Below are 72,089 nucleotides of genomic sequence, written 5' to 3'. Positions count from 1 at the left end.
GTAGCTGGTTGCTACATTCCTCATCATGATTCCCCCTTTTATGCTTGCATGGATAGAGATCATGCATTTTTTGATTTAGAAGAGGACATTGCTTAATTCAAAGGTGAAGGTGATGTTATTGTATTTGGGGATATGAATGCTCACGCAAAAACATTGCAACATGATACTCAATAATTTGATATGCTATACATTTCAAGGGAGTTGGAGGAAGTTCACTTGTATAATCGTACTTCACTGGATGCGAAAGAGCTGGATCACTATGAAAAGTTACTGTTACGCATGTGTAATAGCATTAGTATACTCATTGCCAATGGTGTATCTTTCTGGAGTGGAACCAATGGATCTACATGTAGGAGACATAATAAGGACACTGTGATTGACTATACGCTACTCTCCAAAGCCATCATGTATAGCATAAAGATTTTATGTTTAGACAATGGACCCCGGAATCCGACCATCTCACCTCATGTATTGACCTTTCATGTGGAGAAGCAAATAAGCATGACAATGTGAGCCAAAGGAAAAAGAAATTATCACTATGTATGGATTTCAAACAGACACCAATCTACATTGAAATGGTTGAGCAAAAATTATGGATGACAAAGATTCAATATGATGCACTATTGGAAACTAAATGGGAAGCTTTCAAGAAAGTTATTTGTTCTTGTGCAGAAGAATGCTTTGCCATAAAGCATCTCCATGGTATCAACAAAGATAGATCATGCAAAAGGTGGTTTGATAAAGAATGTCAAGATGCTTGAAAGTCCTTGATAAATCTTGATTCAACTATGGACAAAGACAACTATCAAAGTCATTTTCATACATACAAGGCATTGATTCAAAAGAAGAGAAGAAGATGGGAAGTAAAGCAACAACTTTTTCAAGTCCAAGAAAAGGCACATTCATGTGGAAGATTTTGGAGAAACTTGAGGGGCAAGCGGGTTGAGAATTTTGGTAACTTGAGTCTTGTGGATATATACACACATTGTAGAAAATTATACGAGCAAGCACATCCTGAAAAAATGCCATTTTATGGTTCACTCCCATGTATGCCCTCCGTTTTTACTATTGAGGATATATGTGGTGGGCTTGAAAAGTTGGCCACTCACAAAGCGGGAGATCTTCAACGTATCAAGCTAGAGATGATCAAATGGACAGGAGATTTTACTTATGAGTGGATGTGTGATATGATCATCCTTGCACTTCAACATGGTATGCCTTATGATTGGAGTACTAATTGGGTTAAGCCTTTGCATAAAGGAGGGGATATAAAGAATGTAAACAACTACTCGACTATAATGATTGGGTCTCTTATGAAAAAAAAAATTGGGTGCATAATGGAAATGAAATTGAGTGATTGGGCTGAAGAGAATGACAAGTGTGTAAAGGGACAAGCGGGTTTTTGTCGATGCCATAGCAGCATTGATCATCTTGTCACTCTTTGTGTTCTCATGGAGGAAAGTCAGTTGAAAGGTAAGCGATTGTATTGTTGTTTTGTGGACTTTAAGAAAGCCTCTAATATGATTCCACGTAACAATTTGTGGAAAAGGATGGAAGAATTTCAAGTGCCAAGTGAGTTTATGCTTGCAGTTTCTCAAATCTATGACAAGGTGATTTGTCAATTGTGCATGGGAAGAGAAATTTCAGATTTTTTTGTAAGCACTATTGGGGTTAAACAAGGATGTCCGTTGTCACCAACTCTCTTTGCATCGATAAATTAGAACAAATGGTACTTGACTTTATGCAAGAAGAATGCATTGAAGAGGTCACTATTTGCAATGGGTAATCATGCTTTTTTTTGTATACAGATGATGTAGTGCTTCTAAAACACACTTTAGAAGATGCACAAAAGCTTATGGTTGTCCTTGAGAACTTTTGCTTGCATAGTGGGCTAATTGTGAATGAATCCAAAACAAACATGATGCTTGTGAAAACCAACCATAAGGAGAAGCCATGCATTGTGTACAACAATGAGACACTTGAATTTGTTGAGAGCTTTTAGTACCCTGGCCTTGAGGTTCCGTCCAATCACAAGTGGCATGAATGTGCTATGCGCATTTGGAAGCGAAAAAGAGAGCATGTTATGCATTTGAGAACATGTGTAATACGGGAAACATCAAGTGTTGGGTTCTCAAGAAGTATCTTTTTGATGCATTGGTGACACCGGTTCTTCATTATGGAGTTGAAGTGTGGGGCGGGAGCATCTCAAAATCTACTTGGAAAGAGTTTGAGAATGTCCAAAAGCATTTTCTTACAAACTTTCTCCAAGTTAAGACACAAACACCATATATGCTCCTACTTCTTGAGTCGGGATCTCTTCCAATTGAGGTTATGGGCATGGAAAGGGTTGTGGAGTACATGATAACAATGTGTCAAAACTTCTCACATCGACTTCCTACAATTGCATGGGAAGCAAGCATAAAAGTTCAAAAGAGGTATAAAAGCAAGATCTTAGGCACGGGATGGATGCAAGACATAGAGAAGTTGTTTGGGAGATGGGATGCACTACATGATGCTTCAATTGACTCCCAAGTGAATGAAGCTTTACTACAACGCCAATGTATTACGGCCTGGGAGAAATCCGGTGGGTCCCTCTTCATACATTACACCACCCATATTGCCCCCAACTACAAAACCATGTTCTTCGCTGAAAGAGGAAACCGTACTCACACTTACATGCTTGAGCCTATCCCCTTGTCGGCGATACGCACTATCGCAGCCATTCGGCTTAGCTTCCATTTCCTTCGATGCAAGATAGGGCGTTGGGGCAATGGAGAAGAGTCAAATAATCTATGCACATTATTCTCACTGCAAGTTCGAGAGTCTGAGTACCACACACTACTAGAGTGCTCAGCTTTTGGTCACATTCGAACTTGCTTCTCTCACATTTCAGCCATAACTTAAACCTACATACTTTCCTCTCCCAGCCACAATGTGGGCTCTCCATTGCGACTCTCATCATCACAATTTTGCAGCATTGAGAGTCACTCATCAGCCAAAAACATACTACATGACATGTAACTTTGGTCCCATAGTTCATATTTGACCTCCGAGGATGATAATAAAATCTCTCTCTCTCTCTCTCTCTCTCTCTCTCTCTCTCTCTCTCTCTCTCTCTCTCAGTCTCCCTTTGTCTACCTGTCACTCCCCTCTCCCACTCTCCCCAATTCTCTCTCTCTCTCTCTCTCTCTCTCTCTCTCTCTCTGGCCCCTCCCCTCCCGCTTCTCTCTCTCCATCCCTCATTTTATCTCCCCATACCCCAATTCCTCTCTCTCTCTCTCTCTCTCTCTCTCTCTCTCTCTCTCTCTCTCTCTCTCTCTCTCTCCCTCTCTCCTCCCTCTCTCTCTCTCTCTCTCTCTCTCTCTCTCTCTCTCTCTCTCTCTCTCTCCTCTCTCTCTCTCCTCTCTCTCTCTCTCTCTCTCTCTCTCTCTCTCTCTCTCTCTCTCTCTCTCTCTCTCTCTCTCTCTCTCTCTCTCTCTCTCTCTCTCTCTCTCGTTGGCCCCTCCCCTCCCGCTTCTCTCTCCCCATCCCTCATTTTATTGTTGGAAAATTTTACTCTCACAATCCAAGGTATTTTGGAAATTTTGGAAAAATTTGAAGGGCATTTTCAGAATTTATGGCAAAATATTGGGGGTATTTTGGAAATTTTAAAATTTGAGGGATATTTTGAGAATTTCCATAAATTAAAAGGGTATTTTGGTAATTTTCACAAAAAAGAAAAGAACCAAGCACTAGAGATATTTCTAGCTTGGTTCTTCTTTTCTTTTAATCACAAGAAGGCAAGCTGAAATCGGCTCTTTTAATTGGCTGCTCTTTTTTTTGACGCAAGCTGAAAACACTTTTTTTCACGTAAGGCATGTTAGTGCTTTGCCCTATTCCTCGCTCACTACAAGGCCCTCTTCATGACCGGAGTCTATTGCTCTCTCAAGACCCCTACGACTCTTTGCATTTCTCCCTTGGTGGCTCTATATGCATTGCAACCAATCAGCTGGAGTAAGCCACTCAAGTATGCAAGGTCTATTGCCGTTGTAACAAAGTATTGTAGTAGCAAAAAACTAAAGCTACTATGGCCTCCTTCTCCCACCTCTCTGTGCTTGTAACCTCGGTTTTCACAAAGTCCGTCCTTCACCCCGATGTGGATCAGCCCGCCGCTAGTCGCCTCCATGACAACTATCATCTGCTAGTTGGTGCTCTCCTTGTGGTGTCGTACATGGGCATGTCACTTGCCCTGCCATAATCCTCCATCCTCGCTTGACGTGCATAGTGCCACATATTGATTCTTCCTTGTATTTCTCTCTCTCTCTCTCTCTCTCTCTCTCTCTCTCTCTCTCTCTCTCCATAGATAGATAGATAGAGAGAGAGAGAGAGAGAGAGAGAGAGAGAGAGAGAGAGAGAGAGAGAGAGAGATACATAGATAGATTTTATTATTATCCTCGGAGGTCAAATATGACCTATGGGACCAAAGCTACATGTGATGTAGTATGTGTATGGCTGATGAGTGACTCTCGATGCTCCAAAATTGTGGTGATGATAGTCGCAATGGAGAGCCCACACTGTGGCTCGGAGAGGAAAGTGTGTTGGTCTAAGTCATGGCTGAAAATGTGAGAGAAGCAAGTTCAGATGTGACCAAAAACTGAGCACTCTAGTAGTGTGTGGTACTTAGACTCTCAAACTTGCAGTGACCATAATGTGCACAATTGATTTGACTCTTCTCCATTGCCCCACCGCCCTCTCGCATTGAAGGAAATGGGAACTAAGACGAATGGCTGCGATAGTGTGTATCGACAACAAGGGGATAGGCTCAAGCTTGTAAGTGTGAGTATGATTTCCTCTTTCAGCGAAGAACCTAGTTTTGTAGCTGGGGGCAATATGGGTGGTGTAATGTAAGAAGTGTGACCCACCGGATTTCTCCCAAGCCGTAATACATTGGCATTGTAGTAAAGCTTCATTCACTTGGGAGTCAATTGAAGCATCATGTAGAAAGTGTAATGCATCCCATCTCCCAAACCACTTCTTTATGTCTTGCATCCATCACGTGCTCAAGATCTTGCTTTTATGAGCCTTTTGAACTTTTTTTCTTGCTTCCCATGCAATTGTAGGAAGTCAATGTGAGGGGTTTTGACGCATCTTTATCATGTACTCCACAACCCTTTCCATGCCCATAACCTCAATTGGAAAAGATTCTGACTCAAGAAGTAGGAGCATGTATGGTGTTTGTGTCTTAACTTGGCAAAAGTTTGTAAGAAAATCCTTTTGGACATTCTCAAACTCTTTCCAAGTAGACTTTGAGATGCTCACTCCCCACACTTCAACTCCATAAAGAAGGACCGGTGTCAACAATGCATCAAAAAGGCACTTCTTGAGAACCCAACAAAGGTGAAAGCATGTATAGGTGGTCCAGAAAGGGCTATCTTGGACACTCCTTTTTCAAGTAGTTTTGGGGAACTTTTGAGTCTACATTTGATTTTTTGGGGAGGAAACTCAATGATGAGTAATGAAGATTGGGGGGAATCTTTTAAAAAAGAGGGGTACGCATTTTTTACCACCCCCCGTAGTTCTTGGACGTGTTGGACGTACGAGAACCCCCTTTGTCTCCTTCTCTGCGTGGGCACAGAGCATACAAGCTTAGGGAATTCTCTACACTTGGTTTTTGCATAGAGCAAAGGACCTTTCTCTCCTTCTTTGTGCGATGTTTGTGTAGTACATTCCCTTTCTTCCTCCGTGCGTGGTTCTTTGCTATGTGTGCTTAGTTCTCCATCTCTCTCTCTCTCTCTCTCTCTCTCTCTCTCTCTCTCTCTCTCTCTCTCTCTCTCTCTAAGGATGGACCCTTCTCGCTGGTTAGGTGTGTGAGTGTCTGTGACATGTTTGGTCTTGGTGATGCCTGGGCTCTTCATGATGTATGTTCATGCGTTGAGCTCTGTTTCTTCAGGTTTTCTTGATCTGGCTCTGTGCCCACCAATACATAGTTGAGAAAGGTTTCTCGAGCAGTTCATAGGCTACTTACATGATTATTTGGGTGGCAAAGAAAAGGGAACAAAGAGAGAGGTAAAGGTAGCATACTTTCTGTGCTTACAAGTGGAAGGATGTCCAGCTCAATGAGAAGGAGAAAAGGAAGATTCTTTGTGCCACATCAAGGCACTGGCAAGAGCAGACGCAAGGATTGACAGCCAAACTCCAAGGAGATATTTTTGAACAGTTACTCCAGCAACCAGTATTTTGCAACCTGCAGAACTCGGCACATTCTATACAGAGAACAGTTAATTCCAACATTCGCAACACCTTGTCAGAAGTCAAGGCCCCACACTCAGCCATGGAAATGCTTTTCAAGAGGGCAACGGTGATGATATGCATTAATTTGAGGGACAAAATAGATGCACGCCCTTTACGGATAGAGCACTTGCAAAGTCGTTGCGCATACACAAAAGAAACATCGGTTTTGTGAATACACGACTCCATTTAGAGGATGAGAATAGAACATTTCCAGTCTTAGCATGTCAACGGCAAGCTCATTGTTCTACAAATATCACAAAGGACATTAAGGAGGTTGTGTTTGGTTTATAGACAGTAGAGACCCAAGTCTCTCCGAACAAGGACATATGCCAAAAGGTTGTTCTTATTCATCCATTGCATTTGCTGGATCAACCTCAGGTATTATCAACCACTTCCAAGTAGTATATTGACCAACGTTCACCATTGTCAAGCTGTCACAACCACAATCAAACTGTAAAAAACCAATGTCAGGTAGTATAGTGACCATTGTTCACCACTTTCAAGCTGTCAAAACCACTGTCAAACTGTCAGAACCACTATCAAACTATTAAAAACCTCTGCGAACTAATAAAAAAATCAAAAAGTGGTTGAATCCCTCTTCAAGTACTTTGCAAAGCAATTAAAGTACTGAAAGTGATTTAAAATACCTAAAATACTGCTTTCAATCCCCTTAGTGTGGAAGCTTGTTCTTTGCAAAGTGCTAAAAATAGTTTGTCACCACTTTAAAGTATTTAAAAAACCACTTGCAATCTACCAAGTGCTTAGATGAGCACCTATGTAAGCACTTGGAAGTTTTCAAACCACCTGAAGGTGATTGAAAGTGAAAAACAAACCACTTAATGACCACTTTTTAAGTGCTTCAGGTGGTTTGAAATCTACCAAGTGCATGGGTGAGAACCTTAAAGATTTAAACCACTTGAAGATGACTGAAAGTGGTTTGATGACCCTTTTCAATCACATTTAGGTGGTTTCAAGTGCTCCAAATGGTTTGAAATCTACCAAGTGCTCAGATGAGAACCTATGTAAGCACTTGGAAGATTTCAAACCACTTGAAGGTGATTGAAAGTGCTTCAAGTGGTTTCAAGTAGTTCAAAGACACTTTCAAACATGCAAAACCACTTCTAAGTGGTAAATGTTCCTCTTGAGTGCTTTTAAAAACCCAAGATTTGGGTGTTATCCAACTGAAGGTGATTGAAAGTGGTAAACAAACAACGTGAAAGTGGTTAAATGACCACTTTCAATCACCTATAGGTGGTTTAAAGTGCTTAAGTGAGAGCCCATGTAAGAACTTGGAAGATTTCAAACCACTTGAAGGTGATTAAAAGTGGTATACAAACCACTTGAAAATGGTTTGATGACATTTTTCAATCACCTTCAGGTGGTTTAGAGTGCTTCATGTGGTTTCAAGAAGTTTAAAGCCCCTTTCAAACATAAACAACTTCTTAGTGGTAAATGTTCCTCTTATGTGCTTTCACAAACACGAGAGTGGGTGTTATAACTTGTAGGTGATGGTACCAACCATTTTGGTTATTTGTTCTCACATTATCTCTTTATTGCCTTTTGTTTTTGTGCAGGTGGAATTTTATAGGCGATTTCAAGAAATGCATCCGACGGTGCACATTTCGCTGAGATGCTTTGAGAATTTGAAGCCCTTTTTTGTTCGAAATTGCAAGACCGTAATACCTGCTGCTGGAATATCATGTGCAAGCTGTCTACTTGAAGGATGCTTTCAACCAAATGCATCAAGGTAGGTTTGAAGTACATGGAGAATCTTGTCAATGTGCTTGTGATGTTTGTGACCTTGCAGTATGTGGTAGTATAGGTGTGGCTGCAAAGTCAACATTTGAGACCCTCACAACACTATGGGAGTCCTTTTTGTGTCCTAAACCAAAAAATTTCATGTTTCATTCACACATCTGCTTGATGGGAAAATGCAATCAGTGTGGTGCCAAAAAACTCAGACGTTGTCTTCTTGAAGTACAGAACGCCAACTTTCATGTTGCTGCAAAGGTTTTTGTTGGTGTGGAGACACAATCTATACATGATGAGGGCCAACACCACAAAAGGAAAGATCTTGTTATTCGGCAGACTGGGTGCTCCACTTTCATTTCATTCATGAAAGACAAGCTGACCAAGTTTATCAAACATAACTACATCTACAAATGGCAGGCCAACCAATTAAAAGAGTGTCTACAAAGTTTTCAAAGTGATGTCGTTGTCTCTGTCGTGGACTTTGTAGAAAATTATAGTTTTAAAATTCATAATGAGATCCAGTCCGTGCATTGATATTCTAGTTAGGTGAGCATTTTGGTCTACATTGCTATACGCTCTCGACAATGGGCGACATCATAAAAATTCTCCATTTTTATATATCCAATGACAATGTGCATAACACATTGTTCATTCAACATTGATTTCTTTTGCATGACCAGTACCAGGGTTTTTGTTTAAAGCGACACTGGGTATGGTCTGATGGTGCAGCATCACAATTCAAAGCACGACAACCTTTCTTCTTTATTGTGCAAGGTTTTCTCAGCATACTGGGCTTGAGATGATGCACAACTATTTTGGGTCAGGTCATGGAAAAGGTGAACATGAGGGTGGTGGCACAGTCATAAAGAGGGCATTAACCCATGAGAAATTGAAGGTGGATGGACACCCCCTGTATAATGCAACAACAGTGGTCAATTACCTCACCCTAATGAACAATAGGAAAGAATGTTGGTCATCCACGAATAAGTTTGATAGGGTCTTCTGGGAAATCAAGGTGGGTGATGTGCTGAGAGATATAGAATGGGATTGCAAGAAAATCAGTGGATCATGCTTGATGCATTGTGTGAATGGTTTCTCTTCAACAGATATGACTGCACTGAGGTGTAGAAATTTGTCCAGCTCTTCTGTCATGCTTGTGTGCATGGTCAATGGAGAAGATGTGCAAACAAAGCTCACATAGAAGCATGGTAGTACTTGAGGATCATACCAATAGAGTGTGACATAGATGAAGATATTTCAAGCGATGAGGAGATTGATGCACCTATGTATGCTTGCCATCACAATGATTTGAGAGATGCCTTATGAGTTGAAGATAACTTTGCAGTCAATGCTGAGGAGGAAGACTCTAATTTTTATATACTGAGGTGTTGCACGGAGAAAAGGCTATCCACCGCGACTCAGAAAGATGCGTGGCACAATTAGAAGAGCTCCTTTTACGTTGAGGGACACTTTCACGATAAAGTCAAGGGACGCTCCAATTGATATGTTTAGTATTAGATGATAGGACTCCTGCTTCCATGTAATCACACCTAGTTTGATGCCTTAAGTTCCCCTTGTATTGTTGTGACATCCCCAACCAGCCAATACCAAGATCGGGATGGGATCCTTGACAGGTCTCTAGGTTTGATAAAAATCAGAGTCTCTAAAAAAGAAAAATCCAAGGAATATATCTTTACCATTAACAATGGCTGGGGTCTATATCCTTAGAAGAAGACCTAGCTTGTCCCGCAGCGGAAACGGGACAACGTATTAAAAGTCCAAAATAACTATTTCGGTCCTATAACTTCCACAAATTTGGCTAAGGTATTCTCAACCAACGCTTTTTTCCCCCTAACAGATGTGAGGGCACAGCTGCTGGTGGACTCCTCTTCCAAGTGAAGAAGTTTTCTAAACGTTTTAGTGCGTAGGGATGGATAGTTACCTGACTAATCAGGCCCACCCGTCCATGATTGACAACCTTAGTCAATCCCCACTTACCACCCCACACTCACACATGATTCTTTTGTTATTTAATTGCTACCACGTTCTTATCATAATTAAAATAATGATTCCTTTTATCCTTCATAGCAAGATTTTATTAAAACGGCCCTTGAAAACAGTATTGAAAACATTCTTTTAGCAAACAGACATCTTTAAACTTAAGACAGGGTACTGTCAATCAAAACATTGTCCATAGTAACCATGACCAGTACTCTTCTTGTCTCAAGATCACCTAAGGGTAAAAAAAATGGCACCCATTCCTTATTCATAATTCGGAGTGGATAAACCCCCACCCAAGGTTCCGGGTGCCCATACACCAAACCAATTTCCCATACAACCGGGCGGCTCCCCTAGGATAAAAAACGGTATCCTAACTTATGTAGAAACCTCAAGACATGACACGGAGTAGAAACTCAACTTTCATGGAGGTAACCGACTTATCCATGGCTGGAAAGCCATCATTATCATCAAAATATACCAAGGAGTCGGAGGTGTCTTGCGACAAGCTGTTTTAAGGATGATCAATCATATCTTTCCTAATTCAACCAATTTTAACCCAAACAATTTTTTCCTACATTATAAACAATGCACGTTGAAAGTTACCCTTCGTTTTTTGTCAATTATTCCTTTTCTTATTCTTACTCACTCCTTACGTATGCAATGCTAACTTATAAAAGAACTTAAACTATTTAAAGACTTAATTGAATAATGGAAAACCCACCTGGGATTGATTGGCCATCTGTTGTTGCGCTGGCGCCTGAAGACTCTCCTCTGTAGGCCTACTACTAGGCCCGGCCTCGTCATCATGAGACGCTCTAGTTCGTTTTGGAGCTACGTCCTCATCAGATGTAGGATTTGCTCGGGTCCTTTTGGGTGCCATAACTTCTTATCCATTGATTAACCAACTAGAGCTTTGCTCTCTAGTGATGTTTGCGTAGAGGTCTCTCTAGATGAGGGAGAATGTACCAAGGCTCCCCGTCTGTCTGAAATTGTGAAGAAAGGGTCATATTTATCGGTTTCTGGGCCCTACAGCTCCAAACACGTCCCCTGCTGCTAAATCTAGTTTGGGAAAGTTCATCATTACCCCACACAACCCCCCAGATACACAGAATCGATTTTTTGCTAGTTTGTTGACTTTTAATGATTAATTTTGAAAATATCTGCAATTTTTAGAACCTTAAGATAAAAAGTATTTTGTAGTAATAATTACTGAAACCATTCAATTTTACTTAACTAATTAAATTCCAATATTTACCATAGTTGGATCATTCTATAGTGTTTTCTTAACAACCAAGTTAATTTGATCAGGCTTTGTACAATTTCTAAGGTTTCAGAAACTGGAAACCTTACAATCGTGAGAGAAATAAGCCTAATGTCTACACTTTGAGTGATACCATTGGAAAGGGGGAAATGGGAAAACACCCAACACATAATTTCACTGCCTCTATATAGCCCAGTGATTTCACAACACCCCTATCCTCTATTTAACATACTCACAAAGACCCGATCTGCTAACAACTGTTGTTCGTGCCCAAACCCGACCAACCCTAGCTATATACACCTGGTGGCAAAGCATGCAATCAATTATCTCGACCTTGGACTCTTGATAGCACCATACACTCACATATAAGTAGTCCGGACACCCACACAGACATCCCAAGATCATTGGCAGACTCAAGCTTGACCCCAACTTTTGTCCTCAAGACATGTACACAGCCATATAGGTGGCACTCACTCACTCATCATTACACCATAAAAGGGTGCATATACCCAACATACCATTAGACTATACAAGAACCATTTAGATACACAGCAGACACGTAGACATGAGAGCGAGAGAGATATAGAAAATATTCATTTAAATATCAAGAATTTAGAAGTTATGCCGATGTAGACGTAATTTTCCACATATGCGTGACTTGTCACGTCGCTTGTGTCGATTCCAAAGCAGATACAAAGGGGAGCTTGTAACCTCTAGACACTCAACCTCCCCTCTTCACCTTGGCCTCCCTCTCATGCAAGGTCGCTGGCAGCTTCTCTTTGGCTTCTCAATCAGCCCACCTTGTTCTTACCAGCCTTGCACCTGGAGTCCTCATGTTTCTCAAGCCATGACGGCTTCCTTCCATGAAAAATAGCCCTTGGCGGCTTTCTTGATCCCTTGCCAAGCTCCCTCGGAGCCTCCTCTTCAAAAGCACGGCTATTCCTTCATAGACATGGCCACCCCTTACTTCGCATGACAACCAACATCAGCCCCTACTTCTTGTCATTCTTGGGTCCCCAACACCACCAACCCCTTGCGCTTCATATTACTCAGAGAAGGCGGCAACTCAGCTCCAACTTTGTTTTGCGTGCATGCCTCAGAACTCTCCCGTTGATCCTCAAGCCTGCACTCATTTGCACCTCCTTCCTCTGAAGTCGTCCTCTGTAAGCAGCGCCACCTTGTGGCCCTCAATCCCCTGTCAGCCCCCTGCCTTCCTTGCTTTGGCCACTAGCGATATCGCTAGTGGTCACCTCCTCTGCAATTGGCCAGGCTTCCCATGCAGCTCGTAACCCTGCACACTATCAACCTGCCGATCCCCTTGTAGTCCCTGGCCTCTGGAGGTTGCAGCCCCTCAAAACAGTCTATTGGCCCCCCCGCATGCAAAAATGGTCCCCCCTTGTATCCAGATGGCGCCACCACCCTTCTCATCACACCCCATAGATGGCGCTTCACCTCCATGCAATCAGCGTTGCACTACAGTCCAACTTGTTTTTTTTAATAGAAAAATTAACTCCAGCTTTGCCTTATAATTGAATTTCTTGTTTAGCTTCGTTTCACGCATCCGAGACTGCTTTTGATTGTCGACACTCCCATCCCACTCAAGCCTCCGCCATAACTCCGTGTTCCCGTGTAATAACTCCTCTCTACCTTTTAGATTGAGCAAGAGCCCGGAGAGATATAGCATTTGCTTGACCCTCGTCTATATCCAACTCCGCCACACATGAAGCATCATAATAAGGATCATTTCTCAAGACGTCGATGAGCCCATGGCCGCAACCGACTATAGTTGAACATAACCTGCACTTTAAACAATGATGCTCGAGATCTCCAGTGATGGTAGCACTTATAAGTTCCGTTTATTAGAGAATCTTGAAAATCCATAAACGTTTTGATTGCCGTGTTTGACAACACTTCCTAATTGGACCAAATATACCTTGCATCTAGCATGGCCTCGAACATCGTGCCAACCACCTCCTAAGCTTTATGTACCTGCTTCTTGCATATCCCTGGGTCGACAGTGTTTGGCTGCACCATCATTGCCCACCCCCTCGTTGAGCATTCATGCTCAACCATATCATTATTTAGGTAAAATATGACTGTATAGAGAGAATGATATAACATAGGTATATAGACTGCATAAGGAAAAATTGATATAGTGGCTATATAAATAGGATAAAGATAGAGAGAAGAGCGTCTGCTGCATCACCCTCCAGGATCAAATGGAAAGCTCGAAGCTTCCCCAAACATGGTGTACACTCTACCTATATCAAAATTAAAGCATTGGCCATGGCCATCCACCTGTAAAGCATGCATATTGAAGCATCTCTTTGCACTCGTAGGCCAATAGACCATAAGCATACTTTTGATCACTTGAAGCACCGGTACCATAAGCAGCTATCATGTCATCTGCTACAGAACCCTCCATAGTATAGTCCACTTCAAAAAAGCCTCGCCACTGCTGCATAGCCAAGAAAACATGTTTTCCTTGCATACGTGCAAGGTTGGTGGCACCTTCCTTTCTACATGGAGCCTCACTCTTATAGGCTGAACCAGTATCTATTTCCATAGAGTCATCTACCGGAGCTATCTCTCCACGGCTACAAACAAACTCTGGAACCACATTGTGCACCTCTACATGCCCATCAAGGCAAGGTTGCCCCACCCCATGCATAGACAAATCAACTTGGTGACATACCTTTGCTATTGTCTCTAGCTCCTGCAAGTCATCCTCAAAAACCTACTCTTCAATTAGATTTGATGCACAATCAAACCATATTTCTTCTGCTAGCAAGGACTCACCACCACAAGATATAAGATAGGGCTGCTCGACTGGCCGGTTCACACAAGGTATCTCCACACTTGCCCTATGCTTCTCCTCAACCTTCAGCTGGCTAACAGACAACTCGTATACATATTTTATCACTTCATCCACATGAAAAACATCATAAGTCTCATACCTAGAAGAGATGGATTCTGTTTCCCACATGCTATCTGTGTCCAAAGCACTATTGGAGCTTTGAGAGCTTTCATATTCCTTCTCTAAATTTTCCGGTTTTGATATCTCTGCTATCCTTCTTGTTGTTGGTTCTCGAACCAACACTTCTTCTTCAAGGCCTTTTATCCCATCCTCTTGAGCAAGCAAATTGGGTGGCACTCTGAATATGCCTCTCTGTATCTTTTGAGACCTAGTTGGCACTTGTTCTACCTCCTCTAGCCTGACATCAGCTTCACGTGCTTTCATCAAATGCATATCAATAAAAGAAAGGGCTTTTACCTCTCGATGCTCATCAATCTGTTTGGGCCTAGGTCCACTGGCTACCGCAAGTATAGACTGCAACAATCCTGCCTCCATCTTCTTCTTCATCTTTTGACTCTTTGCTTTAACTTTGCCATAAGAGACCTAATCATTATAGTCCGGTATCTGTTTACATTCTTTGCATCCCCAACTTTATGCAAAGGCTTAACCCAATTAGTACTCCAATCATAAGGCATACCATGTTGAAGTGCAAGGTTGAACATATCACACATCCACTCATGGGTAAAATCTCCCGTCCATTTGATCATCTCCACCTTGATACCTTGAAGATCTCCCGCTTTGCGAGTGGCCAACTTTTCAAGCCCATCGCATACATCCTCAATAGTAAAAAAAGGAGGGCATACATGGGAGTGAACCATAAAACGGTATTTTTCCAACATTTGCTTGCTCATAGAATTTCCTACAATGTGTACATATCCACAAGACTCAAGCTACCAAAATTCTCAACCTGCTTGCCCCTCAAGTTCCTCCAAAATCTTCCACATGCATGATTTTTCTTGGACTTGAAAAATTTATTGCTTTACTTCCCATCTTCTTCTCTTCTTTTGAATCAATGCCTTGTATGTATGCAAATGACTTTGATAGTTGTCTTTGTCCATAGTTGCATCAAGATTTATCAAAGACTTACAAGCATCTTGACACTCTTTATCAAACCACCTTTTGCGTGATCTATCTTTGTTGATACCATGGAGATGCTTTATGGAAAAGCATTATTTGGCATAAGAACAAATAACTTTCTTGACCATTTATTTTCCAATGCTGCATCATATTGAAGCTTTGTCATCCATAAATTTTTCTCAACCATTTCAATGTACATTGGTGCCCGTTTGAAATCCATACATAGTGAACACACTAGGACTGGCGGGGTATTTTTTCCCTCTTTAGGAGGTTTTTTCCCCCGAGCATTGTATATACGCCCATCACTCTAGGGCTATCTATCTTTCCATTTCATATTAAGAAACACATTCTCTATTGTGTGCCTTGAGCTTCCTTCATCTTCTCCAAGCTATGTGCGTTTTTCTGCAACCCTAATTCCAACAATTGGTATCAAAGCAGGTTGCGTCCTCCCGGGCTTAGTCACCAGCTGCTCCAGCACACGCCTGCTCACTCTCTCCGATAATAATGAGGTTTGGTACGCGTTCGCAGGTCGACAAATATTTCGGGATAGCTCGTAGAGCTTGGTCTGCTCAGATTTTTGATTCGGGTTCATTACGGCCTCCGTTTCCATTACAGGCAGGTCTGCACAGGCAATTTTGTCATTTTGTGCAGAATTTTTGTCAGTGCCGTTTTTTGCATAACAGGTTCCTTATAGTCTACTACGGTTTGTGCTATATAGCACATGTTGTTCCTGCTCCGTTTCTCCTATTTTTGGGCAGTTTTCACATCAGGTGCTGCATTTACCATGGCTGACAACAACAACACAGATGTGTTCAAGATGTTTGCTTCTGAGGACAGGTTGGATGGGGACAATTACCCTATGTGGGCTTATATGATGCAACATGTTCTTGTGTCAAAGGGCGTCTGGAATATTGTGCAGGGCATTGATGTATGTCCTGGTTCTGAGGATGTAGGCGATGTTGAGGATGTTGCAAGTCTTGCTGCGAGGGTTGCTACTGTTAGAGTTGTTTTTCCTATGGCAGAACAAGCTCGTTGGAATGTTAAGGATGCGTAGTCTCATGCATTGATTGCGTTGCCTATGAAGCACACCATTGTTCCTCACATCCGTTCAGCAAAATCTGCAAAACAGGCTTGGGATATTCTAGCAGGTCTTTATGCAAGTCGCAATGAGGCTAAAATTGCTTTGCTGCGTAAAGAGCTGGAGTCGAAGATTATGCATGAGTAAGATGATATGGAAACTTTCCTTGCTAGTGTCAAGGATATCAATGAGCAGCTTATTTCTGCAGGTGAAGTCATTTCAGACAGTTCACTTGTGCAGACTGTTCTTGATGCCTTACCAGATTCTTACCAGACTTTGCTAGTACTTGGAGACTTATGACCCAAGGAAATCCTGAAGTTGTCAAGTTTGATGCATTATGCACATAGCTGTTGCAAGAGTCACTTTCCAAAAAAAACAGGACTAGACAGGGTGCAGTTGAACAGGCTTTTATTACTTCTCAAAGAAAGGGTGGTAATAGCAATGCAACCACTTCTTATGGTTCTGCTGCGAGTGGCAAAACTTCTGTTCCCAATGCTTCTGCTGGCAGCACTTCGTCTGGAAATTCTGGTGATAAGGGCAAAAAGAAGATGCATTACCATTATTGTAAAGCTAATGATCACATGATCAAGTTGTGTCCTAAGTTGAAGGCCAAAGAGGCTAAGAAGAAAGAGGGTGGTTCCACTGCAAATGCTGGTTCCACTACAAATGCAGCCATTGTTGAGTCTTCTGTGAAAGGAGACTGTTGTCATAATAATCAATATCTAATTCTCCTAAATGATTTTCTCATATTAAATTGATCATTTAATGTGGGGAAGGCCAGGGGAGAAAAAGCTAGAATATTGGTTAAGCTAGCAGACCGGCCACAGTAGGGATCCAAAGGAGGGAAAATAGGGATCCAAAGGGGGGGCCATCTGCAAAAGAGCCATGTGCAACAATGGGCTAAAAAGACCCTAAGGTTCAGCCCATTAAGACTTCCAAAATGCTAAGGTTCCAAAATTCAAAGGTTGTGTCCAAAGGTCAACCCTAGGGAAAATTGGATGCTTTGTGTGTGCCCTAAAAGTCTTTGCACATCCCTACATGGGAGGGGGCAAGCCCTAAAGGTAGGGGATGAGAGAGAAAGCCACACACACACACACAGGCTCCATTTACACAAAGGGAATGAGGGACACATGTCAGCTCCCTAGGCCAGATGCCCACAAGGTGTGCCCAATTTCTATTGGATGACCCTTGAAGTGGACCAATGAGAATTAAGCTAGAGTAAATCTAGTTTAATTAATTTAAAAACATTTAATAAAAGAAACCAATGAGAATTAAGTCTCCTAGAAGACTATTGGGCAGTCTCCCAAGGGGTCCAATGAGCATTCAGGAGCCCCATGGCTTGCCTGATTCCTATTGGCCAGGAGGAAAAGGGATCCAATGAGAGTTTAGTTTAATTATTTAATTACCTAAAGCTCTCACAAAAGGGGAAAGGGGGACACATGTCAGAAGGCTATCACTTATGCTGCTTAATTGTAATTGGCTTGACTTGGGGAGGGCCAATGAGGCTTCAGCAAGAGCAATTAGCAAGAGGGATAGCCCAAGAGAGAGAGAGGGGGCTGATTTTTTCAAGGCATTATCATACACACACTCACACAAGCTCATGTGTGAAGAAAGAGAAGACTATCTCTTCCCAAGCTTTAATGGAGAACTCATCACCTACTCCAAGCTTGTGAGATAGAAGCCTACATCAACACTCTCGTGGCATGTGGATGCAAATCCAACCAAGATCCAAGCTTCAATGCATGCTCATCTCCTCTACCAAGCTAATTACTAAGCTAAGCTATGCTACATATAAGTGATTATGTGAGGAGATGTACATCTTTCTCGTAAGATACTCCTTCTTCCTCTCAATCTACTCTCATACCCTGCTAGCTCTCACCATCTTCGAAGGTGTGTGAGGTCTTGGGTCTGAGAACGGGGATAATTCAAGTTGTGTTTGTTAAGTGTTTTGCTTAGTGCATGAAGTTTCCATCTTCATTGCACTAGCTAGTCTTGAAGGAACACAAAGAATTGTATTGTACAATGTCTCTCTTGATGGGAGAAACCATAATACAAAGCCTTTTGGAGGGGGGACCGGCTCCATGAAAATCCGGTCCTCAACTGTTGTCAATAGCTTAATTTCTCTCTCTTTTGAAAGTATTTTCGATGCTATCTAACTAGGTGTTATGCTTTTTGTTGCTCTCTCCACCCAAGCACTCTTGTAATTCTCATTAGGAATCTATTCTAATGAAATGCCCACTATATTCATGCTAATTTCAGCTACACATAAGTTATTAGGCCATTAAATGTTACATTGGTATCAGAGCTCAAGGTTTCTCTTTTCTTGCTCAAGAAGGGAGGTCCTCAAGCTAGCTACAAATGGTTGGTATTATTAATTTCCTGTGAGTAAGTAGAATAGGGATTTTTCAGCCTTGCAGTGCGCCTGCCTTCGTGCAGTTAACAGGGCATCACCGTCGAGAGCTATGGTCTTAATAGTGGAGTCCTACGGGGCTTGCCTACGGCTTAACCACTATTGAGCTATTAGAAGCTTGACAGGAGCCGGTGCTGTTTTGGTGTCGAAAGACCCTCTCTTCTATTCCTTGCAATTAATGGTATTCGAGCAGCGGGTACAGTAGCTTGAGTGCTTTTTCTAAAGGGGTAAAGACGAGTAGCAACTAGGGCTTGAAGTGCCAAAGTACACCTAAAAAGTTTACACCTAAAAGTTGTTAGAATGGCTGACAATAGTAAAGAGAGTGAAATTAATGTTGATAACTTTGATTTTGCTCATGAGCAAGCTACTAATGATGCTTCAATGCTTGTTAACTATCTTGTTTCTAGGCTTCAACAAGCCATGGGCAATCCATCTCTCCAAAGTGAAGTGCAACGGCAGCTCCGTGCTCACGGGATTCTCCAAGCTCATCACCATGACGAGAGAACACCTAGGAAGCCTCCTTGTGAGACTACCAAAAGAGGTCTCTCTCCGATTCGGGAAGAAGAAGAGAATCTATATGAAGGGCTCAAGAATTTACTTCTTGATGATGCATCTCCTTCCCAAAGGAGACCTCAAGAGCCTCCACCGAAGGAACGAGAAAGAAGCGAGTCTCCCGCCACCTCGGCGGAGATGGCTCCACGAAGACGGCGGGCTAAACGCTCTCCATCACCACCAAAGCGGAGAACACCATTACACTCTTCTCCACGTCATAATTCAAAGAGGGATGATAAAAAGCAAGAGAAGAAAAAGGCGAGAAAGAGGACACCCTCTTCTCCATCTTCTTCATCCTCTTCCTCTTATGAAAGCTATGGTGAAGACGACAAAGATCAAGACAAGAAAAAGGTAAAGCGAAGTCTGAAGTCTTTATGTGCTTCAAACAATTTCTGGCTATGGCTAAAAATGTCTCGAAATGTACTATGGGCACCCTCCGTTCCGATAATCAGCAATATGGTGTTGTTGAGAGGAAAACCAGGTCACTGACGGAAATGGCACAATGTATGGTCAAAAGTCAAGCTTTGCCGCATTCTTTTTGGCTTGAGGCCATCATGTGTGCCACTTATGTACTTAGCAGGTGTCCTATGAAAGCTTTGCAGTCTATTACTCCATATGAAGCATGGCATGATAGAAAGCCTTCTATTGAGCACATGCGTGTTTTTGGCTGTTTGGCATATGCTTTGGTGCCACAAACACAACACAGAAAATTGGATGATAAGGCTGTCAAATGTATTTTTGTTGGTTATAGTGCTGAAAGCAAAGGTTACAGGTTGTATCATCCGCAAACGACCGCAAACAAAATGTATTCTGGTTTCACGGGATGTAGTGTTTGTGGAAGATTCTGTTCAGCCCTTGCTGTCATGTACTAGAGACAGTAATGTAAGCTCACATGACATTTATGACACTTTGTTGCCTCTTTTTAGTGGTGGAAATACGAATGTAAGTTCCAATGAGGCAAATGTACAACCTATGGGGGTTTCTGAAAATGTTATAGATCAGCCTATTATTGATGCAGATGTACATGATGTACTTGATGAGAAAAGGGCTGAAAATGAGCAGGCTAGAGGTATGCCAAAATGGCTGGTGCACACTTTGCGTGCCAGTAAATTGGATGCACCTTTGTCTAGTCGTACTCGTTCAGGCTCTTGCCATGCATCTTATGCATTAGATTGTTATGCTTTGGCTGTGTCTAGCTTACATGATGTTGAGGAGCCTCTGTCTTTTAATGAAGCACAAAATTCAGAAAATTGGATGGCTGCCATGCAATCAGAATATGATGCACTTATAGAAAATGACACATGGACTTTATCTGATTTGCCTCCTGGCAAAAAGGCCATTGGTACAAAGTGGGTTTACAAGTTGAAACGCAAGCCGGATGGTGAGATCGATCGCCATAAGGCTCGACTTGTTGCAAAGGGTTATGCACAACAAAAAGGCATTGATTATGAAGAGACTTTTTCTCCTACTTGTCGTATGACTACTGTGCATTTTCTATGTGCATTGGCAGCTCATTTTAGTTGGGATGTACATCAATCAGACATTGTTACTGCTTTCTTGAATGGCGGTGACATATTTGAGGAAGTTTATGTAACGCAGCCTTGCGGTTTTGTCATAAAAGGACAAGAGGACAAAGTGTGCAGATGTAAGAAGTCTTTGTATGGGTTGAAGCAATCTCCTCGTGCTTGGTATGAGAAAGTTGACACTCATTTGGTTAAACGAGGCTTTCGTAACAGTCCAATAGAAAGCACATTGTATGTAAAGCGTGAGGGTGATGTACTTCTCATTGTGGTTCTTTATGTCGATGATTTGCTGATCACTGGACCAAATGAGAGACATATTGTTGAATTAAGGCTGATTTGAATGCTACTTTGAAGGTGAAAGATTTGGGGCTGTTGCATCATTACTTGAGGTACAGTTTAAGCAGTGTGATGGTGGTATTGCCTTGTGTCAGAAAAGTTACATAGAGACATTGCTATGTAAGTTTGGACTGGAGGAGTGAAAACCTATTGCCACTCCCATGGAAACATGTTTGAAATTGAGTCTACATGATGCTGGTGATCCTGCTGATGTAAATCCTTTACCAAAGTGTTGTTGGTTGCCTCATTTATGTATGCAACACGAGGCCGGATATTCAGTTTGCAGTCTCACACGTTAGTAGATTTATGCATAGCCCAGGGTCTAAGCATTGGCAGCCTGTCAAGAGGATTTTCCGCTACCTTAGTGGCACTTTACATCTTGGCTTGTTTTATCCCAAGAGGGGATCGTTTCCGCCAGACTTACATGCTTTTTCAGACTCAGATTGGGCTGGTTGTTTTGACACACGAGTGTCCACAAGTGGTTTTTGTTTCATGCTTGGTAGTTCATGTATATCATGGTTGAGCAAGAAGCAACCTACTGTGGCCACTTTGAGTTGTGAGCCTGAGTACAAGGCAGTCTTCACAACTACGGTTGAGTGTGTATGGCTCAGACGCCTTATGGCTCATTTGGGTGTTGGACAGGACACTTCCAACACTATCTACACTAACAGTCAGAGCGCATTGGTAGTTGCGAGGAACCCAGTTTCATGCTCGCACAAAGCACATTGAGGTGCATTACCACTATGTCAGGGAGAGGCTCTCAGCAGGAGAGATTAGCTTGGCTTATGTGCCAACATAGGACAACCTTGCAGATCTTTTCACAAAGGCATTGTCTCGAGAGAAGCTTGAATCTTTCCGCAAAGCTTTGGGCTTACTCCCCTTTGTGGATTGATCATGTCCTCAGGGCATGGCACTTCCCTTTACTCATGTGCCAGCTCTCGTTCACCGCATCACTCCAGGGGGGATTTGTTACCATATACATGTATGTGGTAGTGATATGTGTGAACACACTAGGACCGCCGGGGCATTTTTTCCCCTCTTTAGGAGGTTTTTTCCCCTGAGCATTGTATATACGCCCATCACTCTAGGGCTATCTATCTTTCCATTGCATACTAAGAAACACATTCTCTATTGTGTGCCTTGAGCTTCCTTCATCTTCTCCAAGCTGTGTGCATTTCTCTGCAATCCTAGTTCCAAAGAGAGAGAGAGAGAGAGAGAGAGAGAGAGAGAGAGAGAGAGAGAGAGAGAGAGAGAGACATATGTCTTTTGATTGGTAATACAAATTTTAATCAACAAGATAGAGTGAGAAGGGTGGGGGAGAGAGAGAGAGAGAGGGGGGGGGGGGGGGGGGGGGGGGGGGGCTAATCTATTGGAGGGAGGGGAGGAAATGGATTCTGGTGGTAGGAGTAGGGGTTGCACATGGTGACAGCAAGCTAGAATCACCAACAACCAGTGTTTGGCTAGGATGGTGGTGGTGATGGTTGCTAAGGGGTGGCAATGGGCGGTAGCGGTAGTGGGATGAAAAAAAAATAAAAAACTCTCTCCAAAGATCTCTCCATAACCACCCCCACAAAATGGACCTGACCATCCCTTTTTCCACAAGCTCTTTCACTTGCCTCATAATCTCTTGTAATGGAAATGGCCTATGAAGTTTGAGAATAGCGGAATTAAGAGAATTCGAGTGAGCATTTTTGTGAGATTACTTTGAGAACATAGAGGGTGAACTTAATTGATGGTAGCAACATAAAAATAGTACTTAATTAATTTGGAACGAACAATACTTTTGCAAGAGAGAGAGAGTATTAGTTGAGAACCGGATTTACTTGGAGCCGGTCCCCTCTCCAAAAGGCATTTGCATTATAGATTCTCCCATCAAGAGAGACTTGATACAATACAATCTTTGTGTTCCTTGTGACTTAGCTGATGCAATGAAGATGGAAAGATTCATTCATCACAAGCATGCCATAAACTTTGTAAAAAACATTAATCCCACACCTCAGTCCCAAGGCCTCAAACACCTTCGAAGGTGGAGAGAGCTAGTGGGGAATGAGGGTAGGGAAGAGGAAGAAGAATTATCCATATGAGAAAGGAATAGTTCCTCACTTATCATCACTCTTCTTGCTTAGCATAGCATAATAGCATAGTAATGAAGTTGAAGAAGATGGCAACCTTAAGCATTGAAGCATGGCTCTTGGTTGGATTTGCATTCCATAGCCAAGAGTGTTAGTGTAGGCTCTCCACTTCTCAACAAGTTTGGAGAAGGAGATAGAGCTCTTGCACTTTGCACTCCACACAATGAGAGAATGTGTATGTGTATGTGTGTGTGTGGGAGAGTATACCCACCTCTCATGCTTGGTCCACCTCTCTCTTTCTCTCTCTCTCTCTCTCTCTCTCTCTCATATTATTTAATTATTTCATTTGGACATGTGTCCTCTTTTTCCTCTTTGAGCGAAAGAACTTAATTATTTATTTGTATCATCTAAATTCTGATCGGACCTCTTTAAAACCTATCCAATAGGATTCAAGCACATCATGAGGGCCACATGTGGAGGATCATTTAAACGTGCGTCTTTTATGCTTCTTAAGTCATTTGGTTTGAATTGAATACTTCAAACAAGCACTTAGTCAATCAAGCATGGAAATGGCTCATACCTCTTGAGAGTTTATCTTTGAATTGAACACTTTAAGAACCTTAGTCATTTTAAGCATAAAAATCACCTCAAGTTTTGGGGAAGGTTCCCACAAACATTTTAAGCACTTTAGTTAGCAAGCAGACAAGCACCTCATGCTTGGGTAGGGTTCCCACCTCAAGGTCATCCCTAGCTTTCCTAAGGTCAATAAGGTCAAAAGACTTTTTAACACTAACTTTTGGAGGTCTTTAATGAAGCTAACTCTAAGGTCTTTAAGCTCCATTAGGTAGCATTGCTCTTTAACAGACCATCTCTCATTTGGACCCCTTTAACCTTGGCCCCGTGTTGAGACAAATCCATAAGCACAAGTCTATATTCTAACCCTTTTTCGCAATTATTCTTCCACATTAAATGATCAGTTTAATATGAAAAAATCATTTGGGTTGGTTAGATATTAGATTTTATGACATAATCTCTCTCTTGAAGTCATAGCCGTCCTCGAATATGAGGTAGAAGAGATAAAGTCTTAGTCATTAATCTACGTTTCTTAGTGGGTAGAGGATCCCTTTTCACCCTGCGACATCATTGCAAAACGGGTGACTAGTCCATTTGGTGCTTGGGAGACGTAGCTATCGCACACATGTCTGCTCTTGGTGTTTGAGTGATGTCGTCATCACAAACATGATTCTAAGCATGCATACTACTTAAATTTGTTCACAAAAAAGGATTAGTCTTATAAGACAAAAAAAATTCATTTATAAAGCATTTACATTTGTTTACTCTAGTGCAGCATTGTAAGCATTCACAAGGTTCATACTATCCTTAAGCTGTATTCCTTGCATCCATCTAGCATCTTAAAAAGGATCGTTTTTTAACTTAATAAGATATCATCGGATAATCTTACCATGCCGTAGTACCTTGTCTTCATGCCAAAAGATAGCTTCGGGTTGTAGTACCTCTTCTTGGTCTTTGATTTTTGGAGGGTCTTCAATAATTGGTTATCTTGGTGGATCTCCTTTGTAGGGCTTAAGTAGGCTCACATGAAAAGCATTGTGAATGAGCCAATGGTTGGGCAACTAAAGTTGATAAGCCATCTCATTGATTGGATTCAAGATTTGAAAAGGACCATAGTATCTTTTTGCTAATTTAGCATAATACTTTTGATGGCCCATAGGATTTTTGCCCGTCGTTTGCCTCAATCAAGCCTTGGGTTACTTAAGTAAGACCAATTATTTTCTTTGAATGTTAAGGCCCTTCTGTGCTTGTCAGAAGTAGCTTTTTTCCTTTGTTGAGAGATGGATATAGCCTCCTTAACTTTTTGAAAAGATACTTGTAGGTCACGGCTATACTCATCAGTAGCAAAGATCTTCCCATGTAATTTAAGTATCAAGGGCCCTTTAGGTCTTCCCTCTATGATCTCAAAAGGTGCTTTTCCCGTAGTAGTATAGACAATTTTATTGTATCATACTCTACAAGGGGTAAGCACTTCTCCAATTATGAGCATTGATCTACTTCTATAACATAAGTCTTTAGTAGATCGAGTATTGTAAGATTGGCTATTTCACTTTGGCCATCCGTTTGTGGGTGATAGGCTGAAGAGAAATTCAATCTTGTACCTAGATTTTCAAGGAGACCTTTCCAAAAATTACTGATTATTCTAGGATCTCTATCGGACACGAAGGATGTTGGTAATCCATGGTGTTTGAAAATATAAGATATGAAGATGGTTGCTATTTTGCGTGCCTTAATAGTCTTTTTGATAGGAATAAAGTGTACGTGCTTGCTAAACCTGTCGACTATTGTCCATATTCCCATATTCCCATGGGTAGACTTGAGTAATCCAAAGATAAAATCCATAGATATACTCTCCCATGGTGAATTAGGGATTGGCAATGGCTGGAGTAATCCAAGTTTCTTCCCTCTATCATACTTAGTCTTTTGGCATACCACACATTTTGAAACATATTCTTGTATGTCCAATTTCATGGTAGGCCAATAGAAGTATGTCTCTACTCCTCAAAGAGTAGGTTGAATGCCTCTATGCCCCGCATAGAGAGGAGCATGGGATTCATACATAAATTTTTCACGAAGGGAGTGGGCAACGCATAGCCTACTGCCATGGAGAAGATAACCATCCTGCAAGGTGAATAGTTCCTCTTTCTTACCCAAAGCAAGGGATGACATTACATCTTTAAAGCCAGGGTCAATAGCATACTCATTTATCATAGAATATAGATCATTGCGAGTTTCAATAGACACCGCATTGACTTTTGGTTGTCGTGAAAGTGCATCGGCCACTTGATTGTGCTTACTAGCAATGTGAGCAATATGAAAATAAAATTGCGAAAGAAAATTTGCCCACCTCATTTTTTTGTCAAAAAGCTTGGTTTGCGTCATGAAGTACTTGAGACTTTGGTGGTCTGTTCATAAAATGAGTGGAGTCCCCAATAAATAGTGCTTCCATTTTTCTAGGGTATGTCTTTCTCATAAATGCGCAAGACCCGTTCATCCGTATTGAGCGTTTGGCTCTCATATGCTATGGCATGCCCTTCTTGAAGCAAGAGTGCTCCAAGGCAATCGCCACAAGCCTCACATTGGACCTTAAATGGCTTTGAGAGATCTAAAATCATGAGGATTGGTTGAGAGGTAAGCTTCTCTTCGAGCTTGTCAAAAGATTTTTGCTCCTTAGGAGTCCATGAATACTTAACATTCTTCTTTGTTAAGTCATATAATGGTCCTGCTATTTGAATTTTTTTTGCTATGAAGCGTCTATAGTATGGACACCTACCAATAAAGCTTCTTAGCTCATGTAGATTCCTTGGATTAGGCCATGCTTTTATTACCTCTAAATTCAATGGATCCGTACGGATGCCATCTTGAGAGATAATATGAGCTAAGTATTGAATCTCTTGAAGGAAAAATTTGCTTTTCTTTTGGTTGAGAAAAAGCTTTCTTCTCCCTCAATGCTTGAAAAATCAATTGGAGATGTTTCTTGTGTTCCTCTAAGGACTTGGAGTAGATGATGATATCATCAAAGAACACTCCACTGAACTTGCAGTAGGGTCTAAATATTTTCTCCATCAAATGATTGAATGTGGCTGGTGTGTTGGTCAAGCCAAAAGGCATGAGTAGATATTCATAAAGACCAAACGTTGTACGAAACGAGTTCTTTAGGGTATCTTCATCCACTATCCTTATTTGATGATAGACACTTTTAAGGTCAATCCTACTTAAGTAGGTAGATCCTTGTATCTTATCAAACAGATTTTCTACCCGAGGCACAGGAAATTTGTTTTTGATAGTGATATGGTTTAGTGTTCGATAGTCCACAAATATACGGTATGTACCATCTTTATTTTTCACTAAAAGGACTGGAGAACAAAAGGTAAAGGAGCTAGGCCTCACCATCCCTTTGTCTATCAATTCTTGTACATGCCTCATGATCTCCCCCTTGTTGAGCTTGGGAAAGTCATAAGGAGGCTTGTTAGGAGGTGAGCTTCCTGGTAGGAGCTCAATTCGATGGTCATCATCCCCTTGTTCTGGAGGTAAGTCCATAGGGATATCATTGATGAAAACATCTTGGAATCCATGTAAAAAAGTAGACAAGTCTGACTCTTCTTGATTCCTACCATTTTCATTTGATAAATCATTAGCATCATTAGTGGATTCTTTGACAAAAATCATGTACAGAAAAATCGATCTTTTCATTGACTTATCAAAAGCTGGATAATTCACAAGTGGTATAGTACGACCAGACTCATTAGCATCTATATACATACTCTTTCCCATGTAGGTGAAGCTCCTTTCAGAGAACTTCATGTTGGCAGCCATGCGATCAAACCATGGTGCCCCTAGGACAGCATCCTCATGTTCGAGAGGAGAGATGAAAAAGTCTTCTTTGTCCACATAGCCTCAACTTCCCAATCAAGGGAGTAACTGAGGCTTGCTGTCCCTTGAAAGCTATGTCAGCCATTACAATATCTCCCATCTTGAAATCTTGAATGCCCAATTTGGTGGCCAACTCCATTGATATGAAGTTGTGAGTAGAGCCAGGGTCAAACAAGATGAAGAAATCGTGCTCCCTTACCTTTACCCAAGCATAGGAGAGAGATGATCCTTTGCAATGAGCATCCTCTTTTGGAGCTTTGATGGTGGAAGCCCTAGAAGTCTCATTGTGAGCATTTTTCTTGGGGAAAGATCGATAGCCATGTCCTTGATTCCCACACTTAAAACAATTATGGTCCTTGCAAAAAGCTTCAAGCTCGTCATGAGAGAGTTTGTTTTTACCTTTGTAAACTCCCTTCTCCTTGGACCTATTGTTGTTGTTGTTGTTGTTGTAGGAGGAAGTGCCTTGGGAAGAATTTTGGGCATTGGTTTACCCCTTTGCATCCTTTTTGTCTTTGTTTTCCATGGGTTTGACATTTTGTCAAGCCCCTTGTTGGAAATACTTGCGTGAAGCGACCATGGTGTGGTGGATTACTTTGGTGATAGAACCAGGCCATCGGGAGTTGACGTACTCAACCATTTCTTCAGGTAATCCCACACAAAATTGTTGCTTTTTCTCGGCAAAGTCTATCTTTTTGAAGATAGTAGCCTTGAGATGTAAATCCCAAAACTTGTCCACATATTTGTGAATAGAATCATGTGAAGAAGCTTCAAACTGCGGCATTCGGTAAGTACTTTGTCCTTTGCATTGCTTGCAAGGAATTACTTCATGATGGAAACTCGTAGAGTTTTCCATGTCTTTGGGGCTTCACCATTGCCACGAAGGCTAGCCCACCATTGACGAGCCAATTTTTGGAAGTGCATAGCTACATGGCGTAGCTTGGAGGACTCCAAGCCCTCATCTCCGAAGGGCGCATCAAATTGTTGGATGAAGGCCAATACTTTGTCGGTGGCACCAAAGGTGCCATAGGAGGAGAAAAGACATACTCTTTCCTTCCTCTTTGAACTTCCTGAGATTTTGTGATCTTTGCCAGGCATGGTATGATTTACGATGTCCTTCTGTCTTGTATTCTCTAGGTGAATAGCCATAGCTTTCGTCGGGAGAGGAGGAAGGTGAAGAAGAAGGAGAAGAGGGTGACCTCTTTCTTGACCTTTTATTCCTTTTTTTTCTGTCTTCCTTTTTGGATTGTTGAGGAGAAGGACTGTGTGTTGGCGATCGTCTAGACTGCCGTCTTTGTGGAGCCACATCTTCAAAGGAACTTAGGGATTCATTACTTTCTTGTTCATTGGATTCCTCCTCTTGTATGGGAGAGAGTCTTCTTTTGGGGGTCTCATCAAGAGGCCTCCTAAGCTCTCTCTCCTCTTGGAGAGGAAAGGAAATCCCATAAGCACGAAGTTTTTGAGTAACTTTGGATTGCAAAGTAGGGTTGCCCATAGCTTTATACAACCTAGTGACAAGATAATTGATAAACATATGGGCATCATCATTAGCACCTTCATGTGAAAAATCAAAGTTATAAATGTTCATTCTACTCTCTTGGTTATTATCAGCCATGCTAATTATACTTATGTGTTTATTTAGTGTATTCTTTGGCAATTCAAAACCTTAGTTGATACTCCTCTTAGCCTTTGAAAATAGGCACTTAAGTATCTACACCCACGGCTCAAATTGCTTAATTATAGAGAGTAGTGGAGTGGGTCTAACATAGAAAAAATTTCCCAGGGATATCTCCTTTTGAACATCTTATGGATCAATAATGGTAAATCTATAGGCAAGTCTAAAAAGACCCCATTATTAAGACCAAAACTCCCGAGGTGTGCACCATATCTCGCATAGTGGGCTCAACAAAACCGATAATAGATCCCAATCCCACTTACCCTAATATAATTAACAAAATCAATCTTTAATAGGCTACTTAAGTACCTCTCTTCTTAAGCAAGAAAAGAAAACCTAAATGATTTGATACCAATGCAATGGAAATGGCCTATGAACTTTGAGAATAGCGAAATTAAGAGAATTCGAGTGAGCACTTTTGTGAGATTACTTTGAGAGCATAGAGGGTGAGTTTAATTGATGGTAGCAACATAAACATAGTACTTAATTAACATGGCATGAACAATACTTTTACAAGAGAGAGAGTATTAGAGAACATGACAATAGTTGAGGACCAGATTTACTCTCCCCTCCAAAAGATGTTTGTACTATAGATTCTCCCATCAAGAGAGACTTGATACAATACAATGTTTGTGTTCCTTGTGACCTAGGTGATGCAATGAAGATGGAAAGCTTCATGCATCACAAGCATACCATACACTTTGCAAAAATCATTAACTATCCCAAGGCCTCAAACACCTTCGAAGGTGGAGAGAGCAAGCGGGGAATGAGGGTAGGGAAGAGGAAGAAGAATCATCGATAGGAGAAAGAAATAGTTCATCACTTATCATCATTGTTCTTGCTTAGCATAGCATAATAGCATAATAACAAAGATGAAAAAGATGGCAAGCTTAATCATTGAATCATGGCTCTTGGTTGGATTTGCATTCCATAGCCAAGAGTGTTGGTGTAGGCTCTCCACTTCTCCAAGAAGCTTGGAGAAGGAGATGGATCTCTTGCACTTTGCACTCTACACAATGAGAGAATGTGTGTGTGTGTGTGTGGGAGAGTATACCACATCTCATGCTTGGTCCACCTCTCTCTCTCTCTCTCTCTCTCTCTCTCTCTCTCTCTCTCTCTCTCTCTCTCTCTCGCGCGCGCGCATTATTTAATTATTTCATTTGGACACGTGTCCTCTTTTTCCTCTTTGAGAGAAAGAACTTAATTATTTATTTTTATGCATCTAGATTCTCATTGGACCCCTTTAAAACCTATCCAATAGGATTCAAGCACACCATGAGGGCTACATGTGGAGGATCATTTGAACATGTCTCTTTTATGCTTCTTAAGTCATTTGGTTTGAATTGAATACTTCAAGCACTTAGTCAATCAAGCATGGAAACCATTGATGCCTCTTGAGATTTTATCTTTGAATTGAACACTTCAAGTACCTTAGTCAATTTAAGCATAAAAATCACATCAAGCTTTGGGCATGGTTCCCACAAACATTTTAAGCACTTTAGCTAGCAAGCCGACAAGCATCTCATGCTTGAGTAAGGTCAGCCCTAGCTTTCCGAAGGTCAAAGGAATTTTTAACACTAACTTTTGGAGGTCTTTAATGAAGCTAACCCTAAGGTCTTTAAGCTGCATTAGGTAGCATTGCTCTTTAAGAGACCATCTCTTATTTAGACCCCTTTAACCTTGGCCCCGTGTTGAGACAGATCCATAAGCACATTTCTATATTCTAACCCTTTTTCCCATTTATTCTCTCACATTAAATGATCAATTTAATATGAGAAAATCATTTGGGTTGGTTATATATTAAATTTTATGAAATCTCCTCTTGTTGAGCTAATGAGACTCAATAAGGAGGGTTATTAGGAGGTGAACTACTAGGTAGAAGTTCTATGGTATGGTCATCTTATCTTGTTTTAGGAGGTATCTCCCTAGGAATGACATCCACAAACACATGTTGAAACTCATTTAGGAAACTTAGATAATAATAATTCCTCTTTAGTTTCATTCCTAACCTCGTTAGGAGGACATTCAACTTCCTTATACTCTTTGACAAAAATATGCAAATAAAGAGAACTCTCGTTGCTTTTTCCAAAGCTTGAGTATGTCTAAGTGGTATAGTGTTACCCCCACTATTTACATCAAGTGCAACATCCTTGACCTCATAGGAAACTTTATAGTGATAGCCATGAATCAAACCATGGTGCTCCTAAGATAATGTCTTCATGATTGAGTGGGGAGATGAAGAAATCTTCTTTGTTTACATAGCTTTGCACATGGAGCCTTAGCTTCCCAATCTTTGTGCTCCTAGGATTTGAATGGGGAGATGAAGAGATCTTCTTTGTCTACATAGCTTTGCACATGGAGCTTTAGATTCGCAATAGAATAAATAATTGAGGTCGCTTGCCCTTTGAAATCTCCATCTCATTTAGCCACACCCCCCCATCTTAAAGTCATGGATTCCTAATTGGGTAGCTATCGCTACAGATATAAAGTTTTGGGTGGATTGGGGATCAAAAAGTATGAAAGCATCATGATCTCTTACTTTTTCCCAAGCATAAGATAGTGGTGCTACTTTGCAATGCCTTTCTCTTTTAGAGCTTCCACCATGGTAGCTCTAGGAGGGTCATTATGTTCACTCCTCTCAGGAAATACCCATGAAACATGTCCTTGCTCCCCACACTTGAAACACTTTTTATTCCTACAATAGCGCTCTACCTCTTGAAGTGAAAGTTTGTTTTTACATTTTTAGTCGTTTTCCTTCACCTTTGCTTTTTGTCATCGTTGTTGTTGTTGTTATCCTTGGAAGAATTTTGCATCAGGTTGTTCTTCCTCTTTGGCTTAGTTTGTTCCTTAGCTTCCATAGTCTTTGAGGTTTACCTCCAAATGCATCTATCTTCTTGTAGATAGTGGCTTTGAGATGTAACTCCCAAACATATCTATGTATTTTTTAATAGATTCATAAGGTTCCATCTTCAAGCTTTGCAATTCTGTGAGGACTTTATCTTTGTCATCACTTGCAAGGAATTGTTTCATAATAGAAATCCTAAGGCCTTCGATGTCTTTGGGGATTCACCTTGGACATGTAGGCTTTCCTACCATTAATGGGATGACTTTTGGAAATGCACAAAGACATTTTGCAGCTTTGAAGATTCCAAGAAATCTTCATCTCCAAAGGATACTTATGTTCTTTCCTCCCTCTTTGAACTTTTTAAGATTGTGTGACCTCTTCCATCCACATGGATTCTTGGTTTACCTCTTCTCTTCACTTTCTTGGGTGGTGAGTCATTTCTCTCCTTATCAAAAGATGATGATGACAAACAGGAAGATGAAGAAGAAGGAGAGGATGGTGACCACCTTCTCTGCTTCCTCCTTCTTGGGTTGTCTTCTCCCTTCTTGGGATTGGCAATGGAGGGAGTGCCTGATGAAATCCACTCCTTCTTTTTGGGAGGGCTTGGTGAATGCCATGTCCGCCATCTTTTTGGGCATGTATCACTCTCTGAGGTAATGGAATTGTCACTTTTATACCTCTCCCTTGAAATTTTTTGAGGCATGACTTCTTCTTGAACAATTTTTTTTGGAGGTCCTATTTTCTCCTCATTACCCAAATAAATTCTTGTTTTTGAGGTCTCACAAGGAGGCCTACATGAGCTCTCTCTTCCAGGGTACCTGGAAAAACTTGAAGAGCTAGTATTTGGTTTTGAGCCTCCACTTTCAAAGTAAGGTTTTTTGTAGCTTCTTGAAGCTTGCCAACAGGATAGTTGATGTATCTTTGACCATTATCAGTGGCTACAACATGTGCTATATCCATGTTTTCAATATTAATCATATTCTCTTGTGATTACGTTGTGCCATGATTAGAGTACTTTTATGTGTATGCTAGCTCTTGCCTTGGCACTTCCAAAACCTTGGCTACTAATCCTCTTAACCCTTGAAAATAAGCACTCAAGTAACTACATCCGTGGTTTGGAAAATTGTTAATTTGCAAAAATTAGTGGAGTGGGTTTAACAGTGCTAAGATGGCACCAATTCTTATCGAGTTTGCTAATTGTTGATGAATAATGGTTAAGCCATAAGCAAGTCCACAAAGAATACATTATTAAGACCATGATTCTCGATGATGTTGTCCCTCATACTCTATAAATAAGCATGCCAATGAAAAAATTAAATCTTTCATAGATTACACAAGGAGATATAATCTTAGATTGGAAAAGAGAAACCTAGCTCTAATACCAATGTCAGAGAATATAGTATTTTCACATACTGGAATTAAATTATGACAGGGGAACTTTCCTTAAAGAGTATTCTTCAAAGGAGAAGTTTAGATTGTGTTGGGTTGATTACATTGTGCTGGGTTGATTACATTGCACCTTTTACACATTAGAACGTCAAATTCATGCACATAACTTGAAGAGAATCCAGCAATTCATGCACATAACTTGAAGTTTAGATTGTCATGGGTTGATTACATTGCACCTTTTACACATTAGAACGTCAAATTCATGCACATAACTTGAAGAGAATCACGCAATTAAGATTGACAACTTATTTAGGACCATATTTGCGTGGAGATGGCCCCCTGTCCTTCCCCCTCCAAAAGGACTTTTGTATTATAATTCTCTTAATGAGAGCTTTGATTACAATACAAGCTTGTGGGGATATTATTAATGCAAGATTCCATTTTTGTGCTTTTCAATCGGTTGGAATTTTTTGAGCTTTTGCAATGAATTTGATAATCCAATCAAATCAAAAGAATTTTGAATCCAACATAAAGCATTTTGAAGACCATATCAGATACCAGGTAGCCACTCACATTGCATGCTCCCTTAAGAAGTAATCAAACAATTGCATGTATGGCTTCGATATGTAATGTGAAACATCAAGTAAGCCTTTGATGTAAATAAAAGACCCTCACCCCAAGGAATGGTACCAAGGTTGTCCACTAGAAAACTCATAGGGAAATCTAAAAATATCAATCGCGCTACCTCTTGACATGGCACTCTATCTTTGTGTAAAGATGCGTCTTTTGAGTCGCAACAAAAAAAAAATTTGATGCTATTTCAAAAACAAATACATGGTCATATATTAAAAAGTAAGGATGATGCAGTGCTACATGGTTGGTGTGTTTACCTCAAGGGAAACTCTATTAATTTGGGTGATATGAACAAGGAGAGCATCAACATAATTTTCGTATTGGAACCCTGCAACCATTGTGTAAAGTGATGTGTCTTAAACAATTGTTAAATGAAAACAAAATTAGAATTTAATCCTTTTAATACAACTCACTAATGGAACAAGTCATAGGTCATCTCTCCCAACTTTCTCAGCCTAGAGATGACTCTGCAACAAAGGAATTAGTGTGTGCTAAAGAGAACTTTGGCAAGTTCTTCTTTTGTGGTTGGGTTGAGGTGCTTGGTGGTTCCATAAGACCTTTAACTTTCTTGTCAAGAATGCTAACAATAGGTGTAGAAGTGGCCCCGATGGTTGATTGAGAAATTGGTGCATTAGATTGCCTACCTTGGGTGACTTGTGTGGCATCCATAATAATATGGGTGTTCTTATGTCTACTCCCTCGGGTTGCATGGTTTTCTAAAGGACAAGTCGTAGTAAGTGTTTCAATTTTCTTACTATTATGTATCTCTTCTTTGAAGCTTGCAAAAGGAAAGATTCTTCTAGGTCACGGCTATACTCATCAGCAACAACGGCGAAGATCTTCCCATGTACTTTAAGTAACAAGGGATTTTAGGTCTTCCCTCTATGATCTCAAAATGTTCCATTCCCGTAGTAGTATGGATAGTATTATTGTACGCATAATCTACAAGGGGTAAGTACTTTTCCAATTGTGAGCGTTGATCTACTTCTGTAACATAAGTCTTTAGTAGATAAGGAATCATAAGATTGGCTATGTCACTTTGTCCATCTGTTTGTGGGTGATAGGCCGAAGAGAAATTCAATCTTGTACCTAGATTTTCAAAGAGACCTTTCCAAAAATTAATGGTTATTCTAAGATCTCTATCTGACACGATGGATGTTGGCAATCCATGGTGTTTGAAAATCAGATATATGAAGAGTGTTGCCATTTGCTGTGCCTTAATAGTATTTTTGACATGAATAAAGTGTGCTTGCTTGCTAAACCTACCATATTCCTATATTTCCATGGATAGACTTGGGTAATCCAAAGATAAAATCCATGGATATACTCTCCCATGATGAATTAGGGATTGGCAATGGCTGGAGTAATCTAGGTTGCTTCCCTCTATCATACTTGGTCTTTTGGTATACCACACATTTTGAAACATACTCTTGTATGTCTACTTTCATGGTAGGCCAATAGAAATACATCTCTACTCCTCAAAGAGTAGGCTGAATGCCTCTATGCCCCGCATAGGGAGGAGCATGGGATACATACATAACTTTCTCACAAAGGGAGTAGGTAACACATAGCCTGTGTCCATGGAGAAGATAACCATCCTGCAAGGTGAATGGTTCTTCTTTCTTCCTCAATGCAAGGTCTGACAATATGTCTTTAAATTCAGGGTCCATAGCATACTCATCTATCATAGAAGATAGATCATTGTGAGTTTTCTATAGATACCACATTAACCCTTGGTCATCATGAAAATGCATCGGCCACTTGATTGTGCTTACCCACAATGTGAGCAATATGAAAACAAAATTGCAAAAGAAAATTTTTCCACCTCCTTTGTTTGTCCAAAAGCTTGGTTTGCGGCACGAAGTATTTGAGACTTTGGTGGTCCTTTCGCAAAATAAATGGAGTCCCCAAAAGATAGTGCTTCCATGTGTCTAGGACATGTAGAATAGCTAAAGGATCTTTTTCATATATTCCCAAGACCCGTTTATCAGCATTGAGCCTTAGACTGTCATATGCTATGGCATGCCCTTCTTGAAGAAAAACTACTCCAAGGCAATCACCACAAGCATCACATTGGACCTCAAATGGATTTGAGAGATCCAGAAGCATAAGGACTAGTTGGGAGGTAAGCTTCTCTTTGAGCTTGTCAAAAGAATTTTTCTCTTTAGAAGTCCATGAGTACTTAACGTTCTTCTTTGTTAGGTCATACAGTGGTCCAGCTATTTGAGAGAATTTGACTATGAAGCATCTATAGTATTCACATATACCATTAAAGCTTCTTAGCTCATGTAGATTCCTTGGATTAGGCCATGCTTTTATTACCTCCAACTTTGATGGATCCATATGGATACCATCTTGAGAGATAATATGACCTAAGTATTGAATCTCTTGAAGGAAAAATTCACTCTTATTTTGATTGATAAAAAATTGGTTCTCCCTCAAGGCTTGAAAAATCACTTGAAGATGTTACTTGTGCTCCTCCAAAGACTTGGATTAGATGATGATATCATCAAACAACACTCCAGTGAACTTGTGGTAGGGTCTAAATATTTTCTCCATCAAATGTTGAATGTGGCCAGTGCATTAGTCAAGCCAAGAGGCATGACTAGATATTCATAAAGAACAAACGTTGTATGGAACGTGGTCTTTAGGATATCTTCATTCACTGTCCTTATTTGATAATATCCACTTTCAAGGTCAATCCTACTTAAATAGGTCAAACCTTGTAGCTTATCTAATAGATCTTTTGCTCGTGGTACAAGAAATTTGTTTTTGATAGTGATATGGTTTAGTGCTCGATAGTCCACACACATGCGGTATGTACCATCTTTCTTTTGCACTAAAAGGACTTGAGAAAAAAAGGGAGAGGAGCTAGGCCTCACCATCCCTTTTTCTACCAATTCTTATACTTGCCTCATGATCTCCTATTGTTGAGCTTGGGAAACTTGATAAGGTGGCTTGTTAGGCGGTGAGCTTCTTGGTAAGAGCTCAATTCCATGGTCATCATCCCCTCATTTTGGAGGTAAGTGCAAAGGGATATCATCGATAAAAACATCTGGGAATCCATTTAGAAAATTAGACAAGTCTAATTCTTCTTGATTCCTAGCACTTTGCTTTGTTAAAACATTAGCATTATTTAGAGACTTTTTGACAAAGATCATGTAAGCAGAAACTGAAGTTTTCATTGACTTGTCAAAACCAGGTGAATTTTCAAGTGGTATAGTATGACCGGACTCACTAGCATCTATATACATGTTCTTTCCCCTGTAGGTGAAGTAGATTCTCCTTTCAGGGAACTGCATGTTGGCAGCCATGTGGTTGAACCATGGTGCTCCTAGGATAACATCCTCATGTTGGAGTAGAGAGATGAAAAAGTCTTCTTTGTCGACATAGCTTTGTACATGAAGCCTCAACGTCCCAATCAAGGGAGTAACAGAGGCTTGCTGTCCCTTGAAAGCTCCATCGGTAGTTACAGTATCTCCAATCTTAAAAGTTTGAATGCCCAACTTAGTGGCCAACTCCGTTAATATGAAGTTGTGAGTAGGCCAGGGTCAAACAAGATGAAGGAATCATGCTCCCTTACCTTTCCCCAAGAATAGGAGAGAGGTGATCCTTTGCAATGAGCATCCTCTTTTGGAGCTTTGATCGTGGAATCTCTAGGAGTGTCATTGCGGGAATTTCTCTTGAGGAAAGAACAGTAGCCATTTCCTTGCTCCCCACACGTAAAACATTTGTGGTCCTTACAAAAAGCTTCAAGATCTTCTGGAGAGAGTTTATTTTTACCTTTGTAAACTCCCTTCTCCTTGGACCAATTGTTGTTGTTGTTGTTGTTGTTGTTGTTGTTGGAATTTCCCTAAGAAGAATTTTGGGCATTGTTTTTTCCCTTTCCATCACTTTTGTCTTTGCTTTCCATGGGCTTGGCATTCCTTCTAGCCCCTTGTTGAAAATTGATACACAAAGCAACCATAGTGTGGTGGATTACTTTGGTGATAGAACCAAGATATTGAGAGTTGACATACTCAGCCATTTCTTCAGGTAATCTTGCATAGAATTATTGCTTTTGCTCGGCGAAGTCTATCTTTTTGAGACAGTAGCCTTGAGATGTGAATCCCAAAACTTATCCACATATTTGTGGATAGAATCTATTTGCAGCTTCAAACTCCTCCATTTGGTAATCACTTTGTCCTTTGCATCGCTTGTAAGGAATTGCTTCATGATGGAAACCTGTAGAGTTTTCCATGTCTTTGGGTCTTCATCGTTGCCATGAAGGCTAGCCCACCATTGACGAGCAGATTTATGGAAGTGCATAGCTACATAGCATAGCTTGGAGGACTTTGTGAAGCCCTTGTCTCCAAAGGCCACATCAACACTTTGTTGGTAGCACCAAAGGTGCCATCATAGGTGAGAAAAGATGTATTCTTTCCTCCCTCTTTGAACTTCTTGATCTTTTGGGACCTTCACCATGCAGGGTGGGATTTGCAATGTCCTCTCCTCTTGTATTCTCTAGGAGAATATCCGTTGCTTTTATCGAAAGAGGAGGAAGGTGAAGAAGAATGAGAAGAGGATGACCTCTTTCTTTCCTTTTTCTTCCTTTGTTTCCTCTCTCTCCTTTCAGAGTGACGAGGAGAAGGACTATGGGTTGACCGTTTCCTCTTAGGGGGAGTTGGCCACCGTCTAAACCACCGTCTTCATGGAGCCACATCTTCAGAGGAGCGTAGGGATTCACTTCCTTCTCATTCTTTGGATTCCTCCTCTCTTATGGGAGAGAGAATTCTTTTGGGAGTCTCATCAAGAGGCCTCCTAAGCTCTCTCTTCTCTAGGAGAGGAAGGAGAATCCCATAAGCACGAAGTTGTTGAGTAACTTCGGCTTGCAAAGCAGGGCTTCCCATAGCTTGCTGCAACTTAGTAACAAGATAATTAACAAACATTGGGGCATCATCATTAGAATCTTCATGTGAAAAATCAACATTATCAATGTTCATTATACTCTCTTGGTTATTGTTAGCCATGCTAATTAAACTTATGTATAGATTACTTTGTGCTTTCGTACCCTCAAAAACCTTAGTCTCTACTCTTATTTACCTTTGAAAATTAGTTCTCAAGAAGCCACACCCGTGGTTTAGATTCTTTTGATTGCAAAGACTAGTGGAGAGGGTCTACCATTGCTCGGTTGATTATGGTTACTGTTGAGTTTGCTCGTAGCTCAATAATGGTTAACCCAAAGGCAAGCCCCAAAAGACTCCATTATTAAGACCATAGTTCCCAATGGTGTCCTCAAACTAAGTCCTTCTCAACGAAGATAATAGATCCCTGTCCGACTTACCCTATTGCAATGAACAACTTGAACCTTTTATGGACAACTTAAGGACCTCACTTCTTAAGCAAGAAAAGAGAAACCAATCGCTCTGATACCAATGTGATGGAAATGGCCTATGAACTTTGAGAATAGCGGAATTAAGAGAATTGAGTGAGCATTTTTATGAGACTACTTTGAGAACATAGAGGGTGAAATTAATTGGCAGTAGCAACATAACCATTATACTTAATTAACTTGGCATGAACAATACTTTTGTGAGACAGAGAATCAGAGAACATGACAACAGTTGAGAACCATATTTATTTGGAGACGGTCCCCCCTCCAATAGGCTTCTTTATTATAGATTATCCCATCAAGAGAGACTAAGTACAATACAATCTTTGTGTTCCTTGTGACCTAGGTGATGCAATGACGATGGAAAGCTTCGTGTATCATGAGCATAACATAATCTTTGTAAAAGCATTAACCATCCCCGGCCTCAGTCTAAAGGCCTCAAACACCTTCAAAGGTGGAGAGAGCTAGCGGGGAAGGAGGGTAGGGAAGAGGAAGAAGAAACATTCATAGTAGAAATAAATGTTTCCTAACTTATCATCACTCTTCTTGCTTAGCATAGTAATGAAGATGACAAAGACGGCAAGCTTAAGCATTGAAGCATGGCTCTTGGTTGGATTTGCATTCTATAGCCAAGAGTGTTGTTGTAGGCTCTCAACTTCTCAACAAACTTGGAGAAGGAGATGGAGCTCTTGCACTTTGTAGTTCACACAATGAATGTGTGTGTGTGTGTGTGTGGAGAGGGGGGGGGGGGGGGGGGGGGGGGGGGGGGGGCACCCCCCAAGCTAGTCCCCTCCTTGCTTTGGTCGACCCCCTCTTCTAGCTCACGGTGGAAGCTCATTGGACCCCTTCAATCCTGGCCAATCATGTGTAGAGTGCATATCAAGCAAGCATGCTAGCCTTGGGACAAGTATCCCCCTTTACCCTTTGAGAGAGAGGACTTGATAAATGCATACGCAATTGATTAAATTATCATTGGACCCCTTGAGAGGCCAACCAATAGGCTTTAGGCACACCATGAGGGAAACACGAAGAGGAATTTGACAAGTTTCCTTGTTACTTCTTTAGACAATGCTTGACTTGTGTGAGGGTGTGTGTGTTCTCTCTCTAGCTCCTACAATGAGGGCTCGCCCCCCTTTGAGTAGGGATCATGTTGACTTTTGGGAACACCTTGAACCCTTCAAGCTTGGGTAAGGTTCTCACCTCAAGTTCAGCCCTAGCACCTCAAGCTCAGCCCTAGCACCTCAAGCACCTTAGTCAGCAAGCACAACAAGCACCTCAAGCACCTTAGTCAGCAACCACCACAAGCACCTCAAGTTTGGGACGGGCTCCCACCTCAAGTACATTCCTAGATTTCCTAAGGTCAAGGGACTTTTAACACTAACCTTTGGAGGTCTTTAATGAAGCTAACCCTAAGGTCTTTAAGCTCCATTAGATAGCCTTTCTCTTTGACAGACCCTCTCTCATTTGGACCCTTTTAACCTTGGCCCCGTGTTGAGATAGATCCATAAGCACATGTCTATATTCTAACGCTTGTTCTTTTTATTTTCTCGCATTAAATGATCAGTTTAATATGAGAAAATCATTGGGTTTGGTTAGATATTAGATTTTATGACACAAAGAATCCTAAGCATAGGCCAAAGCTCATAAATCCCAACAACACTCCCCTTGGGGTTTGGGCTATTATAGATGACACAATACAACTCATAACAAGTCCAATTCAAGAGCACAATAATCTTCCATGTAGCTACAGACACTTACACCTGAAATACTATTGTAGTAGATGGTTACTTTGACACACACTCACACTCAGGCACTTTAATCTTATTGGAGCTGCATTATCTAAACTCTTTTGCCTAATGGAGCTCATGGGAAGGTTTTCTTCATTTGACTTTGCTTGAGACACCCAACTACATTGCACCAATTATCTATACTTACACAAGATAAGTACTTCAAGTTGCTATTCTATAGCCACTATTGTTGGCTTGTACTTACCAGATGAAGCAGATGGTTATACTGTGCACACCTTACGTATTTAACACAAGCTAGCCTAAATGGGTGATTGTGGCTATCAAAGCTAATAAATTTATTAATTGTGATTAACCTATAGGGTGTTTGCGTGGGATCAGACCTTTAAATTATAATATTAATTGTGAGTTTACCTTATTCATTAATGGGCCTTCTACTTGATTTAAAAAGATTGGATCTTTCCTCCTATGGGCCACACACCTTCCAACACTTTTTTGTCCTAAATAAAATTACGATAGTCTGTTGACAATAGTGCCAGTCCTCCTGATGAGAATATTGCCCAAAACTTACTCTCAATGGGTTTATTACCCTTGACATAAATTTATACATATTGTCTTATCCCGAGTGAGATTGGACTCTGATGCAAACTTTTGCTTGGATACTCTATCCTTTTGCTTTTTGATCCACATAATAGTAATATATATATATATATATATATATATATATATATATATATATATTTGGTAGTAAGAAAGCTGCATAACTTACCTGAGTACATAATGTTTCTAAAAAAAAGGCGGTGGGGTGTGTGTGTGTGGGGGGGGGGGGGGGGGGGGGGGGGTGAAGTTCTTTGACGCTTAAATGAGAAGGGGTGGTGGCCTTCTTATCAAAATATATAAACTTTAAAATTAAGGGAAAATTTTGACACTTCAATCAGAAGGGGTGGTGACCTTCCAACCATATTAAAAAATATGGATATTCAATTATTATATATTTAAAAATTTAAAGGGGTCTTTCTGACACTTGGATCAGAAGGGTGGCCACCATCTAATCATATTGAACAAATTCTAAAATTAAGGGAAACTTTTGACACTTGGATCAGAAGGGGTTGTGGCCTTTTGGTCACTATCAATGTAAAGTCTCCAAACCCGCGAACACCAAAAGCGGGATGGAACCGTTGACAGGTCTCTAGGCCTACTAAAGTCGAAGTCTTTAACAAGAAAAATTCCAGGGAATTCCCCCTTACCATTGGCAATGGTTTAGGTTTATAGCCCTAGAAGAGACCTAGTCCTGTCTCGCAATGGAAACGGGACCCAAAACAAAATTTCCGGCCCTAAATCTTCATCCTTTAGATTAAGATCTCCTTAGCCAACGCTTTTTTCCCTCTAACATATGTGAGGGCACAGCCACTGGTGGATTCCTCATCCAAGTGAAGTTTCTACACGTTTTAGTGCGCGGGAATGGATAGTTACCTGACTAATCAGGTCCACCCGTCCATGATTGACAACCCGAGTCAATCCCCACTTACCACCCCGCACTCACACATGATTTTTTTTTGTTTTTTTTGTTTACTTACTACCACATTCTTTCCACAATTAAAATAATGATTCCTTTTTATTATTTTTTTTCAACTGCATTTCCTTAAATCAACCTTTTAAAACAGCATTGAAGACATTCTTTCAGAAAACAGACATCTTTATACTTAAGACAAGGTACTGTCATTTTAAGGTATCACTGACCAGTACTAACTTGTCTCAAGACCACCTATACAAGGGTGAAAAACGGCACCCATTCCTTATTTATATAACTGGGGTGGAAAAAGTCTTCACCCAAAGTCCGGGCGCCCATACGCCAAAAACCAGTTGCCCATACAACCGGGCGGTTCCTCTAGGATAAACTTAAAAGTACTATCCATAAACATAAACAAGCACGGGGTAAAGACTCCACACGTGCAGAGGTAACCGACTCCTCCATAATGGTATCTCCCTCATTACTCATTACCTGGAGTAAAAATATTTCCAAGGAATCAGAGGTGTCTTGAGACAAGTTGTCTTAAGGATGGTCAAACATTTCTTTCCTATTTCAACCAGTAATAACCCAATCATTCCTTTCCTAATTACACTCATTGATCGTGGGTTTCGTGGAAGTTACCTTCCTTTTTCAGCCAGTGTTTTCCTTCTTAAACCTTCGTATGCAATGCTTAACTTAAAATGAATTCTTAAAGCTTATTAATGGCATAATTGAAAACCACCTGGGACTGGTCGTCCATCTGCTGTGGGCCAGGTTCCCGTAAACTCTCCTCTGTGGGCCTATGGCTAGGCCCTGCTTCATGGTCGTTAGTGGCTTTGCTGCGTTTGTTACTAGTATCTTCATCTTCCGTCATAGGGTTTCCCCTGGTTCTCTTGGGGGCCATTTCGGCAGCCTTATAAAAAGACTTAATCCATTAGAGGATTTGTTGAATAACATTTATTTTTCCTTGTTTACCCAAAAATAAGGGTTTTGGACCTCGGTTAATTCTTTGGTACTTAGATAATTTTATTTCTTCAGTTTTCTTATCCATTATATACAAAATTGGTTACTTTTGACCAAAATATGTACCTAAACTATTTATCTAAGGTTAGGATAATTATAATAGATTTTCCAAGGTCTATTCCTTCTCTGATATTGATATCAAAGGTTTTCTATTTACTTTACTATATTTCCCTTTTTTATTTTTCCCAAAATTGGAGTAATTTTAATGGGATATATAATTAGACTAATTTTCTAGAGGTAGCATAATTATCACAGGTTCCTTGAGGTCTAATAAACCTTTGATAAAGTTCTCAATTCAATTTAAATCTATTTACTAATTTCCCCTATTTAAATTTCTCAAAAAATAGGGTATTTTAGCTAAAATAATTAGCTAAATTAACTTTCTGAACGTCTCCTAATTATCATGGGTTATGGAACACCTAATTAAAAACTGATAATTATATGGAAGCATTTGAATTCTATTTACTAATTTCCCCTATTAAAATTGTTCAAAAAATAGAGTAATTTAGCTAAAGTAATTAGCTAACTTATCTTTCTGAACTTCTCTTATTTATCACAGGTACTTGAATACTCAACTGATCACTGATAGTTATATGGAAGCATTTTAATTTCATTTACTAATTTCCCCTATTAAAATTTCTCAAAAAACCGGGTATTTTAATTAAGATAATTATCTAAATTAACTTTTTGAACTTCTCCTAATTATCACAGTTTACTGATCACCTAATTATTTACTAATTCATTTACTAATTTCCCCTATTAAAATTTTTGAATTCATTTACTAATTTCCCCTACTAAAATTACTCAAGAAAAAAGGTATTTTAGCTAAGATAATTAGCTAAATTAACTTTCTGAACTTCTCCTAATTATCACGGGTTATTGACTATCCAATTAACCACTGATAAGTATATGGAAGCATTTGTATTTCATTTACTAATTTCCCCTATTAAAATTACTCAAAAAATAGGGTATTTTAGCTAAGATAATTATCTAAACTAATTTTCTGAACTTCTCCTAATTATCACGGTTTATTGATCATCTAATTAACCACTGATAATTATATGTAAGCATTTGTATTTCATTTACTAATTTCCCCTATTAAAATTACTCAAAAAACAGGGTATTTTAGCTAAGATAATTAGCTAAACTAACTTTCTGAACTTTTCCTAATTATCATAGGTTATTGATCATCTAGTTAACCACTGATCATTATATGGAATCCTTTCAATTCCATTTACTAATTTCCCCTATTACAACTACTCAAAAAACAAGGTATTTTAGCTAAAATAATTAGCTAAATTAACTTTCTGAACTTATCCTAATTATCACAGGTCATTGATCACCTAATTAACCACTTATAGTTATATGTAAGCATTTGAATTTCATTTACTAATTTCCCCTATTAAAATTACTAAAACAACAGGGTATTTTAGCTAAGATAATTAGCTAAACTACCTTTCTGAACTTCTCCTAAATATTACAGTTTATTGATCATCTTATTAACCACTGATAATTATATGAAAGCCTTTCAATTCAATTTAATAATTTCCCCTATTAAAATTACTCAAAAAACAGGGTATTTTAGCTAAAACAATTATCTAAATTAACTTTCTGAACTTATCCTTATTATCATGGGTCATTGATCACCTAATTAACCACTGATAATTATATGGAAGCCTTTCAATTCCATTTACTAATTTCCCCTATTAAAACTGTTCAAAAAACAGAGTAATTTGGTCTAATTAATTAGGAAAACTTCTCAGAAAATTATAGGATAATTTTCCTAGATTAATAACTGTCTAATGTATCTCTGATAAATAATTCAACTTAATCTAATCCTAATTAATATTTTTACCATTAATTCATGGTTAAATTGGCTAATTCCAGTCCTAATATGAGAGAATAAATAATTAGCTTAGTATTACTAAGCTTAATTATAATAATCAACAGAGATTTATGAATTTAAAGAGGTTTAAGAAGCTTATATAGGCCTAATCTTTGATTAATTAATCATTTATCTTAATCTAACCTTACTAATTGAGCGGGATTAGGTTAATTACCTGTTAGGCTAATCAATTAGAGACTTAACTCTAATGATTTCTGCGTAGTGTTTCTCCCTAGATGAGAGAGAAATTCTCAAGGCTCCGAGTCTAACAAGATATGAAGAGAATGGTCCTATTTATAGGTTTTTCTGAGCATCTGGCAGCTTTTGGCAGCTTTCCACTAGTCCAAGCAGCCCCCCAGCTTGAAAATGGTGCATTTTTCAGCCATCACTGCTTCTGGCCAGTTTCCACAGCTTCCATACTCACCCCATACCTTCCAGAATTTGCCTGTTTGATTTTTGTAGATTTTCCATGATGAAATTTGGAATTTCCTATTTAACTCTAGAACCTTAGTGTAAAGAAGTCTTTTGCTAATGATTAAAATGAAACCATTCAATTTTTGTTATTAATTAAATTTCCATGGTAATTTTCCAGGTCCCGTAATTGTTCCTGTTTTTATCGGAATCAGATTCTGAAAATTTCTAGACATAGTAAAGCTCTGCTTATAAATCCAAAAATACCAAAATAATTAGTGTTTGGAGTCCTGCAATAGCATTTTCCATTAAGTTTTTCAAGCTTAGTACAGTTTTGAAGGTTTCGGAAAATGGAAACCTTACAATCACCCCAACTTAAGGATTTGAGATGTCCTCATCTCAACCGAAATTGGGAAAATCCTTGTGAAGGGATACTTCATCCTCCCAAGTGGCATCCTCTGTAGGGTAGTCCTTCCATTTGACCAAATATTCTTTGATAACCCTGTTTCTTAAACTCCTTTCCCTGGTATCGAGAATACAATCTGGTTGGCGTTCAAGAATTCCTTGCTTTTGCATCACAATTTGTTCGTCATCTAGGGTATGATTTGGATTTGGGATGTAAGGTTTTAGAAGACTGATATGGAAGGCATTATGGACCTTGAGATGCTCAGGTAATTTTAGTTTATAAGCTTGATCACTGATTACTTTAATCACTTCATATGGTCCACAATATCTGGGGCTTAGTTTTTTGTATTTTCCCAACGATAGAGTGCTTCTTTTTGGCCGAACCCTTAGAAACACTTTATCTCCTTGTTTGAAAACCCGATCAGACCGTTTTTTATCAGCATATTGTTTCTGGCGATCTTTGGCTGCCTGAATGTCTTGCCTTATGGATTTGCTTTGGGCATCCATTTCCTCTAACATCTGTTTTGAAGCTTCTACCCTTGTAGTAGGGTAAGAAAAATTTAGGGGTGATATGCACTCATGCCCATAAAGAGCATTGAATGGGGACATCCCAATGCTTTGATGAAAAGCGGAGTTATAGGCGAATTCCACCAAAGGAAGAAATTGGATCCATTTCCGGGGTTCTCTGCCACAATACGCTCTAAGGATGTCTTCAATGACTTGGTTTACTCTTTCTGTCTGGCCGTCTGTCTGGGGGTGATAGGATGTACTGAAACATAACTGAGTTCCTAATGATTCAAATAAAGCTTTCCAGAATTTTGAGGTGAATTTTGCATCTCTGTCACTAACTATTCTCTTAGGAAGCCCGTGCAATCTGAAGATTTCTTTGATAAAGAGACGGCTTATGTCTGATGCGGTATAAGTTGTTTTTACAGGCATCAAGTGGGAGACTTTAGTCAACATATCTACTACCACCATAATGGAGTCATAACCCCCTTGAACAGTGGGAAGTCCTGTTACAAAATCCATGCTTATGAGTTCCCACTTCATCTGAGGAATGTCCAAAGGTTGAAGTTTTCCTGGCATCATGACCCGTTCAGCCTTAATCCTTTGACAGGAAAGACATTGTCTGATGTAGCGAAGTATATCTCCTTTCATTCCTGGCCAGAAATAGCTTTTCCTTATGGCATTAAGGGTCTTTGGATAGCCGGGATGGCCGGCAACTGGAGCATTATGTCCTTCATAAAGGATTAACTCCTTTAACGTCGTATTTTTAGGAATGTAAAGCCGATACTTATAATAGAGAAGCCCCTCTTCAAGTGAATAATCCTTGATCTTGTCTTTCTCTTTTTCTTTTAGATCCGGTTGATTGATAACCTGTAAAAGTTTTTGATAATCCTTATCTTCCAGGGAAGCTTCTTTAACCTTGTAGAGGATGGGATTGTCAACTGTGGAAATAGCCCCAAGAAAAACCTTACGGCTAAGAGCGTCAGCAACCACATTCTCTTTCCCTGGTTTATACTTTATCTCAAAGTCATATTCCTGTAGCAGTTCAATCCATCTTCTCTGCCTCATGTTGAGTGTTGCTTCTGAGAAAATCCATTTTAAACTCTGATGATCGGTGATTAATTGAAATTTTCCTCCTAGAAGGTAATGCCTCCATAGTTTTAGAGCATGGATGACAGCTAGAAGTTCCAAATCATGAGTTGGGTAGTTCAGCTCGTGGATTCTTAATTTTTGTGAAGTAAAGGCGACTGGTCTACCTTCTTGGTTTAAGACTCCTCCTATAGCAAGACCGCTGGCATCTGTTACTACTTCAAACTCTTGAGTGAAGTCAGGAAGTTTGAGTACGGGAGCTGATGTGAGATTTTGTTTTAGCTTGAAGAAACAATATTCCTGTTCTTTCCCCCATGTAAGTTTGGCTGACTTTTTAAGTAGCTGCGTCAGGGGAGCGGCGATAACTGCATAATCTTTGACAAAGATTCTATACCATCCTGTAATGCCCAAAAATCCTCTAATCTCACTGACTGTTTTGGGTTGTGGCCAATCTATTATATCTTTAACCTTTGCGGGGTCTACTGAAAATCCTTCAGGATTGATTATAAAACCAAGATAACTAACTTCTGGTGTGGAGAACACACATTTACTCATCTTGGCGTATAACTGATGTTGGCATAGAAGATGGAGTACTTTACGTACATGGTCTTCATGATCTTTTTCATCCTTAGAATATACCAGGATATCATCGAAAAACACCAACACAAAGTCATCCAGATATTCTCTGAATATATCTTGCATGAGACGGTTAAAAGTGGCTGGAGCATTCGTAAGGCCAAAAGGCATCACTATGAATTCATAATGCCCATACCGGGTGTTGAAAGCAGTTTTGTAAATATCTGCCTCCTGAATCCGGATTTGGTGGTAACCTGATCTGAGATCAATTTTTGTGAACACCTTGGCTCCATGTAACCTGTCAAGCAATTCATCCATGCGAGGAATGGGGTACTTATTCTTTACTGATACCTGGTTAAGCCCCTATAATCAATGCAGAGACGTAACGATCCGTCCTTCTTCTTTTGGAATAGAACAGGTGCTCCCCAAGGTGAAATGCTTGGTCTTATGAATCCCTGCTCAATAAGCTGACGAAGCTGTTCTTTTAATTCAATAGCTTCAGGGAGGGACATTTTGTAGGGTCTTCTTGAAATTGGTTCACTACCTGGGAAGGTTTCAATTTCGTGGTCTATATCTCTGGGAGGAGGTAAATTCGAAAGATCTTTCGAAAATATATCCGAAAATTCTTTAAGCCATTCTGGAGTTGGGTTGTCCATTGAATCATCTGCCTTGTTGAGTTTTACTACAAAGATCTGTTGCCCTTTTCGTAACCCCTTCAGAAGTCGGCTAGCCTTGACTAAATGAACCTTAGGTTTCCCATTTAATCCCTGTACTAATGTTTCTTCACCTAAGTGATTTTTGAAGGTTATGTTCCCTTGAGCACAGTGAATTTGGGCTTGATTTTTGATTGGCCAATCCATTCCTAGGATACCATCATAGATTCCTACTGGAAGAGTTCGGAAGTAGGATGAAGTCAAGGTTCCCCCTAGTTCAAACTCAACTTTCCCAGCTGTAAATTGAGATAGAACCTCTTTCCCATTTGCTAATTCTACTACTAATTTCTTGGTAGGATATTGGTTCAATTTAAGTTTTCTTAAACATTTAGGGGAGAGAAAAGAGTGTGTGCTGCCACAATCTATAAGTAGTTCAAATTGTTCACCTTCTCTGTTTGCAGTGGTTTGGATGACAACGTACTGTTGTCGAGCTCCAGGATTATCAATGGCAGCAAAAAGAGTAGCTCTTTCATCTTCCTCATCCTGCAATGTAGGTTCTCCTAATGCAGCATAAGTTCTGGCTCCTCTACCTCTTCCTCTGCCTCGTCCTCTATTGCCTCTACCTCTTTGATTATTCCCTTGTCCTATTTGAGTCTGCGAAGGGGCTCCGATAGCCGTTTGAGGATTTTGTCCCTCAGGACATTGGCTTCTGTAGTGTCCCATTCTATTGCATCCATAGCATCTGATGTTGGGAAAAGTCTACTCTATATTGGCTGCAGCTGACACTGCCCTTCGCTGACCTCCTTGATTATAATTCCCCCTTGCTCTTCCTCTAGAGTTATTGTAATTGTAATAGTTTCTGGCAGGAGGGTTTCCTTCCGCTGCAAGTGGTTTAGCTCTTAGAAGAGCATCTTGAATAGAAGTGGGTCTCATAGCTTCCAGCCGGTTACTCAAGGGTTTGTTTAAACCCTGACAAAAACGAGCAATCTGTTGTTCCATAGCCATTGGCGGGGCATAACGTCGTAAAGACACATATTTGGTATAATACTCTTCCAAAGTAAGCCCTAACTGTTTGAGGGCAAAGAACTCATTCATCTTGATAGCTTGGTGAGCTGGAGGAAGATATCTTTCTTTCACTGCCTGCTTCATTCTTTCCCAAGAGGGACTAATGGAAGGACTATCTCTACAGTATTGTTTCCACCAAAGTTTGGCGTCTCCGGTGAGCCAGAACATTCCTAACATTGCTTGATTCTCTGAAGCAGTTCCTGCTGCCAAGAAATAATCATCCATGGCGTCGAGCCATGCTTCGGCATCACGTTCTAAATTGGTTCTTTCTCCCTTGAAGGTTGGGAGTTGAACTTGTTTTAACAGTAGTTTCTTTTCCTGGGTGGGAGTATAGAGACTTTTGGCAATTCCCTGGGTTTGTAATTAATGAAGAGGTTTTAGTGTTTATACTACTTTTGTTTTGTCATGCAGCTCTCTAATGTGTATACTTTTTAACATACTAAAAACAGAAATCTGACAATCATTAACACCGTTTCAATTTAACTACACAAGCATGTCATAAAACCATGGTATATACAAAGGTTGATACAACACTGACTTATACTATGTACAAGATGGGCTCATACTATATACAAGATGGACTCATGTTATATACAATGTGTGATTCCCTAAATCAACAACCTCTTTACCACTGGTGGGTCTGACAGGGGATCAAAAAAGATGACGTCTTTTGGTCCCCTAAACCTTGGGCCTACCCTCATGGGCCTAATCCTACCTGGGTATATTACTATGGCTACCTGATCATAGACCCACTGATTTTGTAACACTTCTACCCCATCTACCACAATGGTCTGAGCTGGATCTTCAGTCCCACTAAAGAAGAAAACTTCGATGGTCCGAAGTGTTTCTGCCCACTTGAGTCTTTTTAGATTGAGTGTCAACCCTTCTAACTGTCCCGCATCAATCAGGAAAATTCCGTCAAACTGTGACCAGCTGATTCCCCATGTAGGAGGAGGGGAAAACATTAAATCTAACAATTGCATGATGCTCTTGCGAAGTACAAAGTTGTTGGAGCTGCAAGCAGCCTCGAACATGATGTTGAAAATCACAAAATTTTGGTAAGCTTGGCGGATATTTTCTTGTATTGATAGGGAAATTCTCATTTCACAATATACTATAATTAAAAATGCAATACAACTTATGCCTATTTCCCAACTTTTACCCTTCTAAGGTCAAGACCTTATTAAACCATGCTCTGATACCACTTGTAAAGTCTCCAAACTCGCCGACACCAAAAGCGGGATGGAACCGTTGACAGGTCTCTAGGCCTACTAAAGTCGAAGTCTTTAACAAGAAAAATTCCAGGGAATTCCCCCTTACCATTGGCAATGGTTTAGGTTTATAGCCCTAGAAGAGACCTAGTCCTGTCTCGCAATGGAAACGGGACCCAAAACAAAATTTCCGGCCCTAAATCTTCATCCTTTAGATTAAGATCTCCTTAGCCAACGCTTTTTTCCCTCTAACATATGTGAGGGCACAGCCGCTGGTGGATTCCTCATCCAAGTGAAGTTTCTACACGTTTTAGTGCGCGGGAATGGATACTTACCTGACTAATCAGATCCACCCGTCCATGATTGACAACCCGAGTCAATCCCCACTTACCACCCCGCACTCACACATGATTTTTTTTTGTTTTTTTTGTTTACTTACTACCACATTCTTTCCACACTTAAAATAATGATTCCTTTTTATTATTATTTTTCAACTGCATTTCTTTAAATCAACCTTTTAAAGCAGCATTGAAGACATTCTTTCAGAAAACAGACATCTTTATACTTAAGACAAGGTACTGTCATTTTAAGGTATCACTGACCAGTACTAACTTGTCTCAAGACCACCTATACAAGGGTGAAAAACGGCACCCATTCCTTATTTATATAACTGGGGTGGAAAAAGTCTTCACCCAAAGTCCGGGCGCCCATACGCCAAAAACCAGTTGCCCATACAACCGGGCGGTTCCTCTAGGATAAACTTAAAAGTACTATCCATAAACATAAACAAGCACGGGGTAAAGACTCCACACGTGCAGAGGTAACCGACTCCTCCATGATGGTATCTCCCTCATTACTCATTACCTGGAGTAAAAATATTTCCAAGGAATCAGAGGTGTCTTGAGACAAGTTGTCTTAAGGATGGTCAAACATTTCTTTCCTATTTCAACCAGTAATAACCCAATCATTCCTTTCCTAATTACACTCATTGATCGTGGGTTTCGTGGAAGTTACCTTCCTTTTTCAGCCAATGCTTTCCTTCTTAAATCTTCGTATGCAATGCTTAACTTAAAATGAATTCTTAAAGCTTATTAATGGCATAATTGAAAACCACCTGGGACTGGTCGTCCATCTGCTGTGGGCTAGGTGCCCGTAAACTCTCCTCTGTGGGCCTATGGCTAGGCCCTGCTTCATGGTCGTTAGTGGCTTTGCTGCGTTTTTTACTAGTATCTTCATCTTCCGTCATAGGGTTTCCCCTGGTTCTCTTGGGGGCCATTTCGGCAGCCTTATAAAAAGACTTAATCCATTAGAGGATTTGTTGAATAACATTTATTTTTCCTTGTTTACCCAAAAATAAGGGTTTTGGACCTCGGTTAATTCTTTGGTACTTAGATAATTTTATTTCTTCAGTTTTCTTATCCATTATATACAAAATTGGTTACTTTTGACCAAAATATGTACCTAAACTATTTATCTAAGGTTAGGATAATTATAATAGATTTTCCAAGGTCTATTCCTTCTCTGATATTGATATCAAAGGTTTTCTATTTACTTTACTATATTTCCCTTTTTTATTTTTCCCAAAATTGGAGTAATTTTACTGGGATATATAAACTAATTTCCTAGAGGTAGAATAATTATCACAGGTTCCTTGAGGTCTAATAAACCTTTGACAAAAATCTCAATTCAATTTAAATCTATTTACTAATTTCCCCTATTTAAATTTCTCAAAAAATAGGGTATTTTAGCTAAAATAATTAGCTAAATTAACTTTCTGAACTTCTCCTAATTATCACGGGTTATGGAACACCTAATTAACCACTAATAATTATATGGAAGCATTTGAATTCTATTTACTAATTTCCCCTATTAAAATTGTTCAAAAACTAGAGTAATTTAGCTAAAGTAATTAGCTAACTTAACTTTCTGAACTTCTCTTATTTATCAGAGGTACTTGAATACTCAACTGATCACTGATAATTATATGGAAGCATTTTAATTTCATTTACTAATTTCCCCTATTAAAATTTCTCAAAAAACCGGGTATTTTAATTAAGATAATTATCTAAATTAACTTTTTGAACTTCCCCTAATTATCACAGTGTACTGATCACCTAATTATTTACTAATTCATTTACTAATTTCCCCTATTAAAATTACTCAAAAAAAGGTATTGTAGCTAAGATAATTAGCTAAATTAACTTTCTGAACTTCTCCTAATTATCACGGGTTATTGACTATCCAATTAACCACTGATAAGTATATGGAAGCATTTGTATTTCATTTACTAATTTCCCCTATTAAAATTACTCAAAAAATAGGGTATTTTAGCTAAGATAATTATCTAAACTAATTTTCTGAGCTTCTCCTAATTATAACGGTTTATTGATCATCTAATTAACCACTGATAATTATATGTAAGCATTTGTATTTCATTTACTAATTTCCCCTATTAAAATTACTCAAAAAACAGGGTATTTTAGCTAAGATAATTAGCTAAACTAACTTTCTGAACTTTTCCTAATTATCATAGGTTATTGATCATCTAGTTAACCACTGATAATTATATGGATTCCTTTCAATTCCATTTACTAATTTCCCCTATTACAATTACTCAAAAAACAAGGTATTTTAGCTAAAATAATTAGCTAAATTAACTTTCTGAACTTATCCTAATTATCACAGGTCATTGATCACCTAATTAACCACTGATAGTTATATGTAAGCATTTGTATTTCATTTACTAATTTCCCCTATTAAAATTACTCAAAAAACAGGGTATTTTATCTAAGATAATTAGCTAAACTACCTTTCTGAACTTCTCCTAATTATCACAATTTATTGATCATCTTATTAACCACTGATAATTATATGAAAGCCTTTCAATTCAATTTAATAATTTCCCCTATTAAAATTACTCAAAAAACAGGGTATTTTAGCTAAAATAATTAGCTAAATTAACTTTCTGAACTTATCCTTATTGTCACAGGTCATTGATCACCTAATTAACCACTGATAATTATATGGAAGCCTTTCAATTCCATTTACTAATTTCCCCTATTAAAATTGTTCAAAAACCAGAGTAATTTGGTCTAATTAATTAGGAAAACTTCTCAGAAAATTATAGGATAATTTTCCTAGATTAATAACTATCTAATGTATCTCTGATAAATAATTCAACTTAATCTAATCCTAATTAATATTTTTACCATTAATTCATGGTTAAATTGGCTAATTCCAGTCCTAATATGAGAGAATAAATAATTAGCTTAGTATTACTAAGCTTAATTATAATAATCAATAGAGATTTATTAATTTAAAAAGGTTTAAGAAGCTTATATAGGCCTAATCTTTGATTAATTAATCATTTATCTTAATCTAACCTTACTAATTGAGCGGGATTAGGTTAATTACCTGTTAGGCTAATCAATTAGAGACTTAACTCTAATGATTTTTGCGTAGTGTTTCTCCCTAGATGAGAGAGAAATTCTCAAGGCTCCGAGTCTAACAAGATATGAAGAGAATGGTCCTATTTATAGGTTTTTCTGAGCATCTGGCAGCTTTTGGCAGCTTTCCACTAGTCCAAGCAGCCCCCCAGCTTGAAAATGGTGCATTTTTCAGCCATCACTGCTTCTGGCCAGTTTCCACAGCTTCCATACTCACCCCATACCTTCCAGAATTTGCCTGTTTGATTTTTGTAGATTTTCCATGATGAAATTTGGAATTTCCTATTTAACTCTAGAACCTTAGTGTAAAGAAGTCTTTTGCTAATGATTAAAATGAAACCATTCAATTTTTGTTATTAATTAAATTTCCATGGTAATTTTCCAGGTCCCGTAACTGTTTCTGTTTTTATCGGAATCAGATTCTGAAAATTTCTAGAAATAGTAAAGCTCTGCTTATAAATCCAAAAATGCCAAATTAATTAGTGTTTGGAGTCCTGCAATAGCATTTTCCATTAAGTTTTTCAAGCTTAGTACAGTTTTGAAGGTTTCGGAAACTGGAAACCTTACAATCAAAACATATAAATATACACCTCATTTGCATAATATATTTACTCTTGAACTGGTTGTTAGTCTCCTAGATATTTTGATATAATTGATACTCTAAAAAGGATAGTAGGTTTTAAGCTAGAAGGTTTTTAAGTAGGACATGAATAATGACTGATAGGTTCATTGACACCTGTAATACATATTCAAGGGGGCTAACAAATCTGTTATCTTGTTTATATGGATGCACATAGAATTCTATCTTTTCTTAGGATCTTTTTGGCTTAACTATTGTCCAGCACTAAAGTACCTGGATTCCTCCACTTTAGAACCATATATTCTTTTATCTAATGTATAAATGCACTAGAATGATACTTCATTCTTCCTTTGATGTACAAAAATAAAGCAAAGACTAAGTCATATTTGTGCTGATGTTTGTCCTTTGTCTAAAGCCAGCTGTCCTTTGAACTTTTATATTTTTTTATAATTATAAATTTAATACAGCAACACACACACATGAGGGAAGTGCACCCACCCTTACATGCTTGAAATGATGGAACTACACCCAAATTTACATGCTTGAGCTTATCCCATTGAATGTGATCCACACTATCACCTCCATTTAACTCAACTCTTATCCCCTATGATGCAAGACAAGGTGTTGGGACACGGATGAGGAGTATCACCCACTATTCACTTTATGCCCCACAAAGTTCTCACTTTTGAGCATCACGTCCTATGAGGTCCATGCCCGGGGACCACCAACTGTACCATCTCCAAATGGATACACCGTGATCTCTGACATCCCTCCCGCTTGAGACCGACACCAAGACAGGACTCCTCCTGCTCTTTGATGCCAACTCAAGGGGGTGATAACATTCACTTTCTCTCATATGGATCCCTTAGCCTCAAAGAACCTTTTCTTACCGATCAAACTTACCAATCAAAGTCATTAGACTAACTTTGAGCTCAACCTTCAAGGGTCAACTGGTGGAAGTTCTCTAATTCACCCTTGGTTCAAGGTCATTGACATTTTCCTTCCAGTTATGATCAAGCACAGGCATCAATGCATTCCCCTAAGGTGAGTGTATTATAGTCTACACAAATCCTTCAATCCTAAGTTGTTCTCCCGCTCCGTAGATTGGAATCCCACTTCCCCGCAACATAAAATTGGGTTCAACCTTCCGGCCAAAAATTAACCCTCCGGAATCCACCCACCCACCGAATCATTTGATAAATGCACCTTCCCAAGGTAATACTATGATACTATAGAGTAACATTCCAATCATGTCGAACCAAGAATACATTTCAAGCATTTGAAAGCAGCATGCAAACTGTTGCATACCCTTGCAAATGTGCATTTATCATGTCCTTCCCACCTTTCTCCTTTATAGAATATTTTTACTTCCTTTTTTTGTAATGTAAGTAAACTTATCCAGTTATCTTTCAAACAATCACATATATTCCTCCAGGCATATTCCTATCCTCGTCCTAGGACTCAGGAATCCTGTTCTTTTCCACTTCATTTTGCTTGAAAACCACCGAACTGGCTATGGGAATAAAGAAAGGTTAAGAAAATTCAAGCTATGGAAATCTTGTAGGTTAGGAGAGAGAAGGTGAAGAGTGTAATGATAATTTGGATTATGGTTATGGCTTCTCTTGAGGAGAGAGGGGAGTGTAGGGTGTGTGTGAAGGAGGATTAGCTTTGGCTTTCATATCTCACTATCAAGCTTGCACTATCAAAATGTGAGGAGAAGTGTTTAATGAGTAGGGAAGACCTTAAGATTAATTTGATAAGACCCTTAACTTTTCTTGATAAGTTACTTTTGCATATCTTGATATCCTTTCTTCCTTTTCAAAGCTTCTCCAACAAGCTACTTTTCAACAAGTGGCTTATGCAAGAAGCTACTTTTCTGACAAGTTATTTTTTCACCTTACCGTTATTCTTTCTTTTTTTTCTTATGCATTTCTTTTTTTTCTTGAGATAAAACTAATATCCCATGAACTGGTTATATCCACGTTCCCATGGTGAAAACCAAGTGTTTCGTGGGTAGCCTTGCATTGGTTATATCCACGTTCCCATGGTGAAAACCGAAAGTGTCTCGTGGGTAGCTAGGGTGCTTGACTATAGAACAATTTTTTTCGATTGTATTCAAAAAGTCGACGGCGGCTTAGATATGTCATCAAGAGTGAGGGCTAAGAAGAGGACCTTACACATCCTACTTTAGTTCTCAATTTTTGTTAGAGCTTTATTTCACCGCACTTTGAGAAATGGGCTCTCACTGCAACCTCATACCTCTCCCAACCATGATGTGGAATCTCTATTGTGATGCTCTTTTTCACTATTCTTGAGCATTGAGAGTCACTTATCAACTTCACATAGCCCACATGATATGCTTCCTTTTGTCCCATAGGTCAATTTTGACCTTTGAGAATGACAATGAAACCTATCTATCTATGTCTCGTACACATACAAATTACCTCGTATAGATTGTAGCTTCATAGAAGATTTTAATTGAACCTTAAAAAGTATAAGTGGTGGCATATAATTGTTTTGAGTACTCAACACTTTAGTTTAATTTTTACCTTACTTAGGAACCACGGCTGTGTGTGTGTGTGTGTGTGTGTGTGTGTGTGTGTGTGTGTGTGTGTGTAAGCTCTACTTATCGTACACATACAAATTACCTCGTATAGATTGTAGCTTCATAGAAGATTTTAATTGAACCTTAGAAAGTATAAGTGGTGGCATATAATTGTTTTGAGTACTCAACACTCTAGTTTAATTTTTACCTTACTTAGGCACCACGGCTCTGTGTGTGTGTGTGTGTGTGTGTGTGTGTGTGTGTGTGTGTGTGTGTGTGTGTGTGTGTGTGTGTGTGTGTGTGTGTGTGTGTAAGCTCTACTTATCTTAAGGGGTGAAAGCCACGATTGTCACCAACATCAAATTAGTGAGAAACAAGAACACATTCAAGATGGGCGAGGATAATTTTGTTGAAAATGGTATGAAATAGATTCTTTTGGAAAAGTGCTGGAGGGCATGTGTGCATCGGACATGAGCGTTTTACTAGAGAAATATCCCAAGGTTCCATAAAGTATTTTGGACTCTAGATATCAGCTAGTAGTCTAATATACACTAAGGTCGTGGACTAACCATAGCTTGTTGATGCAGGTGGTTTGAAGCTTTAAAGAATGTAGAAACCACCAAGAGACACTTGTGATGGTTGTTGTGATGCTGCTGTTAGAACTTGCCAAAACAAATTTGATGCTTCACATTGCCTTTATCAATATGACTTCAATCATTGTCCCTTCCCTTTTATCTGTCACATTGACAATGCTAAAGCCTCTAATGGTTTTGCATGGCAAGATAAGCATCCACAAGGTTTCTAAGGATTTTTCTAAAATGTCTCTGTGTCATATCCATCTTTGGTTTTGCATGCATGGGGTTAGGAAAGGAGTAGTATGGTAAGAATACTTAGATTGTGTATTGAAAAATCAAGGTTGATCTCTCTATATGAGAACAACTCATTGGACCTATCTTTTTGAATAGGAGAGATTGTACCAAAAGGTTAGATTTTTTGTCATTTGGGAGCCCCGTTGGGGGTGGTCATAACACACACAGACAAAGATTCTAGTGGGTCTTAGAAAAGGTCATGAGCGAAATAAGAAGGTGGGAGTATGTGCTTTTGCCCTTCCCTAGCCGGCGGGTCAAAGTGATCAAGTCCTTCATGATCCCTTACATTTCCTTTATTAGCCTGTCACTCAAAATAGCCAAATGTAGCTGGAAAGAGTTCTCTAAACCAATTAAAAGGTTTTTATGAAAAAATAATACAAAGCCTTAATGTCTTGGCAGTGGGCAAAATCCAACACAAGCGCAAGACCAGTGGGACAAAGTGGTTTAGGTATCCTCAACCCTCTTGTTCATGTGAAGGCCCTCTATGCCAACTTTGTGGTCTTGATTGCGCAACAAGACCAAGCATGGGCTATTATGACTTATGATATGATGGACCAGGAAAAGCTCTCTTAGAAGGGTATGGTGGAAAGAGGTTGAGGTTCATGACAGATTGCTAGCCCCTCAATGGACCCACCTGAGACTGAGTAGCACAGCGGGTGAGTTGGTGCACAATGCAACATTGTGATAGAGGATTTGGAGTTGGGGAAGTTAACCAAATACTTCTAGAAATCCATCACATTTTGGTCCCCTTGGCTCTCCAAATTTTCTGACATAATTTTGAAACCTTATTGAAGAGAGATTTCTAGAAAGATGAATGTTAACAAAGTAATCCATCGTTTGGCCCACCTGTGGGACGTCATCAACCTGAACTGGAAAGAGGTAGACCTTGTGGCTGCCCAATTTCACCTTAATGACATGGAGGTATTGATGACTGATAGAACATTTTCAAGGCTGGGTAATCTCTCAATGCACCTAAGCATGTCCAATTTTGAGTGGAAAGCGTGGTGATGGCCATAGAGTAGCCACTTTTTCAAACCACTCACCAAGGGCATATACCTAGTTCTTATGCACAAGGCAAAATGGTTTGCCCCCCTCACCAAATAGTGGGGGAAGCAATGGTTGGAGGCTCGGTGGCTAGCATCTACAACTTAGAGCGTATGGAACCTTCAATTACCCCTATCAATGAAGATTTTTCTATAGATGTGTTATGGGGGGCCTTACCAACAAGCGACAAGATCTTAGCCCAAGGTATCGGCTCTAATACTAGGTGCTTGGGTTACAGAACGGCTAGGGAGGACCTACCCCACTTATTCATGGAGTGCTCAAGGGTTAGCAGCCTGGCAGGTGAGGTATGCAAATGGATCCAAAAGACTTGGAAGATAAGGTTTTCTAAGAATGATTTTCTCCTTGGAGGGAAAGGATGAAAAGCCAAGCGCTTTTGATAGGTACTCAAGTCTCCACCATAACTGGAAGGCTAGGAATGGACAAGTGTTTGTCCACGATCTCTCAATAGTCATCTACTTAGAGATTATCCAAGAAAGGAGGGAAACTATTATTGGGATTGGGAAAATCAAGATCTCAAACTAATGGAATAGGGTAACTCTCACCGTTAGGACTATGACAACTTAATGTATGTGAGGTTGGGGCTCCTTGTGAAAATCCTAATCAATCTCCATGGCTTGGATTGAGTGTGGTGTTGATGTAATGATTTTCTCTTATTGATATAGCCTCTTTGAAAAAAAAAAGGATATTTAGTTGTGTACCCTTGAATCTCCATGTCCTTCTTTCAATATGCTTGCTATATGTAACTAACCCCCCAAAATTGCTTTCTAGTTGAAATATGGTTGGAAGATGGAGTCAATTTTAGCAAATATCAATTTCTTTTTGCATTTTTCTTGATGCTTTGCTTATTAGCTTGTTGGTTTCAACTCAGAAAATCCAATTCAAACAAAGTTTGCTTGGAATATCTTATGAACTTTTGCCTATGTATGTCCTTTAGGATAGAAAACTAGTCCCTTTTCCCAATCTCAATATTCTCTCTCTCTCTCTCTCTCTCTCTCTCTCTCTCTCTCTCTCTCTCTCTCTCTCTCTCTCTCTCTCTCTCTCTCTCTCTCTCTCTCTCTCTCTCTCTCTCTCTCTCTCTCTCAAAATAGTCAATAAATGCTCACTAAATTTTTGTGCCTATTTTTGCCAATCCAATGCATTTCCAACAAAATGGTCTCCTAGCAAGTAGACTACATGTGCCTAACACTTAAATTTTAGTATGTCATGATATGATTCTCCACCTTAATCTTTTTGTTTGGCACAACTCACAATTGTGAGTGGATTATATTAATAGGGCTTTCTTTGTTTGCTTTGCAATGATGCTTAGGTCTTGAGACCATGTGGGGGTGCAGATGTGAGTATGCTCAATTGTTTGGTGGGTTGTTGGGAGGCCGCAACTAGGCACATGTTGTATGGTAGCAAGTGCTTGAGAAGGTATTGAAGCATGTAGATCCAAGGGCTTTCAATGTTGGTTTGTGGCCTTGCAACCCGCTATAGATTGGGAGTTCTTCATTGGTTCTCGATGGTGCAGGACATGGGACTCGGGAGAGCAAGGGAGGCTGATTAGAAGTGCACTCATTCCTCTCTAATAAGAACTTAGAGGCCTTCTTCAGCACGCATATTATAGTACTGCTATGGCTTGCCGCCTTCAATGGCCTCTCTCTCTTTCTCTCTCCCTCTTTTGGAACGTAGCCTTCATCTCGCAGCTTGCGCCACGTGTAAAGGGGACTCCCCTCTTCCATATTATGTTAAGTAGATAATAAGATCTTTCTGCTTAGCCTGCAAAGGGCTCTCCATCTATATCATGCATATTATGGTATAATAAGAGCTTTTTGCTTTGTCTATGAAGGAGTCTGTAACGTGCACTTTCTTTTTTATCCTTAGCTATGTTTATCTTAATCGGTTTTTTAACTTTTTGTTGTGAGGGGTTGGGCTCAAGGGCATGGCCTTAGTTTGCATTGAGGTGGTAGGGGTTTGGTTTACACCGGAGCTATCTGGGCATGCGCTTTGATGGAGAAGGGATTCAAACCCTCATATATGGATGCGTTCTTGGAAACCCTCATATACGGATGCGTTCTTGGAAAAAGCAAGATCGCCCAAGGGCTTACCATCCGACCAAAGTGGAGAGGGTTCTCAAGATGATAAGGTGCAACAAGGAAGTAAGATTGGTAATGGATGTGATCAAAGTGACTTAGCTGAGATGAATAAAGACAAATTAAGAGTCTGTAAAGCCATGATTGATAAGAGATTCTAAGTGCAGTCTCATTGAACAAAAGAGATACTGCTTCACCTCGACCGCCCAATAGGAAACAAATCCCAACATCTCATGTAAGTGGTTCAAATCCCATGTGCAAGCGGTTGGGCATATGAAAGAAGGCCCACCAGAACCCTCCAAAACCCCCTTCCTCTATGATAATATTTTTGAGGGGAATGGGAAAGGACCAATGGAGGAGGACATCAGGAAAGAGGGCACAGACAAAGAGTTTCTAGAGGTGGAGGATTTTGTTCCCCTCTCTCAGTAATGGAGGAGTCGATTATCCAATCATGGAACGTGAAGGGGCTTAAGACCCAAAAGAAGAGCTCCCTCTTCTAGGAGGAAGTTAGATAAGGCAAAGAAGTTAACTGTTGGACTGTCTAGGAGCATCACCTTGATGCCACAAGTAAAAGAAATCAAGAACTAGGAAAAAAGCTTGTATTTTTATGGAGAGGGTGTTGATGGGTACAATGGTGTCCTAATGATTTTGGGCAGGGACCTAGAGCCCATGGTGGTGCTCAATCATCCATCTCAGAGAGCTTTGTGAGTAAATATCAACTTGGATGACCAACATAACACCATTGTCAACATATATGGAACATGATTGGCAAAGGAAAGAGCAAAGTTTTGGGAACACCTGAAAGGCATCCACGTGGAAGGGGAATGGATCTTGATATGAGACTTCAATATGGTAGAGAAAAGAAAGGATAGAACATGGTCATTGAACATGATTGCGGGATCAAAGAGATCCAGATGGCAAATCTTGTGTGAGAAGTGGGCTTTTATGGACTTGTGGGAGTGGGTCCATGGAATAGCATGCCAAGATTCATGTATACCAACCTACAATATACTGGCAGAGCATCTCAATTGGATAGATGTTATTGTTTCCATTAAGCCAGTTGGCTGCCACCATTGATTGAAATGAAGTTGGTAACTTCATAATGCCTATTGGATCACCTACCATTAAGCATCAAATTTCAAAAACCCAAAGAAGAAGGTCACTGCCCCCAAGGGTTGAAGAAGTTACTAATAACGGGGGCTCATCTTTTTGAAGACCCTCTATTCAAAATCCTGGTCTTGAAATCTATAAGAAATCTTTGTAAATATGTGGATCTGGTAAGCCCTAAGGCGTGGGATATCTTTGCCAAGAATATTCAAAAAGAAATCAAGATTGTAAGCCCTAGAAGAAAGAAACACGGCGAAGAGCATTAGAAGTAGAGCTATTAACCACCAAAAAACATGAAGGTTCTACTTCACAAGCCGAGCACAAAGGGTGTCTTGAAGCAAAATGTGACTCGATAGAACAACAACTCGAGAAGGTGAAGAAGGACAAAATTCTATCCAGAGAAACCTTCCTCTAGCTGAAGGAGGCTCTCACTTCTTCAAGGCCCTCAAAGTCAAAAGAAATCGGGGCATTGTCCCCGTGTTGTCTGATGTGGAAGGAAAGGAGACTAAGGACCCAAATGAAATGGCTCATATGATGCTTGACCACTTGCAATAGATCATTGGCTATCCTAAGGCCAAGCTCCCCAGGAATGGATGGAGCCAGAGCTATTCTTCTAGGAAGTGTCAAAAAAACATTATCACAATCAAACGTCAACCTCTTAGAGAAGGTGTTCTCTGAGGAGGAATTCTCTCTTGTGGTGCAAGCCTTTGGCAAAGACAAGTCTCATGGATGGGATGGCATGACTACGGATTTCTTCAAAGAATTTTGGGATGAGCTTAAATCTCCAATCACACAAATGGCTACTCAAGTCTGGTCAATGGAGCTCTTGACTTGAACGTCAAAAGAGGCCTCATCAAATTGATCCCCAAATAAGAATTTTTTCTCCCAGTTGAAGCAATGGTGCCCCATAACTATAATGTCAGTGGCATACAAAATAACTACCAAAAGTATTGCCCTTAGGCTCTCTCCCCTGCTTGACAAGGTCATCACCCCCCACCAGCATGGATTTATTAAAGGAAGGTCAATCTACAACAGAGTTGGTTGGCATGGAGTGTGCCTTTCTTCATGAAGGAGTACGAGCGGAAGTGCAACGCGAGAGAGAGTGCGAGAAGAAGAGCATGACGATATGGTGAACTCGCTCTACTGTAATGTGTAGAGCATAGTGAGTTCTTATTAGGTTTTTACAAAAGAATATGTGTACATACCTGGCGGCCCGCCCACTTACCTGGGCGACCACATTGGGCTTTATACCCCAAAAACCTCCCACTTAAAGTCCAATGTGGTACTTTAAGTGTGAGAGAAGCTACTATACAAGCTAATATACAAGAGATTTAGAGAAGTGATGTACTACCCTACACCTAACTGCTTGCAAAAATGCGCAAAGCTCTCTGAGGGCAGTCCTTTTGTAAGTAGATCAGCAAGATTTTCTGTGGTGTGAACTTTGACAAGCTGAAGTTTCTTATCCTCGAGCATTTCCCTGATGAAATGATACTTCACATCCACATGCTTTGTCTTTGAGTGATAAACTGGATTGCGAGCCAATTGTATAGCACTTTGACTATCACAATATAACACAGGCATCTCTTCTTTGATTCCCAAATCTGTTACTAGTCGATGAATCCAAATTGATTCTTTGCATGCCTCTGATGCTGCAACATATTCAGCCTCTGTAGTAGACTGAGTAACACAATCTTGTAATCTAGAACGCCATGATACTGCTCCACCAGGCAATGTAAAGACATACCTTGACGTAGACCTTCGGTTGTCTAAGTCACCTGCATAATCTGAGTCTGTAAAACCCTTTACACTTAGCTCCTGACTCCCATAGCATATACGCATACTCTTTGTAGCTTTCAGGTATCTCAATATTCCTTTCACTGCCTCCCAATGTTTCTTGCCTGGGTTTGACATGTATCGACTTACTACTCCCACTGCAAATGCAATGTCTGGGCGAGTAGCAATCATTGCATACATCAAACTACCCACTGCAGACACATATGGAATCTTATCCATTTCAGCCTGTTCTTCCTCAGACACGGGACAATCTTGTTTGCTAAGTTTCACATATGGTGGCAATGGAACACTCAGTGCCTTTCCCTTCTCCATATTGAAACGTTGCAAAACCTTGTCAATATACTCTATTTGAGATAACCAAATCAACTTCTTTGATATGTCTCTCTCAATGCGCATACCAAGTATATGACTTGCCTCACCCATGTCTTTCATGTCAAACGATTTTGCCATCTTTGACTTCAAAGCTGAAATTTCTTCCAAGTGTTTTCCAGCAATCAACATGTCATCCACATACAAAATAAGGATCAACCAACTACCATCCTTAGCCTTCTTTGTATATAGACAGTGATGGAACTCACTACGTTTGTAGCCTTGAGAAAGCATAAACTTGTGGAATTTATGGTACCATGCCCTCGGTGATTGTTTTAAGCCATAAAGACTCTTTAACAACTGGCATACCCAATCTTCCTTGCCTTTCTCAACAAACCCTTCTGGCTGCTGCATGTAAATTTCCACATCTAAATCACCATGCAAGAACGCTGTCTTGACATCCATTTGGTGCAACACCAAATCTAATATGGCAACCAATGCAAGAAAGCATCTCAATGTAGTCATCTTGACCACCGGAGAGAAGACTTCATCAAAGTCAATTCCTTGTTCTTGCTTAAAGCCCTTGGCAACAAGCCTTGCTTTGTACTTTGGCTGACTATCATGAGCGGTGATCTTATACCTGTAAACCCATTAACAAGGTAGAGCCTTTTTGCCCTGTGGTAATTTAACTAGCTTCCATGTCTTGTTTTTATGCAGAGCTATCATCTCTGACTGCATGGCCAATTGCCAATTCCCGGAGTCCTTCATTTGCACTGCTTCCTTGTAACATGAAGGCTCATTGCAATCAGTCAACATGACATAGTTCATAGATGGAACAAACCTATCAGGAGGTCACGTGACACGTCCAGATCTACGCACAATAGGTGGCTCAGGCTCAGCCACAACCTGTGGTTCCACTCTATCCTGTCCTTGCTCCTCTTGAGCCCTGACATTTTGTCTTGCACGTGTTGGTCCATCTTCTTGGAAGACAACTCTTCTAATCTCCTCAACCCTCTCTGGTTTAGAATGATATTTGGATTCATTAAAGTGAACATCATTGCTGCGGACAACCTTTCTGGATTCGGGATTCCAAAGTCTGTACCCCATCTCACCAGAATTACCATAGCCTAGAAAGATGCACTTTCTACTCTTTGGCTCAAGTTTGTTCCTAAATTCCTTTGGAACGTGAGTATATGCCTTACAGCCAAAGACTCTGAGGTGCTTGTATGAGGGCATTTTGCCTGACCATACCATCTCTGGCACTGAATCCTTCTGCAAAACCTTGCTAGGAGATCTATTTATAAGATGAACAATTGTTGATACAGCTTCAGCCCAAAATCCATTTGGCAGCTGTGCATTAGACAACATACTTCTGACCTTCTCTTGTATGGTCCTATTCATCCTCTCAGCAACACCATTTTGAGGAGGATTGTAAGGAGCAGTAAGTTCACGTTTTATACCTTTTGACTCACAAAAGTCCTGAAAGGCCTTTGAAACATACTCTCCACCATTGTCAGTGCGTAAGCATTTAAGCTTCTTGCCACTCTGATTCTCCACAAGTGTCACAAACGTTTTGAAAACACTAAACGCTTCATCCTTGTGCTTGAGAAAGTAAACCCATACTTTCCTCGAGTAATCATCTATAAATGTCATAAAGTAAGAAGCTGCCCCTAGAGATAGGTTAGGCATAGGTCCACACAAATCACTATGAACAAGTGCCAACTGTGTATCTCTTCTAGTGCTTCTATGCTTATGTGGCTGCTGTGTTTGCTTACCATACAGACAATGTTCACAGAATTCAAAATGATTAAATGAAAAGCCAGGCAAATAACCAAAACGGGACAAGATTTCCATTCCCTTCTTGGACATATGTCCTAACCGGCTATGCCACAAAGAAACGTTCGGCTGCTCGGTTACATTGATTACATTTTTAGAGACATTTGATACATAAATCATGTAAAGTCCTCCAGACTTTACTCCATGTGCTACTGTCATAGAACCATTGGATATCTTCCACCTGTTCTGTCCAAAAGTGGTGACGTAGCTAGCATCATCAAGTAAACCTGTGCTGATCAAGCTCTTTGTAATTGCGGGAACATGTCTCACATTCTTCAGCGTGAAAGAAGAGCCATTCTGAAACTTCAATTGAACATCTCCAACACCTAAGATCTCACATGTCTGCCCATTGCCTAGCCGAACATGATCTTTAGTGGTCACATAAGAGGTAAACCACTCCTTGTTTGGAGACACATGAAGTGATGCCCCTGAGTCTATAATCCAGTCACTCGGTGCATTTCCATCAGATGCTGTAAGAAGAGCTGAGTCCATTGTATTCTTCAAGAAGTAGATGTCTCCTGACACTAGACTGTCATCCTCTGCAACAGTGTTTGTCACATTTATTTCTTGAATCTTCACTGAGGACTTGTTCTTCTCACCATGGTCTTCAGCTTTCTCTTTGCCTTTTTCTGCTTTCCATTCTCTGCACTCTCTTTTCATGTGACCCTTCTTGCCACAATGGTAGCATTCTATGTCACTCTTGCCTTTAGCACTGCGGGACTTGCTACGAGACTGATTCCTCTTTCCACCTTTGTACTTTTCTTTGGTCCTTCCCCTGACAACTAAGGCTGTTCCTTTGCCTTTGTCCATTGTCTTTCTATTGGTTTCTTTAGTAAGCAGACTTCCTTCTACACCTGCTATGTTCAAACCATCTGGAGGTACAGAATTACTCAAAGCTGTGCGAAAAGTGTCCCAACTTTTCGGCAATGTGATCAACAGGAACATAGCTCTAATAGGTTCATCAAACTTGACACCTTGAGCTGACAACTGACTGTAGATTGTGTTGAATTCATTCAGATGATTGGACATAGGTGTCCCTTCTTTCATCTTCAAGTCAACAAGCTTCTTAAGCCAGTATACCTGTGAAGCTGCACTCTGCTTCTCATAAAGATCACTCAACTTTAACCATGGTTGATAAGCCGACATCTCGTCTGCTACATTGAAGTAAACGCTTTCTGCCAAAGTCAACATAATGGTAGAAAGTGCCAATTCATCCATTTCGCTCCATTCATCTTCGTCCATATCTTCTGGTTTTATCCCCTTGAGCTTTATAGGTTTTATCTGCTTCTTTTGTACCAACACGTGCCAAATGTGCTTCTTCCACAATGGGAAATTGGTTCCATCCAGCTTCTTGATATTGTAAAGATCAGTGTCCTATGATCCAGCCATAGCTACGCTTCACAGTGGTTTACTTTCCTGGGAAAAAATCGGCAGAGTTTCCCCTGTAAACTGACCTCTAAACCAATATCAACCTAACAAATGAGCCAAGAAAGCTTCAGATTTTGCATAAATTTCGGCAGAGTCTCCTTTGTAAAATGGCTCTGGTGTACTCAAAAACAGACCAAAAAACAGCTCAAAAAACACTGTCTCTCTGACACTGTAAGCTGCGGGTAAACCTGTCCGGCACCTGTATTGCCTCTCACTATCCTGTCATTGTCCTGTAAGCATAGACTGTGACAATGCCTCAACGGCAGTAAAGCAAAGATGCAATCCCAACTGTCTAACTCACAGTCAATACATCCTAGCTGCCTATCTAAGGGTGCTCGAGGGATCGCTCCAAGACCTGTATCACCGAAAGGATCTCAACATTCGAGAATCCCCCAGCTCAATAAAACCTCACTCGACCCTCAACAAAGGCTACAGTAAATCTGACAGTACATAGACTTCCCACAAAGTCATACATCCACAAATTTCCCACTATATGCTATAACCGCTGCGGAGGTTGTTTGCTGCGTGACTCACAGCCAGCAAACCCTCAACAAACATACATCATCTCTGACAATACATCCCATGTGGAAGTACCTGCAATGTCAGGATGAAATCTGGAATATCAAGCAGCAAACACAAGCTACCTGATGAACTAGTGGATGTCGCCTACAGTCTGTGTGTAGATGCGCCCGTGTCGTATGTGACACGCCTCCAAGAACTGTGAGCCGTCCTTCGATGTGTAGACCGCCACAAATCAGCACTCTGGGAGTGTCGATATCCTCAGCACCTGCAGTCGTAGGCCGAAAAACCCAAATTTGTAGAGTTGGATCTGCACCCGCTGAGATCACGTAGTCGAAAATGGCCTGCGCAGAACTTTGTCGTAGCCGAACGGTGACCGAGATGACCTCAGAATGAAATTCTGAGCACACCAAGCTCTAAGCGCTTTCCCAGAGGATTTGGGACCGTGTCTTTGCCTGTCGAATTTCACTCCAATCTGAGCTGGTGACTCTAGCCTCCTGCAGTGCTGCCCCGAGCCTCGATCTGAGCTCTGATACCAGTTGAAGGAGTACGAGCGGAAGTGCGACGTGAGAGAGAGTGCGAGAAGAAGAGCACGATGATATGGTGAACTCGCTCTACTGTAATGTGTAGAGCATAGTGAGTTCTTATTAGGTTTTTACAAAAGAATATGTGTACATACCTAGCGGCCCGCCCACTTACCTGGGCGACCACATTGGGCTTTATACCCCAACACTTCACTAAGAAAAATTTTGTACTACTGCAATTGGATTTAGATAAAGCATATGATAGGATCACATGGTCCTTCATTGAAGAGGTCATGAAAGCACTAGGCTTTGGATGGGTCGGTTGGCTAGTACTTTGGGTGCTGGTAGCCAATCTGAGCTTCTCTTTAATGAGCGGATTGTGGGGGATTTTGAGGTAAAAGGATCGATCAAGCAAGGTTGCACACTACCACCTCTATTGTTTGCCATTGTATTTCATCCCCTGGTGACACTACTCAAAGACAATGCTTCAAGTGGGGAGATTCAAGGGCTATCCCTTCCCAATAATGACCTTCATAGAAATCATTCAAGAAATAAGGAATCGATTGTTCCCATTGGTAAAAGGAAGGTGAACCAGAATATGGGTAGTTGTTTGCCTCTTATTGAAGCCTGGTTGCTTGTCGATGTAATACAAAATCCCTCAAATCTCAACACAAGCTTTAGGTTACTTTGTACATTTATTTTGAAGAATACAATACATTGACTCACAATTGTGAGTTTGACAAAAAAACAAGGTGAGGAGGCACAAAGGCCTACTAAGTTAAGAGGAGGATGAGATTTATTGAAAGGAAGTTTAAGTAAGTGCCTACAATCACATGAAATTTTTATTGTGTTTTAATATAAAATTAGAATATCTATAAAACATACATAATCACAAATGGTTTATATTTTAGGAAAAGCTCCACTTAAATAATAAGGTGAAAGGTACACATTGCACATTATCATTATAAAAAAATGAAAAAATAAAATAGAAATATATATTTTATTATTCATTATACTGTGGTGTGTGGGTCTTGTAGGTGTGTCCGACCACCTAGTGTGGGAGGACACTAGTAGGTTCTTGGCATATGTAACCAACCTCTCTTGCAATAAGAGAGATGACGGATTAATGAATAGGAGGTCTAGTTTTGATCTAGTCTCTCTCTTGTAACAGTACGTTACATTGGTGGAGGAGACGGGCATAGGTTTGTTACAAGTCTTCTTTCTTGAAATCGTTTCTTGCTTGTCTGTCAAATAGCTACAGCTATGGCGCTATTGTTCGACCCAGGATAGCTGCTACCTTCAATTTGCATCCCATTCCATGCAAGATGGTGCACCTAATGAGTTGAATCTCGCAGTTGTACCTTCTTTATCTGCTTGCAACTCTGCTACAGCTAACGCTACCTGAGAAAAAATAACCCGGCACGCCAAGGTCTTGTGCTAACCTGTGTAGCCAAGGTCGCCAATGCTCCTCCTCCCTTACGAAGGGTTTCCAGACCACTGTATGAACCACTGCAAGAGGAGGCAGCCCTATTGCAGCTCAAGCTCTCGTCACATTTCCGCCCTTCGCTTCTCGAGTGAAGTTGCATGAGCTATAGAGAGCTGTGGAGGAGGCACACCGAGTGCAAACAATGAAGCAGCTGGGGCGAGAGCGCATAGAAGGTGACGTGTGCGAGGTGCTGTTGAATACGAGGGCCATCAAGGTGCACGTGGGGGACTAGGACGCCTCCAAGGCTAGTGGTGCAAGAAAGATGGACGGTTACAGCCCTAGCATGTTCAGCCCCTTTTATTGCAAGAACCCTCTCTCATGGAGCTTTCGGGATCACGCCTGCAAGACAGTCCCATCAAAGCAGTGGCTAGCTTGTTAATGCATTTGGATTTTGGCGAGTGTTTTCCTGCGACAACCTACACTGAACATGCTCTACACAACCGATTCTCTTGGGATATTTTGCAGTTTGCTGTTGGTTTTCAAATGTTCTTGTTGTGAGCATGCTCTAAAAGACGGGAGTTGTTGCACCTTGACTGTTGCAGAGGTACCTAATCTTCTAGTCTTGCTGGTCATGAAGCAGAGTGTCAATCGTGAAGCTCAACTTTTCATTGTGTTTAGTGGTAGTCTTTTCATCTTTGGTTCCTTTCGCAATCTAGTTTTTATTGAATAACCGTTACCATCACACCAAGCTCCTTCGGGAAGGGATGCATGTCGCAAAAATTTCGCACCCAATCCTCAGTCAGTCCTTCCTCGTTTTGTCCATTTCATTAGGATAGCGACCTAATGTTTGCACAAGCGAGATGTATGAGTTCCATGCCTTGATGATGTTCAGCATGATGACGAGTCCAGCCCCCAAGTTCAGTCCCTTAGCCCCAAAGCCGTTG

Source organism: Adiantum capillus-veneris, chromosome 17, assembly GCF_014529385.1.
Source record: "Adiantum capillus-veneris isolate H3 chromosome 17, ASM1452938v2, whole genome shotgun sequence".
NCBI classification, from domain to species: Eukaryota; Viridiplantae; Streptophyta; class Polypodiopsida; order Polypodiales; family Pteridaceae; genus Adiantum; species Adiantum capillus-veneris.
Note: the sequence above shows the minus strand (reverse complement) of the source record.